Genomic DNA, 72,089 nt, shown 5'->3' on the forward strand with positions numbered 1-72,089 from the left:
ATCATATGTTGGAACAGTCAAGGTCACCCCTGACTCATTAATATTTGCATAAAATCTACAAAGCATTTAGACTCTGCCTAGTTCTCTTGTTGGAAACTAAGCAGCCAGCCTTAGTTATGGATCGAATCCCTACATCATTAGGTTTTTCTAACAATTTTTGTTGAATCCTATAAGTAACTCCAAGGAACAGCCCTTTTGTGGACTGGTAATGTATTTCTAACTCTTTAGTCTAATTCTGTCTGTTTTGTTGATATGTTTATTTCTATTCATGCAATGCACTTTGATTTTAGTCTACGATGACCCTAAAACCGATATTAGATTATAGAATTGGTTGGAACCACTCCATGGGTAGTTCTAGGGGATTTCAATGAAATCCTCAGTATTATGACAAATCGTGGGGGGGATACCAAAACCTCAGAGCCAAATGAACTCCTTTGGGCATGCTATCTTCTCTTGTGGGCTGCAAAAACTCAAATGTGTTGGACCATCTTTCTAATGGTCAAACAAGAGAAAAGGGAGGGATTTAATTAGAGAAAACCTCAACAGAATGCTTATCACCTCACCCTGCATTTTTATACATGAAAATGGCATGCTTTTTAAACCCTTCACCACTGAGGAAATCAGATATGCTCTTTTTCAAATGAAGGGTAGCAAAGTGCCCGGTTTGATGGATTTACCTGTGAAATTTTTTTTCAAAAAAACTGGGATATTGTGGGCCATGATCTTGTCCCTAGCATACAACATTTTTACACTAGGGCTTACGCATTGAAGAGCCTCAACAAAACCATTCTCACCCTTATCCCAAAAAGGAAACACCCCCAAGTTTATGCACAGTTCCCTATAAAATTATTTCCAAGTGCCTTGCAAACCGATTAAAACCCCTTTTGGCTGCCCTAATTAGTGAGACATAGAGTGCATTTGTGCTTGGTTGACCAATTTCAGATAATATCTATTGTGCACAAGAATGTCTTCACTTTATGTACAGTCTACCTCCAAAACAGGGTATATGGCACTCAAGTTGGACCTTTGTAAGGCTAATGACAAGATGGAATGGTACTTTATTAGGGACACTCTTACTTCTTTAGCGTTTGATCCTAAATAGATCCATTAGATTCTTCAGTGTGTGACCACGGTGGAATACCTTATACAAATACATAGGCAACTAACACATAAAATTTCCCCATCCAAAAGTCTTAGGCAAGGTTGTTCCCTTAGCCCTTATCTTTTTATTTTATGCCATGAAGTGCTTTCAAGATGATTAACTATTTCATTGGGATTCCTAGCCTTTCAGGACTTAAGATAGCTAGAACTAGCCCTAAAATTAATCATCTTTTCTTTGTGAATGATTGCATGTTATTCACCCTAGCAACTTTAGAAAATGCAGAGTTACTCCATCAGATTCTTGAGGAATATCGAGCCACTTCAAGGCAACATATAAACACTTTGAAATAATCAATTGTTTTCAGTAAGTGTGTCCCATCCTAGACTAAGACACAACTTTCTCATTTCTTGCACAATCCTGAAGTCCACTTTCATGGAGTCTACCTAGGTGTAATGCCCCGCATCTTTTTCTATTATTATTTTATTATTGTGGGGAACGGTCATGGGCAGGCAAATGTAAATATAACGGGCTTGAACAATATATGTTTATGGGCACGCAACCGGGTTGTTTGTTTTGAGAATGTTTTGTCTAGCATTTTGTTTTATTGATTATAAAGAGGTGTTAACGAAGAGGAGCTGGCACGTGCCCTAGTGGAATGTACATGATGTGGGCCCCACTAAGCCTGTGAGAATTGGGGTCGTGACACTAGGTCTCCCCTCAAGTATTGGGAGGTCAAAATCTCAAGTCTTCTCTTTTTTATGTGAGAGGCTTTAAGCTAAATTGGTGGGTTGAAAATGAAAACTTCTCTCCCAGGATGGGAATGAGATTCTTATCAAATCAATAGCTACTGCGCTATCGACAAATCCTATGTCGAATTTCCTCCTTCCCATAAAGGTTAGTAAATTATCCTGGCTGATTCGGACTTTTTGGAAAAACTGGGACACCTCTGGAATCAATAATGGGAAATATCTAACCCATTCCCATTTTCTTGAAGCTTTCCCTACCAAAAGAGCCTCATGGGGATGGAAAAATCTCTTGGTAGGAAGAGACTTTCTAAAGGAAGGGTTACTTAAAAGTATAGGTAATGGCATCACTACAAAAGTTTATTCAGACCCTTGTATATCTATTCTCCCTTCCCCCTACCCTTCTATGGCCGCTACCTTTGATAGCCCATTGGTTGTAAATGATCTTATCGATTTTCAAACTCATAGCTGGAAAATGAACTTGCTTAATGCTTGGTTTACTTCAGCTAAACAACAAGTGATTCTTTCTATTCCTAACTTATCATCTGATGTTGAAATTATATGGGTTTGGAAATGGTTTATTTTGACTAGACAACAAGCGATTCTTTCTATTCCTATCTTATCATCTAATGTTGAAATTATATTGGTTTGGAAATTTTCAAAAATAGGTGTTTCTAGGTTAAATCAGCATACCACCTTGCTACACATATCTCCTTTCAAACTCAAGGGACCTCCTCATCATCTCCAAACCTCAAATGGACTAGAATTTGGCATACCAAAACTCTACCTAAAATCATAACTTTTCTTCGGAAAGCTGCACATGACGGCATTCCTACTCAACAATCCCTCTTTGATAGGAACAAAAGCCCCTCACTAATTTGCTTACAATGTGCATCACATGTCAAAACTGTTTCCCATGTTTTGTTTCATTGTGATTTTCGCACGAGCTTGTTGGAGAGCTTCCCCTTTACGCATTGACACTTCTCTTTTTTTTTTGTAATACTATTCATGACTGTTTAGACTTCTTAGAAGACAAATTCAGTTCATTAGATATGCTCTCATATTTATTCTCTTTGAGCAATTTACTTTGCTAGATTATTTGACTCTATCGCAATAAATTTATGTTTGAGGGTTAGCAGCCTTCTCTCTCTAACGTTATAACATCGTTATACAAGTTACAACATGAAATACAATGGTGCAATGGAACCTTGTTTTCATCGGATCCAACTGTGTCGACTTCTTCTCATACATCAGATTTTATTGCCTTTGGTACTGCAGGCTTCACTCCTCCTCGAACAAGCTTTAGTGCATTCTCTGATGCTGCTTGGAATCTTGCCTCAAAACACACTAGTAGAAGCTTTGTTATCTAGAGTCCTATAGGACGTTTCGTGCAACCAAATCAATGTTTTGTTTTGTTCTATCAGCTCTTGCAATGGAGCTTGAGGCTATTAGGGATTATCTGTTTGCCATTTTAGAACATTGTATTACTTATGTAGTCTTCTTTTCTGATTCTTTCACTGCCATCAAGGCCTTACATGGCCAGCCATCAATTTCAATTGGTCAAGTTATGGCTTAGTCCAAGAAATCATTTGGTGCTCTCATTCTCTTCAATATGTCTGTTTTCATTATGTCCCTAAAGGTTATAATGGTCATGCTAACGTGGTGCTAAGAAGTTCCAACTTACTCAGGTCAAGTGGTAGTCCTTGCTAGTCGGTTCTGTATCTACTACTTCTCCTGCTTCTCTGTTACACTAGAGAACCTAATATAATTCTACATTTTCCCAAGAATTTGGAGAACAAATTTGGATTAGGAAAAGTAGAAATAAAAATAGAAATACACATAAAAGTGAAAAGAGATTGAGATAAATCAATGATAGATTACCAACTCCCTTTTGCAATGCAATCAAATGAGTTGAGTGTATAAAATTTGGATCTTTTTGACTGGTCCATAAGAAAATCATGTTTTCTTTTGTAACAAAAGAATTCACTATAATACATGACGAGAATTGTGACACCTGGTTTTTTTTTTTTCTCTAACATTCACGATTAGAACCCAATTAGAAACTACCTCCAGTGAATCCTCCAATTTCTCCCATGTTAGTCTTTTTTTTCTCCCTCATCCGCTATAATCACTCATAAAATTTATCCCAAAGTAATATCAATTGTGACCAGCGGATAATAAAATATTAGCTATCACAATCCTAGCAGTGTATTGTATAGTAGGTAGGATTTTGACTGGGAAAAATATATATTGCATGCAAGAAAGTTTTGAATTATTTTTAATATAATAAAAATAAAATTTTCATTTTCTTGGATTTATTAAATGCGTGAAAGGTTTCCATTATATAGGCACTCCCAATTTACTTTTATTTATAATAATAACACACGTTAATGCGTGAGTGCGGTGTACGAGCGAGATTGGATATGAACCATATATTTTAATCAACGATGGATCAAGGGTGATGGAGGTAGATTTGTTGGATTCCAAGAAAATCCTAAGGCTAGATTTGCTACTATAATCTACCCATGGTAAGATTATACTTATATCTTTCCGGTGGTTTGGTATCCCTACAGAGAGGTATCCATACAAACAGAGTCACGAATTTTTCTGTACAGTACCTCAATGTCTATAAATACCGTCATATTTTACAATAGTTTCACATATAGAAAATTCGAAATTATCTTTATTCTTAGGTTTTGTTTATGTTTTGCAAAATTTAGAAAAACAACATCAAATTGGGTTTCTCTATATCCTGGGAGATGGTTGACCCATATCATATAGTACCTTCTGTGAGGGCAAATTACGTCTCAAGGATAACAACATCAGAAACGCACCTAGAAGTTCCAGCTTTCTCTCTTGATTTTGTTACTCTTTTCTTTTACATGACTAAAATTCTATTACTTTCCAATGTTCTCGTAATAAATTAAAAAAAAATTCATACTTATCTTAAAAATGTAAAAGGAAAAAGCGTCTTCAATAGAGAAAATGTGAATGGAACTCCTTAGGATGGGAGTGATGAATGAAATGAAGAATAAATAACCTCAAGGGTTGCTCACTTGGTAAGACCAACGCCTCATAACTATGAGGTCAAAAGTTTGAATCTCCTCGAGGTCCTGTTTTATATTTAAATTATACATACATAAAGAGCTACTCCCTTGAATATAGAGTTTAAGTGTGCATAAATTAGCTTGGGCAAACCCCAATTCCCAAAAAAAAAAAAAATAATAAGAGAATGATTTAGAGTGGATATAAGCACAAAATTAAATTCTCTATCTACTAATTTTGGTGAGAAGGAAGTTTCTTCTACTTCTAATGTGCCAAGAAATTTATTGAAATGAATATCGAATATTTTGGTAGTAATTTTTATGCTAAATTTTTCTAATAGTCAATAGATGGCTTTTACAGCAAAAATTAAAGTTGGTTTGGCTTAGCAGCCCAAGTAGAGCTGGAGGCGATTAGAAACATCCTTCATATTGTGATTACTTTGGGAATCAAGAATATCAAGTTGCAATCAGACTATCAAGCAGCAATTGCGAGTTTTCAGGGGAAATCGAATAATTTACATTGGATTTCCTGTAATATTTCTGGGGCCATTAAAACCTTGTTTGTAATGGTTGATTATGTGGAGTTGGCTTTGGATTTGCCGTAACATTTTGAGGCAATTAAAGCCTTGTTTGTAATGTTTGATTAGGTGGAGTTGGCTTTGGATTTGCCGTAACATTTATGAAGCAATTAAAGCCTTGTTTGTAATGTTATGTGGAGTTGGCTTTGGATTTGCTGTAACATTTTGAGGCAGTTAAAGCCTTGTTTGTAATGTTTGATTAGGTGGAGTTGGCTTTGGATTTGCCGAACATTTCTGAAGCAATTAAAGCCTTGTTTGTAATGTCATGTGGAGTTGGCTTTGGATTTGCCGTAACATTTTGAGGCAATTAAAACCTTGTTTGTAATGTTTGATTATGTGGAGTTGGCTTATATAGCAAGGTCAAACAATGCAAAAACAAATCTACCAGCCCAAGGTTTGGATTTATCAAAGGTTTGGTGGCTGAAAAGAGTGAAATGAGTTCACTGTTTGATAAAAAATAATAATTAATTAATTAATAATAAAAAAAAAAAAGAAGAAGAAGAAAGAAAGAAAAAGAAAAAGAAAAAGAAAAAGATAAAAAAATTGTCTTATGGAAAGAGACATCTCTTGTGGAGACATTAGATAGTGGTGTCTTTATTTTTTTATATAAAAGTGGGAGGAGTTGTTAGTTCTCGTACTTGGACATTATTTAAAAGTAGTATTTTACTTTAAATCGTGCAAATCGAAAATGGATTGGTGAATGTAACTTTTGAATCCCTTATGTGTTAAAACTTATTAGTAAATATGCATGAACACTTTAAAGGTTGTTGTAATCACGACACTTTGTCAGAACTAAAACATACCAGATGTATTTTCTTTAAGGTATTTGGATACCCAAATTTGTGCAATACGGGTACCAAATGTGTCTTCACCCTAAGATCAGTCAACCTAAACCTTTAAGTTGCATCTTATAAAGGTTACTTAAGGTGTAATCAAGTTATATTTACTGCTTAACAAAATTACAACAAGGAGAGAAAGAGGAGGAGAAAATTCATATGAAAAATGAGCTCGAAAAGGGGTTATATAAAAGCCCAAATGTTGTGGGTAAAAGGGTAAAGTCACCTCCCTTCATGGGGATACCTATTCATCTCAACTCTCTATAGGAAGGTACCTATTTAGCTGACCTTTCTAAAGGAAAATGCCTCTCTAATGGCATCTCCACGCTTCCACCCCAGCGAGGTTTTCCGAATTAGGACCCATGACAAAATGGGCCTTTTAGATCAAGTCCTAAGTCCCAAGTCATATAGAACTATTAGTATTAATTAATACATAGCTATTAGCTATATAATCAATGGCTGGGTCATACCAGGGTTCAGGCTTGGTTCGCGTCACATAATGTTCTATCCTTAATCTCAAAGATATATTATATAGATCCTTACTATATATAAACGAGATAATCAGTTCCTTTCTGCCCGATGTGGGACTAAGTTTCCGTTATAAAAATCATAAAATAAAAGACATGATTAAAACATATATTTAAATAATAAAAAAATGATAATGCATAAAGTTTTAAACATATTTCCAAAACTTTGTGCCATCGCATTTCGGAGTGAGTCGTTGAGACGGAAGGGTTGCTTGATCTTGGGGGTGAAATGCGCTACTAACCCGTGTGCACAAATTTGGGGCGTTTAGTACCTTAAAGAAAATGCCAACAACACGTCCAACTCTGTCAATTATTGTTCATATATCACTAGATGAATGTGCGTAACGATTGACCCATTTGATAACTCACCAAGGGTTTCTACTTCGAATAACATCAAAAATTATTCTGAGTGTGTTTGGAAGCAGAAACATTTTTTTAGATGTTTGATAAAACTTGCTTTTGGAAGTAGAAACACTACTCATAGGGGTTCAATAAAATCTGTTTCTTGAAACAAACTTCAAAATTGTAATAAAATTTACGAAAATTTTCATTTTTATATTTAAAGAGCCAAATTCCATAAATATCTCTTCTAAAACTATTTAACTTAAATCCAACGTGTGCCCAATTTTTGCTTCGAGAAACAAACGCAACAATAAATAGTTGTTGTGCTGAAAGTGTTTCTTGAAGCAAAAATCTTCATAAATTTTAATTTATGTTGCAAAAATCATGTGAAACAAAATTGTTTAATCAAATGGTTTTCAGCGAATTTTCGGCTTCTTGAAGCAAGAAACATCATAACTATTTTTTGGTGGCTTATCAAATGGGTCATATGTTGTCGACAACGAGACTGTTCATCCCATTTGAAACAAATTAGTTCTTATTACTTGGTACTTACTATTTTGTTTTATTTGTTTTATACGATTGCCAATGATATTATATTTCCATCACGGCATCTCAACATATATATTGGAGAAGGCAAACAGCCACTATGGTCTGGAAATTGCTTGGCTGCTGTACAATTAATGCGCAACACCTGTAGCGAATAGTCGAGAATGAATCTCAACCGAGATTTCGATCTCGACCGTCCATTTCCGAAAAATCAGTTTTCACACTTTTGAGAGACAGACGGTCTAGATTGAAATTTCGATTCGCAGCACAGTGCTGCACATTAATTCGCTGCACATTAATTGCGCAACATTAAAATCGAACTCCTATGGTCCTAAAAAATGGAAAATGACCCCGGTTGATGCATAACCACCACTTATCTTGTCTTCTTCGGTAGTCTTTTCTTTGGTAACCTGTCTCCCTCATCAGCTAAAATGGAGTAACGAGGTTTTCCATATTTACAATCATACTTGCTTCTATATGCTGGCTACTCTCATTAGACTAAAAATTAACCATTCAAATGTAAGCAAAGTCTTTCATCAGCATTTTTTTTTATTGCTATTTTGAAGATGATTTTGATTGCTAAATGATAAAAATAAGTTGAAAAGTCTTCACGTTACCCCATAGTATGGTCCATGCCACATCTTTGGTCAACAAGTCAGAGAAACGAGAAGGATAGAAAAGGAAATCTTCACTTAAAGATTTATTTCATTTTCGTGATGAAAAATCCCATGATATCTTGTCGTTGCTCTGCCGACCAAGAACTCTTCTTCAACTAAAAACATGAATCTGTAGATTTATGCGTGTGGGTCCTTACTATAAAAACACTAAATATTTGTGTATTCACAAAAATTACAGAAGAATCGAACAGATTTACTTCTACATATTCAATGAACCAAACAGTCAATTTTATAAATTATGACTCTATAGATTTGAAATCTCTAAATATTTGTAATTTCTAACTAAGGTAACCAAACAGGCCCTAAAAAAATTATTTAAAAATACAATAAATAATTTTTTAATTCATACTAATATTGATTTTCGTTAATTGTTTTATGGCATGTGAAAGAACATTCTTATATTCATGGTATAATAATTGATACTCGACTTTCTCATGTTATAAGTATAGGCATTTTCTTGATTTTATACATTAGTCAATGATCAACACCTGATTGTATGGATCTGAAATAGAGTAAGAATCAACATCCTTAGGGGATAAGGGTGTCAATTCATACTATAATTATTTATCGAAATCAATTTATACTGAATAAATATGATATAGTATGATATGACATATTTGTACCATTTAATAAATAATACAAGTATTAGTTAAATGATATCAAATGGACCATACCACATCAATATCATACCAAAAATTAAAATAGTTTTGTACCAAATAAATATAGTAAAATAATGATAATGATATATTTGAACAAATTTTTTTCCAAAAAAAAAAGGCACCTTTGATGGAAAATTCAGGTCAAAGTGAAGATTTATTATGTTTTGACCCATTTGACCTTGGGCCGTGGGCGCCCGGGGGGAGGGTGAAGAGGGGGGCGGCGGGGGGGGGGGTGCGGGGTGGGGGATTTGTTATGTTTTGACCTGAATTTTTGTACTCCATTTGAAAGATGGATTCACACCGACATATTTGGTGTGTGATCCAAATGACCCGTTTGTAGAGATATGTGGAGAGAGTGCGAAGACAGAGCCTCGCGATGGATCGGTGGCCATCCCACGGTGGATTTACAAGTCGCGTATTTACAAAGAATTCTACCCGTCACCTGACAGGAATTATGCTTAAAGGTGGCTCCGTAGTGTTTGTTTTAACAAATTGCTATATTCACTATGATAATGGCATGACGTGGCTTACCCCTGAGAAAAACATGGCATAAATTGAATTTATTCAATACCAAATTGATACGGTTATTTGGGTTGTGTTGTTTACACCCAAACTTCCATAAGTTTCTTTTCTCATATTAAGAAAATTTTATTTTCCTTCCAAATTATATTCCAAAAGTTTCTCATACTTTTATCATTCCTAAAAAATATATATAAATATAGTATTTAATTTACCCGAACTGATAATCCAACAGAAAGAAGGTAAATTTTTGAAAAAAGAACAGATGGTTGATCGATTTGATCTTTTACCTTTTCGATAGGACTGTTCAGTGTGTATAATTTCATACCTAAAAAGGATTATCTACTTCTAACTTGATTCCCTAAAAATGTGGGGAAAGTTTCCTTTTTTATACTTTTTTTTTTTGGTTAATTGTTAAAGTCCTTTGAAGTATGTATTTGAAATGATAATTTGACTGTAGTATCAATCATCAATTTTTTTAAACCTAGAATCAACAATTATTGATACCTTTATATGGATTTTCATTGGCCGTTGGCTTACACTTATGAAGAGCTATAATATAGGTGATACGTTGCCGACATGAAGGATAAATCGGAATCTACACCCCCACGACTGCCAAAACCCCGAAAGGCCATGTGTCGGTGTGTGGGACCCACAAGACGTGGAACCCACAACGGCTTTCAGATCAGAGTATATATAAAATTTGTTCTTTTTCTTTTTTAAATAATTAAATTTTCGTCAACGTTGTCTTCCCAGAAATGAAATTAAAAAAAGAAGAAATGGCTTTTAAGAAAGAAAAAAGTGACGTTATAATTAGTGATTCGCAAGTAAAGTTAACGGGCATCAGGGTATATCTCAACTGTCAGATTGGAATCACTTCTTTATTGGATGTCAGGAAACGAAATCTAACGGTTCTTAAACGAGAACGTGCAAAGCAGAAATCCTTGTAAATAGGATCCGTCATTTTCATCGTTCGGCTCATTCAGCCGAGCCAGCCGGCTTAATTCTTGGAGCCGTCCATGATCGGTACAACCGTCCCCTTCCGCAGCACAACTACCTGACTTGGTTCCAAACCTCTCAAGACTCAGCTTTCACTGTTGCAGAGCTTTTCAGTTCAACAAACGCTCAACGAACGCATCTCTCTCTCTTTCTCTCTCTCTCTGGTGTCGCTTACTGCAAGTCTTCTCCATTTACTGACGCTTTGAAGGATAGTTTCCGTTTCGTAAGTTTCCTATCAAAACAAACGACAGTTTCGCGCCATTTATTTCTGTTAACTCATCTTCCTTAAATTCGTCGCTACAGTTATTTTCCACCTTTCTTCCCAACCTAGGTTTCTTTGCTTTTGTTTATTTTCCAAGCTTTTACTTCTTCCTCTCTTTGTGTGATTTTTTTTTCTTTCTTCTGGATATAGTTTTTGGATTTGGCAGTTGAACGATTCGGCTGTAAAGGCTTTCGGAATTTGGGTTTCTTACTGATTTCAGAGTTTCCGGATAAGTATGGGTGACGTTTGAAGGTTTCATTCTTATCTTCTCTACAGGTTATTGCTGAAAATCAGAAGGAAGACGATTTGCGAAGTGATTGTGTTGTAAGTTCGTTCTTCCACGAACACTCTGTCTGCTGGTTTTGAGGAACTTCTGTTTTCGAATTGCATCATTTAGTTTGCAGAGTTTGAGTAAGTTTTAAAATGAGTATGGAGCCACGAGGCATTCTTCTTGCATGATCAGGTTGTTGCAGCATATTATTAGAAGAAAGACGATTAACAGAATTGTGCTCTGATTCAGAGACACTCTGTCCAGTCTCTTCTGCTTTTTTATTGAATTCATTAAATACGAACGGCGTTATCACGTCAGTAAGAGCCGGTTAATGTTGGATTTCTAAATGTAGAAGTTTTGTTTCTGTTGTCCATCTTGTTCTTGTAGGTCAAAGAAAAGATTGGAGTTCGATAGCAGCTTAGAAAAAAAACGAACTAGGCTCCCTGTGAATAAAAATCATGAACGGGCTTCTGGATATTGAACCCCGCGAGCTTAAATTCACGTGTAAGATTTCAATACCAGATCTTTTCCAGTAACTAATTCAGTGTTTCTTAACTTAGTATGGGTTACTATTCTCCTTCGTTAAAAGCATAGGATATGAAGATGCATATGTACAAGCTCAACCTTTCATAGACAAAGTAGATTAGCGTAGTTGATACTAGAGAGAGGCCGTTAATGCCCCATATTATTTCTCTAATTTGATTGCTGCTGTTTTGATGTTATGCTAAAGAAACTGGATGTTAAACAGTTTATTGTAGAAAGGTTAGCTAGGAAGTACAAAATCATCAATTGGAAAGATATCTTATGAGGGCAGTTTTACTAATCACATGGAGTGTTGTTACTGTCATTATTCTGGAACAAGGTTTTTGGAGGAGTTTAGATGATTAAGCTTCTCATTTAAGTTTCCTTTTGTTTTATGAATAATAGATTTTGTTTCTTCAAGAAATGAAATTACTCTGCAATCCTGAGGGAAATACAGGAAGTAGTTTTCTGCCTGGGAGTTTGGCCTATGCCAGTACTTCCATATGTCTATCAGTCTATGGCTCCTAATTCAACCATGTGGACAGAGGTTTCTTTTCATATAGAGAGGAGGGAGATTGACTGATGGGAGTGCTGGTGTAGGCCACTTGCCTGGATAGAGTTCTTTTCCCAGGATATGTGTGTGTGTAGGAGGGGAGCTTGTTCTTATTGACATCCCTTAAGGTGTTAAATAATTTGCATCATAATTTTTTTTCCCTCCTAGTATAACTTCTTTCTTCTTTCTTCTTTCTTTTGACAAGGTAAATTCTGCCATTAATAAACAATCATTCCGATGGATCGGTCTCCAATCTGTACATTGAATTTCAGTATTGGAGTTGTATGACATGAGGTCAAAGTTACTGTAGTAAATTACAAAAATTTCTCTTTTGTTCATTGAAAAAAAAAAAGAGGGAAATTTTCAGGTCCACCCCCTTAGTTACCCCTTAATATTAATGCTACCCCTGAGTTATTCAATTTATTAGACAAACCCCCTATTACTAACACCGTTAGTCTCAATTAGTTTTTACTTATCTATTTCCAATATTACCCCCCACATATTAAGTTTAAAACAATATTCATGATGTGTGAGGATTTATGGTTGGGAGAAGTAGTTACAAACAGTCAATGGAGACAAAAACGAATTGAGCATGGGTTTTTGTTCAAGGTTATTCTTGTCCTTCTGAAATATTTAACTTGCTTACATCAACACATAACTGTGATTTTCTATCGGCAAGGGGTGTCTCTGATATATTTTTATCTTATAGGGGGTCTAATTGATAAATTGCATCACTCAGGGGGTGGCACTGAAAATTTCCCACCAAAAAAAAAGAAAAAACTGACAATAGTCCTTGTCTCCATTTTGTTGTAGTCTTTTTTGACATTCATCCTCAAAGTCTTGAAGTTGTCATTCTCTTAGCTCTTCTCTAGCACTAATCATTGCCTCAATTTTATGTTTTCTTAGGGAGATTCTATAAGTGAATGATGAATAATGTCGTATTACTAATCAATAGTGAATTTTGTTAACTCTTGATTCATATTATTCCCCCCCCCCTCTTCTTTTTGAGCAGCCGGGGGGAGAGGGCAATGATTGGGGGTGGGGGATTGTTGATTTTTGTGTTTCTGTATCCTAGTTGGTTCAAATCACAATTAACCTCCCAAACTACTTTACAATGAATGTCAGTAAAGCTCCATTGACTTTGTTGATTAAATGTATTTAAAATGTGACAGCATTTTTCTGAAACAAAAATCTGTAGTGAAATGGACTTGCAATGAGCTTCTGCTTCTCTAGATCAACTTTACTTGAGTGGAAACTGGCAGCTAGGCTTTGACTTGAGCATTAGGGAACTGAGTTTGAGTCTGAAGAGGGAATAGAGGGAGGATGATCAATATCTGTGTATGGCGAAGAAGGTTTAATTGTCATGTGGAATGGTGTAAGAAATCACCACCTAGAGTAGGGTTGAGGGCTCAAAATAGTGCATGTAATGCACTTCATGGCTCTCATGGGATGCCCTTTATGACAAATTAGGCCTTGCAGGTTGGGCATGGGGCATTTATTGCCTGGGGAGGTATTAGGGAACCCAATCTGTCCGGTTGAGCCAGTCTTCCTATTACTTGGCTAGACAACGGTAGACATGCTTTTGAAGGAGAAGCATAAAATACATAGAATAATAAACTGAAAGTAGAAACAAAAGGAAGTTAAGATTACACATACCTGGAGGCTTTGCTACTAAACAAGGGTTAGTATAATTGAAAAATAAAGAAATTTTTATGGAAACCCATACAAGTATATGGATACATGATACATGAAAACTAGCATGTGAAAAATGAGCAGGGTATGCATCATAAGAATGCATATCATCAAGTGGATGCTGGTCATAGCAAAATTCATGATAAAATACATGGAGAAAGCATAAAATCATAGGAAAACATGTGAAAATATGTAAAGATATATATAGACCTAAATGCATGATGAATATATGAAATCATGGAGGATAGTGTGTGGATTGTTAAGCATGTCATGAAGGGTATGATTATGGAACCCCCCCCCCAAAAAAAAAAAATAAATAATAATAATAATAAAATAATATGAGAATGATGAGAATGCTATGTGAAAGTTGAGGGGAGCCTTAAGCTAAAGGGATTGGGAATATGTATGGCATGATGCATGAAAGTAATATACGAATGCAAGGCATAATACATAATGAAATCAATGAAAATAAGTGATGGAGTGTGTGATCACCCTCTCTAGTGATGAGATCACACTCTTTAGTGATGAAAACAGTATGAGATGATGGAAAATAAACAACAAAAAATTCAAATAAAAATAAAACGAAGCTCCTACCTGGTTGAAGAGGAAGGAGGTTTCCCTTGTGTGACTCAGGTACAGAGAGTATAGAGAGTTTTTTGCCAATTGTCCTGGTTTCTTCCTTCTTTGCCCTTAAACAACACTTGCAAAGCTCTTAAAAATCCACTGAGTATGGAACTCAATGGCTTGGGCTAGGGTGGAATTCCAAGGATAGGTTGTACAAGCTTAGGGTGATCACACACTCCACTTATTTTCATTGATTTCATGGATTAACTTTGTAGATGTACAGGTGTGTGTGTGTGGGGAGGTATGTCTAGGTTGCTATATGACAAGCATATTCCTTTAAAACTTAAATGGAAGTTCTGTAGGACTGTTTTATGGCTGGCTTTGATGTTTGGGGTAGAATATTGAGCAATTAAGAAGTGTCATATTGAGAAATCATGTGTAGCTCGGATGAGGATGTTAAGATGGATATGGGGAGACTGAGAAGGATGAAGGAATAGCATATTAGAGCAGACTTAGGAGTGAGTTCAATCACTGACAAGCTATGAGAGGCGTGGACATGTTCAAGTGAAGGCATAGGGACACCCTGCTAAGGAGGAGGAGTAATATGATCCCAGTTGAAGAAGATAAATGATTAGGGGCAGGACTAAAATGACTATGAGAGGCATGGTCATGTTCAAATGGAGGCCCAGGGACACCCTGGTAAGGAGGAGTAATATGATCCCAGTTGAAGGAGATAAAAAGATTAGGGGCAGGACTAAAATGACTGTAAGAGAAGTTGTGAGGATGGACATGCATAATCCAGGTCTTGTACCAAGGATGACCTTGCATAGAGCCTATCGGAGGGCAAGGATCCATGTAGCAGACCTCCTTTAGCTGATATCTTCCTCATTTGCTGGGCTGGGCTTTTTCCTCTTAGTGCCCTCCATCTTTCATTTTGCCATTTTCTACTTTTCATTTCTCAACTCCTCATTGCCTTTTTTATTTAGATGTCTGTTTTCCTTTGTTTTATTTGGATCAATGTAGCTACCCCATTTAGTTGGTATGAACTGTGAACATGACAATGTTGTAAATGCAGGAAAGTAATTTATCTTTTGCAATGTTGTGCTTTACGTATTTGACTATCTTATATATCAAAGTGATGGTTCTGACATATTAAACACTTCAATTTTGCTAGTTGTGCCAAAGAGGCGAAGTTCATGCTCAGTCCAACTTGTCAACGACTCTGATCAGTATATTGCTTTTAAGGTGTGAACAAATTCTTGCTTTAGTGCAAAATTTCCTTGTTTTCTATAGCAAGTCTGTGCCCTACAGTGCTGCATTTCCTTTTTTCAAAAATGCATTCTTAAAGTTATGCGACTAACATATCCCCCCCCCCCCCAACCCAGAACTTTTCTGATTTTTTCATTCCTTCCCCCCCCCCCCCCCCCCCCCGCCCCCGCCCCCTTTTCTTTTCCTGGTTGTATGGACTTTATGAGAGTCAACTTTTGGAAAATGCAAATTGTAGGTATTGGACAATGTATACTACTTGAGTTTTAGATTTTTGTTGCTGCCTGAATACAGCTTTTTCAATTTGGTGGAAGCCATAAATCTTTGCTCTAGTTAGGGTCGATAGGAACTAATATATCACAAGCATCATATTTGCAGGTTAAAACTACAGCCCCAAAGAAATACTGTGTGCAACCCAATGTTGGCGTTGTCTTGCCAGGTTCAACTTGTAATTTTACAGGTATATTGTTTCACTTTGCATATGAGCCCAGAATTCTCCTAGGGACCTATTTCATAAAAGTTAATCACCTCTTTTGCCGTGAGCTAATTCTCTGTTCCAGCTTTTGTCTGTTCAATATGTGACGAGGACAACTGTTAATCTCAAAGATTGATGTAGTGTCTGTATGATGATCTGGAAAAAAATTATAGCGCAGCAGATTGGAAACAATCCTCATTTATTTTCCATATATTTTTTCTAGCATCATTTGTTTCATTTCTTTTCTAAACTATGTCACGTGAAACTGCCTTATGTCAGATGCTGCCAATAGTTAGATGTTATTTTTATTTAGTTGTCTATCTTTGCGTATGGTTGTTTATCACTCATCATGCGCAAACTTTGCAGTTGCAATGCAACATTAGGGCCTATTTTGATGATACTAATTTATGATTGTTGGTTTCAAGTTGTATTTTTTGTAACGGGCTGAGTTATAAAGCCTAAATTTTAGGACCAAGATAGACAAATGTACTATTCTAATTTACTTTTCCATTATATATGGTACTACTCTGGCCTTGCTGTTAAATAGTTCCACCCTAGTAGATTACCGAGAATAGTCTCATCTATGCTAATCTAGTTAGTATTTATATTTATGTCATTAGGTTAATACTGGATGTTTAATTCTCTAGAACTATATCAGGATAAGTGATTGGTGTTTACTTGAATGCATTTCAGTTTTTTATCTAGTTTTGTAAACCCTATCAGATAACACCATTAAACTGACTCTATCTGTGAAAGTCTATTGTTGAGTTGTGAGCTCTTCTCCCTACCTGTCTCTTTCACAATCCCAGATCGGCCAGTGTCTATTATCTTCCTTCTCTTCATCTCACTTTCCCAGATCTAGCGTTTATGTCAATTATGGACGGGTTCCGTTTGGTCCTCTTCCTCCTGGAAGAGCTTTCTAACCTCTGTTGTTTTGCTATAACCTAGTCTTACTTGCTCTTACCTTCCTGCTTTTTCTTGTTTATTTCTTTTATGTAAATACCTGCCCTTCTGCCTCCGCTCTCGTTCATATATGTTGATTGTCAGACTGCATCACAAGTGGTCAGCATCTAAGTTGGCCTTTGGAACTAATACAGTGTGGTTATCAATGCCTGCAGTGAGATAGATGCTTATGGATCACAGAATGACTTTCTAAGTTTCCATTTCTACATCATGAATTCCATTTTGTGTAAAGTAGTATTTATCATGTATTTTTATTCTATTTTATATTATGTTGCTGGCTACAAATCTGGTCACTTAAAATGGATTTCTTGCACCTTTGCATGTGGTGTCAAAATAGTTCTCATGCAAGCTCAACGGGAAGCTCCACCTGATATGCAGTGTAAAGACAAATTCCTAATCCAGAGCACAGAAGTTCCATTTGGGACGACCGAGGATGATGTTACACCTAGCATGGTAAGTTTTAATAATTGTGTTTGGCTTTAAATGATTATCTGTGTTTCTAATTTTTTCCTTTGACAGTTTATCAAGAATGGCTGCAACCATATTGAAGAGAATAAGTTGAACGTGGTTCTTGTAAGCCCACCTCTCAAGGATGGTTTCACACATATTGAAGAGAATAAATTGAAAGTGTTTCCTGTTGACCCACCCCATTCACCAGTACTGCTGCCAATGAATGGAGCCTTGAAACTCGATCCTGCAATTGAAGCTACAATTCCAAGAGACCAAATAATCAATGGAGCTAAGAACTATCCTCCATCACATATGGTAAGTGAAACTATTCCATTATTGCTGTTTGAATCTGGTATAATGTTTTATTTTTTATTTTTTATTTCTATGCATCTTTGACTTCCAAGTTCCTTTTGGGGGGGGGGGGGGGGAGAGAGAGAGAGAGAGAGAGAGAGAGAGAGAGAGAGAGAGAGAGGACTTTGAGTTCCAAGTTCCTTTTTCCTTCCTGCTGCAGTTTTGCCTTCTTTTTTTTCTTTTTTTTTTGTGAAAAACAATTAAGGACATTGTTCATTTATGGTTCTTTGAAATTACTCATTGCTATATATTTTATTAATTGCCTAGGTTTCATTTGCGGTTAGAAACTTGGGTTCCAACTCAACCAGGGAACCAAGCATCGTTGTACCCTTGTGCAGCCTCCTGTTTCAACAAAAACTTGAGCATGCAAATTATTCTATGCCACTTTTTTTCCCCTTGTTTGATATTTCCTGTAGAGAACACTGTATCAATTGCCTAGGTTTTGCTTGTGGTTGGGAAATTTGGTTTGTGGAAATCAACATAGGAATCAAGCATTGGGATACCTTTTGTGAGACTTCCTGTTTAGCGTGCAAGTTATACTTAGAACTTCTTCAGCTGGCATTTTAGAAGAAATCAGAAGATTGCCCCTCATCCGATAACCCCCCCCCCTTTTCCAGGTGCATTATGCTTTGGAGGAATTGAAACCTGGTAAGGATGACGAGTTGAGGCAAACTGACAGTGTGGAGGAGTTGAAATTAGCAAAGGAAATAGAGGACTTGAAACTAGCGAAGCAAATTGAGGAGCAAAAGCTGGCTAAGGCGACTAAGGAACTTGAGTCAATGCTCAATGAATGGAAACTGAAGCTATGTGAGGTCAGTATGCCTTCACAATTTCTGCTTCCATGTTTCAAAGAATCTGAATTCAGACTTCCCACTCTGCAACATCCTTGTTGCTGGAGGCAGTATATGTCCGTTTAGTTTTTATCACCTTAAATCATGTCATGAGCTAGTTCTGGACCATTTTTAACTAGAATTCAAGAAGTATAGTGAATTCAAGGTACTATAGAGCATCCACTCGACAGCATATAGAGCTCTGAAACTCTCTCTCTCTCTATGTATCTAAAAGGCCAATGATTTTGATGGAGTTAATTTCCTTCAAAGTGTTGGCCTATCCATCCAAGAAAAGATTACCAATTTTTCCTCATTATCTTTGTAGCTGGATTATGTATTTGTGCACCATTGTCTCTAGTGTTACTCTTTATTTGCAGTAGTAAATCGCTTCACTAGAGCTGTGGCACTCTAATATTGATGAAGGTGCTTTGTATGACTTGTTTGCTCACCACTGCACTCTTAGGTGGTTGCTAAATTTGTTGTTTAGTTGGCTGCTCATTTGTTGAGCCCTGTGGCTCTCTTTTCGGGCTTTGCGCTTTGTGCTATTATACTTTTATCCTCTTTGGTAATGATTTATTTATTCATCCAAAAAGAAAATATTGATGAAGGTGTTGGCGTTGTTTTGCAGGTTGATACTGCCGTTGTAAAGCTAAGAGAAGAGATGAATGGAATTGTTCAAGAAAAGGAAACATTCCAGCAAGAACTTGTGAGTAACTTTTTAATTGTCCCTTTGTACCCTTGTCAGATTCTCTGTTTCTGTGTGCTTGTGACTTAAGGTTTAAACCCTAAAATCCTTCCAAGTATCTCTAAGTTCCCACCAATTATAACCAATTATGTGAAGCATGAATTATAAACTTGATGATTGGGTGCAAGGCCCCTCATATGGCAACTAGATATATCTGTTGTCTATATTAGAATTTTGTGATCCCACCAAGCATTTTTTTTTTTGGGGGGGGGGGGGGGGGGGCAAGTGAGTGTAACAATGATTTGGACACTTCATTGGCAACGTTCCTTCCCTCCCACTTTACCCTGGTCTTTCTACCCCTTTGGAGAGATGGCCTGGAGCTCTCTTTTCAGCCATGCTTCACCGCCTGCCAGTTGCTATCCCATCCACACTGTCTCCCCATCTATAGAGATCTCCAAGGTCGCCTCTTGACCTACACATTATTGGAAGTAGAAGCATCAGAAAGGAAAACTTATTGATTAGGCAGTTCATTGACAGAAAACCTCTGTTTTCTTATTTTCAAGTTGTCTTGATGGAAAGCCATGGTTCTCTAGAAACAAGTGGGTAGAAAACTAATCTTCCTGTGCAAATGAGATGCAATCTGCAACTTCATTGCCCTGATCTTTTGACTACTTCATATGAATCATCCTCCCTACGCTGCCTCTTCATATCTGGTGTGAAGATCAGCTTAGCATTATCAGGTGGTTGATGCATGTATTCAGATGGTCACACGTAGAACATGTACAAGCTCGCCTTGTCAATATCCATTAAATTTCTTCAGAAGAAAAATCTCCATCCACCATCAGCATGGCTGATGATGATGGACACTCTTTTAATCAAGAAATTCACTTTTGAGTGGCTCACTCCTCAATGCGTTGTCTGCAAGGTCCTCAGCTATGATTCAAAGACTTGCACTTTCAATTCTACTACTGCCTCTGTTGAGCAATTGCTGGTGTTGGGCAACTGATGTCCCGGTCGAGTAATTGCTGGCCGTAAATGCTGACATCCCGGTCGTAAGTCTCCATTGCAGCTCCATCTAGCACCTCTCCCTCCTTTCTCTACCTTCCAATGGTCTTTGCTTCACTAACCATGGCCGGAGGAAAAGCCCACCAAAAGACAAACTTACTTTTGGTTCACCATGTGGATGGGTTCACCATGTGGTGATGGTGATGATGTTGTAATGACCATTGTTCCTACCATGGTCCAAATTTTGGTCAAAACCACTGAAACTTCAGCCAAAATTTCAGATTTTTTGCTAGCCCTGGGGGGCGAAATATTCTTCCTAGGTTTCAACCCATCTTGGTCGAAATTTCAGCCAAATCTCGACTGATTCAACCATTTAGGTCCATCTTCTTTCTTTGAATTATCTAGTTTCAAGTTCAATGAGCTGCTTATTTCGCAGATCTCGTGTGAATACCGCACCTCCAATTTCACACGTTTTGTCCGAAGATCCAACTTTCTTGCTTCAAATTTCTCCCTAAAATCCCTACACCCCTTTAGTCCTTTGTCAACAAACATCCACTTTGTTGGATTGTTGAGGATTAAACACACCTTGAAGTTAGCCAGTTAGGTATGTCTATTCATCCCAAAGTTTTGATTTCTTGATAGGAGATTCATCCAAAAATGTTTGTTTCTTTTCAAATCAATGTATATTTAGTTTAAGAGCATGATCTATGAATTTATGGTATTACTTTTTTTTTTGTGGAGTGCTAGTATATTTAATTAATTTCTATAAAATGTATTTTAAAAGAAAAAAAATAGTATTTATACATGACAGATGACATTGATTTAATATATGTGAGGCACCATCACTCTGTCTACTTTAGGATGGTGTCGAATTTATTCTCTATAACTAATTCTGGATTTAAATTATTCAAAAATTATTAAATATTTTTGTAATTTCTTTAAAAAATGACTAAAAATGCCAATTATTTTCTGTTGTATACTTTTTTTTGGTTTGCCAACCCCGGTTTCCAAGGCTTTGCTTTGACTAATCCGGTGTTCGACCCAGGTCGCACACCTGGCTGTGGTGGGTAAGTCTCCCAGCGGGGATTTTTTACATCCAGATGGTTTCGATACCGGAACCTTGTTTAAGCGGACCAAGCTGCTTACCACTTGGACCAACCCCCGTTGGTTCTGTTGTATACTTAAAATAGTAGAATGTTAGTACAAGTATGTATGAATTTATTGTTGTAGTTTATGATGATGTTTATGTTTTCAATTAAACTACCTTTGTTACAATTTACAACTCTTTGTATTCGTTGAAACGAACGAGGAATTTTTGTTGGTTTTTTTATGCAAAATACCTCTTCCAGTATGTTAGTTATGCTTTGAATAGGGTGGCATGCAAAGACCCAGGTCAAAAACCCATCAAAACAGGGCCAAAACTTCCCTTCGAGATGTTATGGAAAAATTAATTCCCAGGTTTCTACCGAGTTGGTGAAAATTTTTGTCCCTGACTGGGCTTTGAGGCTGGTCAAAACTGACCTTGAAACCAAAATTTCAAACCTTGGTTCCAACTACTTCTTGTCTTGTTATCCCTTGATCCGTTTCCTATGTTGATACCACTTTCGTCCCTCCTATCAGAATGTTGCAAGGTCCTCCTGTTGATAATCTCTCCCCTCTTTGGTGGTTGAGTTTTCACCATCATCTGATGACTCCCACTGTCTGGCTACTAGTCACTCTCCATCCCTCTCCCTTCTACAGTTCCTCCATCCTTGCTCTGTCATTCCCTTCTCGTGGTGTGCTTCCTGGGTGTATTCAAGAATCATTGTCTTGTGTCCTGCCCTCCCTCTTCAGTAATCCTTCCCCTTATTTTGAGGGGTCATTCTGAATCCCCCCCCCCCCAACAACAACAACCAAAAAAAAACCAAAAAAAATAGAAGGGGAGGAAAGAAAGAAGAAAGAAGGAAAAATTGTCCTTTTTCTCTTTATCTAGATATTATGTAATCAGGTCCGTCCTCTCCTGGCTAGATTTAGCTGCTTGCACGTATGCCTCTTAGCTCACTTTCCCCGTCCCATTGTTCCACCTCTTCAAGTCCATTCAACTCTTTTTGATGCCCTTTACCATGATAAATGCCCCCTAGCATCTACTGCCTTTGCCCACAGCTCATCCAACACACAATCTCTGGTGCCAGTTTCAGAGACTCTTCTGCCCCACCTGTCCTCACAAGATATGTTTATCCCCTTCTGTCATTCCTTCCCTGTTCTGAGGGCCACTCCCCTTCCCTTTTTTTTATATTTCAACTTCCATATTGTCCCATAGCCCCAGTCCTGTGATTTTCTTGTTGCACCCTCATTATAATTGAATGAATGAAGGATTGCTTTAGAATACCTGAGTTATCAGTACCTTCTCCAAAGAGGCTTAGGTTCCTCTGGATCAAACCATTGCATATTGTTTTCTGTTGTCTTCTATAATCCAGAGTCAAAGAAGCAAATGTATCTCAAAGTGTTTCTGTTATTGGCCCTAGTTGGTCCCTTTGTTCTATTATTCCCACCACCCTAATGGCCACATCTGGCTCTGGCTACTCTAGCGCCGCTCCAAAATATAAATGTCTGTTCTATTCTCCTCTTCTTAGTATCGCCATCTCTAGTTCACTGGTGACTTATCCTTTTTTGCTATCTATGCCTCTAGCTGTGCCTCTGAGAGAGCTACTGTTTGGAGTGACCTTTGTCATATTGCTTTGCAGCTTGGTGATTCCTCCCCCTGGGGCTAGATTTGGGCACAAAAAGCAGGGTGGATACTGTTGATGTTTTCCTCTGTTTGGGGCATTCAACAACTGCCTTGATGATATTAGCATTGCACAGTCTGAGATGGTTTGGTTTAAACTCACTTGGCGCAATAGAATTGGTGTCTCCAGGATTGCCTGCAAGCTTGACAAGATCCTTGTGAAAGAAGCTTGATTTTTAGCCTTTCCATCTCCCCATGTACCTTTTTGGTTCCCTCCCCCCCCTGGGGATCTATGATTTGCAGTCCTATCATCATTCATATCCAGCTATGCGTCTTCTTCTCCATTGTTTTTATTGGTCAAACTTCTCCACTGTTAATGAAGCCTGGAATCTCTCTCATCTCTCAAATGTGTAATGCAGGTCCAATCAAATCTTATCGCTCTGATTGGCCTGTGAGTAACGGGCGCAATGATGGAATAAAGAGATTTCAAATTTGACAAGTAGAGCATTAAGTTTTAAAATGTAACTTAAATTAGCTCAAATAATTGTCAGTTAATTTGAAGAGATTGAAAGGAAAGAAATAAGGGAGGCCAGTACGATGGAAACAAGAGGGGAATTATTGTGACATGCTATCCCACTAAAGGAGGGAAAAGGTTCGCAATTGGAATACCAGAGGAAAACTTTCTCCATCATTGATGACAAACCAAATCAATTTATTCAATTTCAACCATGGGGTTTGGGGGTTCATGACTTCGACATCTCCAAATCAATGCTTCTCCTATGTGCTCTCTGTTAGAATGCTTCAGAAGATATCGAGCATCGTTTTTTCCTATGTCCTTGCTTGTCTGGAAGAGATCCTTACAAAGTGTTGGCCCAGAAGCAGAAGCATTCTCCCTTCAGTAAAGAATGGAAATGGATTGACAGTCTTTCTCAGGGTCTACCATTAGTTATGTGGTTGGATGGACTGCCAGTTTCCGGCCTCTCGAACAGATTTGGTTCCTTTTCCTTTAAGTTTAAAGCTAAATTTCTACTGCCAGCTGATTCTTCTTGTTTTGAGACCTCGACAGACAGGCATATTGTAATCTCTTGGAGCAGTATTCCTATGTTTCTTCATGCCGATGCTCCGCTTATTTGACGTTAGGTTCTTCTTCTACTCTTTCTGCCCTTTCTGGCCTTGTAGGCCTTTTCTCTTTGGTAAGGGATTCTTTCGTTCATCCAAACATTTATTTAATTGTGCGTTCAAGCTAACCTCATCAATGACTCCTTCACTGTGGAAGGAATGTCAGTCTACTTAAATCTCCATACTCTGGTTTCCCAAAAGGATACCTTCCTAGGCCGAAGGTCTAGATCCATACTCTGGTTTCCCAAAAGGATACCTTTCCTAGGCCGAAGGTCTAGATCCAATACTGCCTACCTCAAATGTTAGTCAAAGCTTGGATCATTTCAAGTCCATTCTCATGTTTATTGCTAAAGACGCTTCCTCCCTTTACAACGTTGCAGCCGTCAGGGGTGCAGCTGTTGAGTATTTCACAAAGATCTTTAGGCATGCTTCCACAGCTTCTTCTGATCCTAATCGTAATGGTCCTCTCAACAACATCATCCCTGGCATAGTTTTCAAGGACTGCCTAGGCATCCAAGTGTTGCCTTATCACCCTCATTGGTATTGCTTCCCCCCCCCCCCCCCCCACCTTCCCCCAAAAAAAAGGGTGCACAAGGACACCTTGCTAGGGTAGACAGCATGACAACTGCAATCCCTGGTCACCTCATTGGTTCTTACCAAGTTTTGTCTGCTCAGAGGAGGACATCATGGCCATCATTGGGCTTAGGCCTGAATAACTTGATTATGGGTTTCTTTTCTTCCTACTGGACACATCAAGGAAGACCACTCTATAAGGCCATAGGAGTTTCTTCTTCAATCCTATCCCATATCAGAGGGGTCAACTACTCCTTCCTTTGCCTCATTCTCAAGAGTGCAACCCCTTTTTCAAGTCCACAGCCAGGAGGTTGCAGTTGGTCAGAAGTCTTTTTTGTTGATGACAACAAATTATACTGCGGTAGAAGTATCTCTAACAATGTTATCCTTGCAACAAGTTAGTGAGAGGTTTTGACCGAAAAAATCCATGCACCTTCTACATGAAGATTGATATCCTCAGGTCATTTCCTCTAGTTTTAATTGGTCTATGACTGCATTGCCTCTCTGATCTTCTATGTGCTTGTCAATGGTAGCCCCGCTGGCTACATAGCCTGGATTGTGGGTTTTCAGCAAGGTTTTGCCTCTTCCTATTCATTGTCTCCCTGATCCTTGAAATCCTCTTCATAAGCATTCAGTGCATTATTGACCAGCACGTCACCTCCCCCATTCCTGAATGCAAGGCACTCAAGATCTCTCGCCATGCTTTTGCTGACAACCTAGCAATGTTCTCCAAGGGGAATATTTGTTTGGTTGAGAGTTGAGACTATTCAGTATTCTGTCCAATTTGCATCAATTTCAGGCCTTTGTAGAAGCCTCACCAAAATCCAGCAATTCTTAGTTGGGGTCTTTGATATATTATTCTCCCTTCACCCTTCTGAAATGCTTCCCTAAGTTCGAGACTTTATCGGTGTCAGCAGCCCCTTGTCTCCTTGGCAGAAGATAGTATGACTTAAAATTCATATCCCTTGTCACAGTTTCTCCTTTGGCAGATCCCCAACTAGTTTGGTGATGCTTTTTGTATATGTTACTGTAATTTTTTTTCTTTTCTGCTATTTAGTCCCCCTTGTTTTCCTTCTTTCTTGGGAATGATTTCTTTATTCACCCCAACCCTTCCCTCTCCCCCCCCCCCCCCACACACCCCACCCGGAAAAGGAAAAAAAAATGTGGATAATGAGTTAATAACCTGTTTAGTTTAAGCAATGTGGTAGTGTAACTCTTCTTATATTAATATATTTTAATTTTGCTCATTTTGGTAGAACAGTGATACTTGAGCATGGTGCGCAAAGTGCCATTGCAGTGGTGCCACAATATGATCAATCCAAAAGACTTTAAATAGTTCGAATCCACAAACCTCCCAAAAATTGTGAACTCTAACTCGTGAATCTCCTGGTTCTTGGTGTATTAACTCTACTATTCTCCCCCCCCCCTCTCCCCCTCCCCCCTGGAATTTTACAGCATCTTACTGCTTTCCATATTCAGGTGACCAAGTTTCGGTAGTTGTTTTTCTTCCATTGAGTAATATTTATCATAGATGAAGCTGCTTGTATCTTGTCTCGTCGCTCTGGTATAATTTTGTCTGCAATGAATTCTGTGGCATTTTCTTCCTGATTACATTTCTGATGTCCTCTTTACCTTTTTCCTCCTGTAAGGTTGTTTTGAGAAGGAATAATGGTGTCAGAAGAGCTACTGTTGTGGGATTCCCCTTTCTGTTCGTTTGCATGGTTGGACTTGTTAGCATGGTACTTGGATACATTCTACACTCTTAAAGAGAGGGCGGATGCTGAAAGTAAGTAGAGAAATAGTTGACTTGTGCTAGTTAGAAATTCTGGGAAATTTGGACTTTCTCCACTTGTAAGTTCGATGGTATAGCAGAGTAAGGGGACATTAGTCTGATTATGATGTTGATTTTGCAATGGATTTGTCAATAGCATATGTTCTTGTATATATAACAATAGGGGACCTTATAGTCATGAAAGAAATGTCTTCTGAAGTTGTTTGCGCCTGAGGAATGGAATTAATGGATGGTGACATGGTTGTCTCCAATAACTAGGACACTCTCCTCCCTAAACTCTACGGCACGCTATTAAAATATACCAGCAATGTGTGTGCGTGTGTGTGTGAAAATATAATGGCAAGCTGAGAATAGAACATTCTGTATTGGCAGGCCAAGAACAGAGAATTGTGCATAGGCAAGCTGAGAAAACTCAGAATACTGAATGATGGTCTGTCTAGGTGAAGCTGAAACTAGAGGCTTGTGGTTCTTTTTATATCAACCTGGTCTTCAGGACCTAAAGTATGTTCATATTGTTTTTAACTACTCTAGGACACCTAGTGTAGAGACTTTGAATTTGATAGAAGTTTGCCAACCAAAGGTTGTCACTACGGTCCTGTGCATAGGAATCTAAAGACAGCCGTTGAGCATCAAATGGTCGGTGTGAGTGCCATTACGGGTGGAGTTAGGATTTTTAACATCGTAGGGGATGAAGTACTGAATTTTCACACAAAATGGAATGATTTTTCTACCTATTATTTTTACCATTCAAATTTTTTTCAACGGGGGAGTGCAAGTATTTCGGATTTTTATTTGCGGCAGCTGAGGATCTTGCCACGTGAGCAAACTTCAATCAAACGGTTCAAAATTAAAGAAAAAGGATTATATTGTAAATATATTTTATTATTTTTACATTTAAAGGTTTAATACTTTTTAAATTTACAAATAAAAACCCCTCGTCCTTGTTTTACGTGCTTCTCCTTCCACCTGGTCGCTATCATAGTCCACAACCGTGAGAGTAATAAGAACCAAATCAAGGAGAAACCGGAAATAAGAAGACGAATGTAGTGGGACTGTGTTGCAGAGAGTCTTCAAACAACTCATCACATTTCCACTTTCGATATTTCTGATAAACGATGCGTTTATTAAAAATTGAATGAACCCCAACAACTTCCCCCAAATCTTTCTCTAGCCGTTCAAAGTTTCAATCACTTGCTGTAACCAAAGCGGTAGTTGTAGCAGAAGACCCAGAGAGACCAATTTAGTTGGTCTTGTTTATGGGGTTTTTTAAGTAGTAAATTTGAAAAAACCCAGACGCATTTTGGGATCTAGGTTTTGTCTGCTTCCTATTGGGACTCTGCTCTTGGATTGGTTCTTCGTTAAGGATTCCTCTCTGCTGTCTGTTTTGGGTTTTGTTTCCCTTTCTCTCTTGTTGTTGTGTTCATCCAGTTGTTATTCTTTTTCCAAAAATGAAGATCAAGAGAGATAGGATCACTGAATTACTGGGACAGCCAAACAACATTCAGTTCTCCCAGTACTCTGGATATGTTACAGTTGATAAAAATGCCGGCAAGGCTTTATTCTACTGGTTGGTTGAGGCTCCGGCGAATCGTCGGCCGGAGTCGAGACCACTGCTTCTGTGGCTTAATGGAGGACCTGGGTGTTCATTTGTGTCTTATGGTTTTGCCGAAGAGATTGGACCTTTCCGCATTACTGCCGATGGCAATACCCTTTTCTCCAATCCTTACTCTTGGAACACTGGTATCTTACCCACATCGTCTTCCTCTGTATCGTTTTCTAAAGAATTCTTTTTTTCCTTGACGAGTGGTGATTTTGCTGGACCCTGTATGTTTTGCCAGAGGCGAATTGCTATTCCTAGATTCTCTTGACGGAGTGGATTTTTCTTGTTCCAATCCTACCTTGGATCTGTATAATGCTGGTGACCGGAGAACGGGTATGTATTTTATCTGCATTTGTTAATGCAGTGGGTAACAATCTATTTAAGAAGTTGTAAGATAAATCTAAGGTTTGAATGTAACCAAGCTTGCCAACATCGAGAGGAACTGATCCAGAAATGGCATTAAATACAGGATTAAATGTTGGTAGAGTGAGGGGTTTTTATTTGTAAATTTGAAAAGTATTAAACCTTTAATGGTAAAAATAATAAAATATATTTACAATATAATCCTTTTTTTAAATTTTGAACCGTTTGATTAAAATTTGCTTACATGGCAAGATCCTGGCGGTCAGCTGCTGCTGCCAGCAGCTGCCGCAAATAAAAATCCAAGTATTTCACACATGGAAAAAGGATTGGAAGGAGAGTTTGAATTTTTTATTTTTTTTTAAAAGGGAAAGTGCAGATATTTTACACATGAAAAGAGAGCTAAAGATGAAATTATTAAAAATTAAAAAGAAGAGAATTTTTCAAAAAAATCAAAGAGTACCATGGCCCTTGGCTTTGGATAGCTCTGCCCTGCTCCACCCCTTTTGGGAAAAACATCATCTGTTGTGCACATCTCTTTGTTATGCATAATAGTGCATTTATATGCTAAATAAGTGGCTGAGAAAACAAGAAAATTATAAGATTATTGAGAATTTTTTTCAATTTAAAATCAAGTCTTTAATCATAGCCTTCTATTTGGCATATAAGTGTATTGTTGTGCACAGTAGAAGATTTTATTCCGCTCCTTTCGCAAACCATACAAGACGTCTCCCAAGGTTGACAACGTCATTTGGCTTTGAAGTGTTGATGGGCGATTATTGTTTTACCTTCAAATAAAAAAGTTATTATGCAACTATTATCTATCCATAACTTAAATCAATCGTATTTTCTTCTACCAAAAAAAAAAAAAATCAATCGTATTTTCAAAGAGTTTTTCTCATGGCACGTTTCTAAATTTACAAAAAAAAAAAAAACCCTAACTCTTATTTGATTTCAAACTACGTTCTTGCTACGTAGTCCTTGTTCTACCAAATCTATCTGACGTGACGGCTAACAACAATTATGGTGAGAAAATATTCAGTTCAGCTCGGATCAAACCCATTAGAATCCAAGAGAGGTTAGGGAAGAATTAGATGTTGCAATGAACATGCAGGGTCCAAAATCATAGAGTAAAATCGTGCGTTGCATCCTCGAATTTCTATCTTTGTCTTTTTTCTCTTTTTTTTCCCTTCTTATAATTTCAAAGATGTTGCGTCAAGGTTAGGGTTCTCATGGGTTATACTAGCGAGGAGAGTGGGAGTTACTTGCAGAGTGAGGGCTTTATGGTCGCCGGAGTTAGAAGAGGAGGATGCGGTGTTACTCTGTTTGTAGATGCTTCTTTGTAAAGACAGAGAAAATGCATTTGAGGGCAATTTAATAATTTGACAAGCAAAGAGCTATTTTAGTCTGTTGACCCCTAAAATTTGAAAATTTAACTGTAAAACTTTTGAAACTTAACCGTGCTAACTTGAAATGTCTAAAAAAGTGAAAAGTGAACAGTTTGAAATTTTTCCATATAAGTGGGCAAGCAATAAAAGACTCAAAATAACATAAAAATAAAATGAAAGCCAACTGGGTGAACTGGTGAAGGGACATTATCTGCATTAGTTAAGTTGTATATTTGGCGCCAAAGGTGGTATGTTAAAGCGGTTAAAGACCCAACTTCCCTAAGGGAGGTCTTGGGTTTGCACCCACTCGGCGGCATTAATATAAAGTTCCCCCCTGAGGAAGTAAATCGTGGTGAAAAAAAAAAAGCAATCCCTTCCACCTTATAAGCCTTATAATCTGTCTTGTATATGCCTTTTATATTAATTCTACATGCTTTGAACTTTATTGGCCCTTTCACTTCTGGAACTGTTGAAAACTCCCACATCGTTTATAGATCATCATTTCCACGATCAAAACCCAGAACCATTCCGGTCCAGTTGTTACTCTTTGTAGATCATTGTCTTCGATCAAAACCCTAATCCCTTTAAAGAAAGAAAGCTTGGATGATTGATGGGTTTGAAAACCAACAAACTCACTCACCAGAAAAGGATTATTTGTTACCATTTATCAGACTCAATTAAGTTAAGCATAATCATGAGGATGGCTAAATTGGTAAAAAAATCAAGGGTAATTTTCATCTGGACCCCCTGAGGTTTGGTCTATATCATTTTTAGTCCAAAAAAACTGAAACTTTGCATCTGCCTCCCCTGTACTATAGGAAAAATCAATTTAAGGACAAATTATTAATTTCATGACAAATTTACCCTTCTTTTTTTTAAATTTAAACAAAAAACATAAGAAATAAAAATGAAAAAAAAAAATTTAAGTTAATATTCATTTGTGATTCTCGGAAATCGGCGGGTTTTATGAGTGGGGGGAAAAGCGGGCTCGGTAAGAACATCAAACACTTGAATGTTTCTTCATTGAACTCATTTAACTTTGAATCCCTAACTTAAAGCTCTCTTGCTTCACGGGGCTACTTTGGAACACTCAGATAAGTGGAAACAAAAACAAAATTCAAAGATTTGAAAAAGGTAAATTTTCATTAAGTGACGAGAAATCCGAAGAGAAAGAAAAAGGGAAAAAACCCTAGTTTTGAAAAAAAAAATTATTTAGAATTGCAGAAAGGTTGATGGAGCGTCAAATATGACTATACGATAAGAAGACAAATATGAAACATTCGACGATAAGAAAGATGTGATTCCATGGCTCGAAGATAAGACTGTGTCGGAGAAGACAAATCTGAAACTTCCGACGATAAGAAAGATGTGATTCCATGGCTCGAAGGCTTAAAAAACTTCAAGTGGCAGAGCTTCGACGCGAGGTTTAAGGGCATGATGTTTCGATCTTAAACAACTCTTTTGATTTCGAATGCTAACAATCGTATTTCTCTGGTTCAAAGATTTGAATTTAAATTTTTTTTTCATTTTTTTTTCCATGTTTTGTTTAAATTTAAAAAAAAAAGAATAAGGGCAAATTTGTCATAGAAGTGATAATTTGTCCTTAAATTGACTTTTTCTATAGTACAGGGGAGGCAGATGCAAAGTTTCAGTTTTTTTGAAGTAAAAATGACAAAGACCAAACCTCAGGGGGTCCAGATGAAAATTACCCAAAAATCAATGCAAGCAGCACTATTGAAAGAAAAAAAGGAAAAATTCACAAAAAAAAAACTGTCTCCCTTCAACTCGTGACTAAATAGAAACTAGTTGACCCAAAAAAAAAAAAAACTATACAGAAACTAGTGATAATTTCTTCTTTTATTAACTAGTGATAATTTCCATGATGTAGCATGGATTCTCCTGTTGTCCGTGCATCAAAACATTGCTCATCCCAAGAGATCCGTAAGCATCATCAACTTATTGCAATATAAGGCACAGGTGAGGGATGAGCTTGAATGGAAACTCATAAATCTGGGACACAGAGACACTGTATTCTTCTTGGGGAAGAAAGTTTCTCCAGCAAGATGTCGTTTCCAAGAGATTCCCAAGATGAAGCACAAATATGAGCTAACCAAGCAGCTTGGAAATGAAATAATTTCCTGCGTGAGAGCTTCAAATTTTTTGGTTAAAAGGCAGGATGAGATTGTGATCGGAGTCCTGGACGGTTATCTAAGAAAGGATAATCGGGGAAAGAAGAGGACCAGTCTGGTTAAGCAGAGGCAAGGTCCAAAGCTTCTCTGATCAGGCATATGGGTTTCCGTTGGCTTGACTAAGTGTATCTGGTTTTAGGAAATCTGATCTCTTTGGAACACAAATCAAAAATAAATTAACTGATGAAAAAATTGTCAAACTTGAAGAACTCAGAAGGATTACGTTGAACTCACCAATTAAGATGAAAGAGAAAAAAGATGAGCAATGCTTCTCCCTTCTACTGCGACAAAACCCAAGGCTCAAACTGCTTGAGCTAAGCAAGTCCAAGCCCAATTCATACGCAGAGATCTCCCCCCATGACAATATTCTCATCACAAAACTCATCTCTGTCTGCTCCGATTCTGGAACCATTGACTATGCAGGTCGTCTCTTCAACCATGTCAAAGAACCTGATCTCATCCTCTGTAATTCCATGCTAAGTGATATACAAGAAACGGTTTTTTTGAGCAAGCTCTCCTCTTCTATGTTCGATTTATTCTGAAAGAATTCATTCAGGACCACTTCACCTTCCCTTATGTCCTCAAGGCTTGCGCTGCCATTGGCTTCATCCACCTTGGGCAGCAAATCCATGGGTACCTCATTAAAAACAGTACAGTTTCTCAAGATATATTTGTCTTAAATTGGCTTCTGAATATGCACTTCAAATTTCATCAGAATGAAGCTGCAATGCTAGTTTTCAAACAAATTGCTTAGCCCAATTTGACTGTTCCATGAAATGCGTAAGAGAGACGCTAATTCTTGGAATACAATGATTAGTGCTTATGCTAAATCAGGGCAGTCAGCAATTGCAAAGAAGAAATTTAGTTTCCTAGAATGCTTTGATTGCTGGTTATTCTAAAAATAATCAGAATGATGAAGCTTTGTCAATATTTACACAGATGTTGATGTCCGGAATTAGAGATGCTGTAGAACAGGTCATCCATTTTTGCAAAGTCAGCTAATTCCCTTTCTGTTTCAACAGAACTTTTAAGTCTTTACGCGAAGCTGGGGAGGATGGATGATGCTAAGAAAGTTTTTTATGAGATTCCCGAGAAGGATCTTGTGACATGGAATGCGATGATTGCAGGCTACTTACTTAGTGCATGTAGTTTTGGACTCATGGAGACTTGACATCTGAGGGTTTAGAACTGTTTGATTTGATGCGACACCAATACAACATTCTTCCACAACTTGAGCATTACGGTTGTGCTGTTGATATATTTGGTCGTGGATGCTTATGAGTTTATAAAATGCATGCCTGTCCATCCTGACAGGGTTGTCTGGGGAGCATTGCTAAGTGCATGTCAATCCCCACCAAAATGTTGTATAGGCTGAAGAAGCGGCTAATAGACTTATTGAGTTGAATCCTAACCATGATGGTAATTATGTGCTATTGTCTAATATATATTCCTCGGTGAGGAAATGGAGAGATGTTGCGATGGGGAGAGCTTTAATGAAGACCACTGATGTGCAAAAGACTCCTGGATGTAGTGCTTTTGAACTCGGCGGTGTTTTACATGAATTTAGTGCTGGGGATAGGGTCACACCCAAGATCTGTAGAGATTTATGCTGCTTGGGATGAGCTCATGAAGCGGATTAAGCCAATATGGTATGAACCCGACAGGGGAGGTCTTATGAGGAACTTGAATAAGGAGGATGGAGAGCAAGCCTTATACTGTCAAAGCGAAAAGTTGGCATTATCATTTGCACTAATTACTTCAGAACCTGAATCACCAATCAGAATTGTGACGAACATAAGGATATGTGGGGATTGTCGTGTCCAAACTTGAAAATAGAGAAATAACTCTAAGGGACTGCAACCATTTCCATCATTTTAGAGCTGGGTCTTGTTCTTGCAGGGGCTACTGGTGAACCATGAAATTGCTGTTGTGAGCTTGCAAATGGTGAAACAGCTATGAGGGATGAATTGAAACCACCAAGAGATGGCCAAGTTATATTAAATCTTGATGTGTGGGGTCTGGAATCCAAAATTCCAGTGAGAATGGAGTGTTCAGAAACCATTTAGAGTAATATAGTTTTGTCATTTCCAGGTCGAATTGGAAAATTTTCAAGGGTAATGAACTTATACTCATCAGACATGACCTCAGTAACACAGAGAAACTCAAATATTGTAATCAAATGGTTGTCACAGAACAAAGATGTACCAAGGAGGTCTGAGGACATAACCAGGAGGACTCAAGCTAGTGCATAAATGGGAACATCTAGGTTTTTGTTGGTCAAGATCTGTGATATCTCCTTGGACATGCTTGTTCATTGAAGGGTTCAGGTGGTGTTGGATATGTGGATTGTGTGAATATTTGCATGCTTCATACTTCATTTGGTACATTGGCTACTAAGCACCTGTTGAATTGAGGTGTAAAAACACACCTGGGCTGAATTATGTCAGGAGCTTTCTGGTCATACAAAAACCATGTTACTTTATTACAGGGATGGTGTTACAGGCTTCAGAGTTGTAGCGTCAGTCATTATGACAGGGTGTTGGTCAATGAAGCTCTAGGATTTGCAAGCCCTGCATTATGAATTCCCTGGTAACACTGATATTTGAAATTTGAATTGAAATGTTCTTCTTACTGCATGATGTTTACCTGAAGACTTAGGGAGTTCAAATCAGCACATTACCCCCTCCAAGTTTCACTTTGGAACAGAGTGGTTCTTTGAATTTTTGGGTTGGGGAGGGTGGGGGTGGGGGGTTCTGCAAAGGTTTATTATTCGCAGAACATTAACAGAAAGGGGAAGACTGAGAAAGTTCTGGGAAAAGAGGAAAAAGTGATGACCAAAAAAGCAATACTAAAAAAACCAGAGAGAAGAGGTAACAATGGCTTCATGCAAGGGATGGTTGTCCAATTCTCCCATGTTGCTGCTATATAAAGTAGGCAAAATCAAATCTCAAAACTGCAGATCGGGAATAGGATGGTTCAGTTGAGCAAAATCTTTCCTGAGTGACTACTAGGTCCTTTTCAAATTAGAATAGTACATCAAACTCATTGCTTTAAAGGCTTGGGACTCCAAGATATGATCTATAGAGCAAGATCTCAATCTTGAAGCCTATCACTCCATAATTGATAAATAGATAAACCATAGTTGGAATAACATCTCAGCAAGATCTTGCTAAGTTGGGGCAATTTTCTTCTGTTAAAATCAAAGCCAGATTTGAGTGGGAAGCTTTAAATTACATTACTATTCTGAGAATTGGTTCGTGGTGATCTTGAGTTGCTAGGTAAGAGTATAGGCAACCAACCCAAGTTCTCTGTAGATTTTAAAGTCTCAGTGGGAGTATAGAGAATGGCTCCTAACTTTTTTAAGATGCAGCATGATTCCAAGCCTAGCAGGATCAAATTCAAAGATGGGGCACTGGAGGTGGATCCCTTGACAATGAGCATTAAGTCTAACAGAACTACTAGAAGCAAATGCATTGCCAAGAGGTGAAGCAAGTTTTGCTAAGCATTGAAGAGGGCTGTAGCTGAGAAGCAAAGAGATGGTGTTTTCTTGACATGCAAGAAGGTAGGTGACAGTACCGATGGAAGAGTCGAAGCAAACTAGTCCTTCCATGGTTTTCTTGACATGCAAGAAGGTAGGTGACAGTACCGATGGAAGAGTCGAAGCAAACTAGTCCTTCCATGGCTTTCAGGGTATACTAAGCCAGGTGTGGTCTCTGGTTGTGCCCACTATTCTTGATGCCTTAGCTGGTGATCACCATAATCTCATTACTGAACCTTTGCTTCCATTTTAGTATTACAGACTCTTAATTTGATTCATTTTAATCTGATCCCCTAAGTAGTTGTCATGAAAACAAAGGTTCTCCCTATATGCATACCAAACACAATCTAATGTATTATCACGTTTGAAAAAAAGACTATTTTTGCGAGCATAAATTGATCCCTGGTTCAGCCCTTTTAGCAAAGCAGGCTGCTAGGGTGCTTTCCCATTACGCTTGATATTGAGTACAAACCATATGTCTGACAAAAAGAAGTATATAAAGTCTCCTATTGAAGTGTCCATTAATGGGTAGTTTTTACTTGCACCAAAGTAAAAGAGACCGATGAGTTACCTAAAGAGAGATGGGATGGCAATCCCTCTCCCCAAAAGATTGCAGAAGGAATTTAAGCACATAATCAAGGTCAGCAGCAGTTTTCCCAAGTTTTGAAGCAGGGCATGACGCACGTTAACACTTGAAACACCACACCTGTATTTGAAGGATTGCTGCTGCTCATGGCACACAGGTAAGAAGGTGGCCAGCTTGATCAATTCGTAGGACCATATATGAGTTCAAGATGATCAACATAAAGATCCTCAGGAAGATAGGAGATCAATGCAGGTGCGGAATGGTGGATAAATAACATTATATCTCCATTTAAGCCTATTCAACAGCCACAGTAGTCCTATTGCTCATGTGCCCATGTTGGGCATTTCCAATACAATTGAGATGGCCGAAAACTATACAGCAAGTGGCCTAGCTGGTACTACATATATAAAACCAACAGTCAAATTTAACAATCAGCTTTCATCAAAAAATAAAAATAAAAAAAGTTCAACAATCAGCAACGTACATCGCATAGCCAGATAGCCCCTCTTCATGAATGCATGACAAGAATCGATGAACTCAAACACAGAAAATAGATAGCCCCTCTTCGTGAATGCATGACAAGAATCGATGAACTCAAACACAGAAAATAAAATACATCGAACCCAGTAAATTGGAATGAAGTTTATATTACACTCATCTAACCTAAAATATTACAGGCATGTGTAAATGCATTGGAAGCTCTCTCTATAAACAGGTCAATCCTGCTAGCCAAATGGACTGGGGTTGGGGTGTCTTGAGGTGGGATAGCAGAGAGGAAGAGAAGCAAAGAATATTACAATCAACCGGGGAGGAAAACAAAATTCCCGCTCTTAAAGCATCACTAACATAAACTCTTAAGCACCCACAACTTGCTTACAGACCTTCTGTTTCTCAATTTCTTCTCATTGCCATCGGTGGACACTCTGCTCAACTGGTGATCCAGGAACAACTGGTACGAATCCCCTCCCACCAAACACAGGACGCATAAAAGAGTTATCAAATTTACGCCAGTAATAGTGAACAGTATGAGATGGGGTGCTTAGGAGCATCCGGAGGCTAGTTGGGCGGGGGATATCTTGGCCACCAAAACCTGCTTCACAATCATGTTGTCCGTTCTCAAGAAGTGGGGCAGACAACGATTTTCGAGTTGTTGGCTCAGGGAAGAGGATGCCGCTGCTCAAGGGTTTCGAAAAAGGTAGCAAGAGCCTAATTAGAGGTTTAGTCATCAATCCAAAAACCTGAGAAAACAAAAAGAGATGTGAAGTATTAAACACAATTTTCTAGGCCTTATAAGAGGATTAGATAACCTCAGATACAGAGGCAAAATGACAATCAAGACAAATACTGTACACCCCTTCCTCCCCCCCCCCCCAACCCCGCCCCAAAAAAAAAATTTAGATAACTGAAAAAACCATAGTAGCTTTGCTCACTGCAACCCTCTCTAGGATTAAGTATAGATGTTTTTATAGGTTTGTGATTATCGGCAGAGGTTGAGCCAAAACATTTACTATATGTCACACACAGCAGTCCATGTATAAACCATTTTTTGGGGAAACATTGTAAACCGTTGTTTAATAAGGTAATAATGTCTAAATGTCGGTCTTTAGTCCTTCAGCCTAACTAATCATAACCAGAAAGTGGAAATTTGAAAACCCAACACTAAGGTCCATACTTCAATTCTATAAAGATTATGCAAGTTCAAAACCATGGATTGAGCCAACACTTCAGAAAAAGAACAAACACAGTGACCATAGCAAATCCAGAGCAACTACAAAATGATCTTTTTAGGGCATGCAAATCTTACCACTGTACTGAAAAGGACAACGGAAATGGTGCTAGTGATCATGATAGCATTCCCACGCAATTGAGTATGGCCTGCCCGAGTAAACTGCAAGTGAACCAAAAAGAAAGAGAAAAAGGACTTCCTTAAGTGAATCGTGAGCAAACTTAGTACAAAATACATGATTTACATATCTATCTGTTTATTAAAATATCTATTCATCCTCATGGACCAAGGAAATCCTATAATAGTTGGACTTGGACACGCATCTCAAGAGAGAGAGAGAGAGAGAGAGAGGAGGGAGGGAGGGAGAGGGAAAGAGAACCATTACAGGTCAGCAGAAATCATAGTATCAGTGATCCATTTTTTTGCTATCAAAAAAAATGATGGGACTGGAAACACAGAGCAATATCATTGCTTCTTTGAAACAGGATGATTCCACAGAAATATAGAGGGTCCTAGGACTCTATTATGCGGAGAACTTCATTGCACGATATTAGAATGGGAATATGCTACATATTTTTCCTTTCTTCCCTCACCACTGGAACAGTGAAGCAAGTTGACTGTACCCCTTTTATTCTTATTTAATAATAAGATTAAACTGTCTTAAGTTTCTGGTGGTTTGACAAATCTGTCACTCTTCTAGCCAATTATGTATTTTTTTGAACTTATAAGATGAAACAGAAATATTTTACCTGATTATAAGCAAGTGCCATAGATACTGCTCCTCGCATGAGACCAGCCCACCATACTGTAATCTGCAGGATCAAAATTGCCAATTAATACGTCAATGTTAAAAAGGATGAAAATCCAATAAACGAAATAGGAAAAATAAAAGATGAAAAAGCGAAAAATCAACAGCTTACTTGCTGTTTGAAGGTAATTTTTTCATGAGGAGCCTTCTTAGCAAAGTTGGATAAAAATGATAATGGAAAGACAAAAGCTGCTCTCCCCACCAGAACCAAGCCTAGTAGTATCGAACTCACTCCAACTGATTTCCCAGGACTACAAAGAGAATAAATCAAAGTTAAAGGATTTAATATAAGTAAATAAAACTCTTCTAAATAAATGCAGCTCTATTTGCAACTTAAGAACTGAGTAGTCCTGTAAGTTGAAATTCAATGGCTGACATTCAAAAATAAAAAATAAGTAGAGAGAAAGAGAATTAAGAGGTATTCAACAACAAGAAAAAGTGAAAAACACGAAGTCAAAATGATTACTAGATCTTATTTACATGCAGCTCAATGACATAAGGGTACATAAACCTACCTATTGCTCACAAACCTCCACTTCTCAATGTCCAATGCATCCATACCAACATAAAGAAAGATAAATATCTCAGCAATAAATGACAACGTTGCAAAAGCATGCCTGGGAAAATAGTAAACACAGCCCATATGTAAGAATAACTAATCTAAATCATCAGTAAGGCAAAACAAAATTACAGGTACAGGAAATATTTAAACTATAGAGGAATAAATTGTGAAGAGATTCAACATACTTTGTGGTGACTCTTGAACTCTCCGTCACATTATGCCAGGCATAGTGGGACATGACAATCCCACAGAAGAATACAGTAAGAATACCACTCAAGTAGAACAGCTGCAATAAAAATTTGCCATAGGGCTGTGTTGGTACTGAATTTTTGGAAAATAATCCAGAGCAGGAGCATTCAATAAGGCTCACACAACATTAGAGAGAACATTTTACCTCAGCCAACATATAGGAAAGGTAGGCCATGAGTATCATAAGTGCAACTTCACGATCAGTAGAGTGCCTTCTAGTCACGAGAACAAAAGCTATTAGAGTATTGATAGAAAATAAATTGCAAATGACTTGCATGGCGTACCATTATAATTTTTGTTTCACATGCTAGACAATAAAGACATGACCCTGATGAGCTGCAAGACACTAGTTGTCATTGAGAAAAGTTTGAGTAAGCTGTAGAAAGCCACGCTGGCTGGGAACCAATAGGTTGCATAAAAAGCTACCAATTGGGGTCCTGAAGACCCAAACCCCCCCCCCCCTACCCAACCCTCTCCCCCAACAACCACCACCACCCAAAAAACAAAAACACACACACACACACACATTCCTGTGCAACAGTACCCAGCACTGATATGAAAGTACACTCCTGTATGTGCATCATTACAAGGTTGACAGGCATTCCACCTTAAATCTTTTTCTAAAACTTATTCCCCCACTCCCATTTAAAAGGTAAAGCTAATACAGAATAGCCCATAAGTATTGCAGATGAAAACTGTCAGTAAACACGGAACAGAATATTCAACCAAAGAAAAAGAATAGAAGAATGGCAAGAAATATTAAAGAAATTTTTTTTTTTTTAAAACAGGCCATTTGCATACCTTCCCATATACAACTTCTTAATAATGAATGCACTTAGCAATCCAGCCTGCAAGGCAACAATAATGTAAATGTAGGTTCTAACAGGATGGTCCAACAAATTCAGGGGGCTAAGAGAGAAAGAGACTCACAATCACTCCCAGCAAGGTGCTTGATATAAATAAATAAAAGAAATTGCCAACAAACTTTAAAGCGATGCTGGTGTCAATGTGCGAGAGATCAAAGCTCTGAATTGCATTAAAGAGCACCACTGAGGTGGCATCATTAACAACACCTTCCCCAAATACTAGACTATAGAGTAAAGGTGTCTCATCCTGATTGAGAACCTGCACCATCAGATGGAATTAATATAACAATGAGCTGTTGTGACAAAACAGCGATGACTGATTCTTAAAACTTCCCATACCTGCAGGGTGCAAACAGAATCGGTTGCAGAAAATATTGCACCAATTGCTACAGACAATGAAAAGAATTAGAGATGATATAACAAGCAGGTTTACAGCATTCATCAAACAAAACCAAAAACAAAAAAACAGCAAAGAGAGTTCATTGCAGAAGAAAACAGGAAAAAAAGAAGGGGGGGGGGGGGTTGAGGAAGGTTTGGTAGAAGTACCAAGATAATCCCCTATATCAAGGGAACCTACATCCAACTTTTTAAACAGTTCTCTGGCACCTGGATCCACAATTAGAGAGATTGTATCACAAACAGATAATATACCAATAAAAAGGCCAATCATGAGAATTGCAGGCATCAATACTGTTAGCATTGACTTATTACCAAATTTATACTAATTTTAACTTTGAGTGAATTTTGGATTTTTTTTTCTTCTTTTGTTTTTTTCGTCCAAAATTGTCTGTTGAATGTGTACAAGCTCTGCTAGTTTGAGCATCAACTTAGTAATTAGAAGTTTGCAGCTTAAAAACCACTACGGCAGTTTAACTAACCAAAACCCATAGCCAATTGACATGCTTCAAGAAATGCAACATATAAACTCATATTCTGCTAATATGGGGTCACAACCCACTTCTTTTGAAGGAACAATTTTGGTTTGATTTTATGGCAACCTACCAACGTAAGTTTATCGTGCTAAAAAATGGCACTAATACAGATGAAAAAGGAGGAAAGTATAAACTTCATCCCCAATTAGATTTGCAAAATGACTCCTCGTGGCCCCTTAAAAGAGTTGTATGAGAGTATTTCACCTGTATGAACATGTTAACAACTCTTGTCCAGTAATTTGTGCCAATTTTCTCTTACTATAATTTTTTTTCTTTTTCTTTTTTTAATAACTTTCCATGTTTGATTCATCATTTTCTATTTTCCATTTCCCATCTTTTCTGTATATACCAAAGTTTTGTCCAAGTAGGTTCTTTTGATCCATGTGCTTGACCTCATTGAGTTGGGATAAGGCTAAGGTGTTGTTTTCTTTTTCTTTTCCTTTTTCTTCCCTCTTTTGGAGTGGGGGGCGGGTGAATTTGATGTCAAACACTTCCCCTTTGCTTATTTAGAGTCTTCATCCGAATTTCCTCAGAATGATGCTTAACTGTTCAACAACTTCTTATAGACTTGATTTTACAAGAGACCTATTATTAGGGAAAGAAAAAAATAAAAAAGACAGATTTTATCAGGAACTCACAATTTCAAAAAAACTCCAATTTTAACAAACTTATGTCCAATAGTTTAGCTCTTAAATGCTGTATCAAATGGCGCTATAGAAGAATTGAATAGTCTGAAATAACAGCATATATATAAAATCATATAGCATACCTAGTGAAATGATTATAAAGGAAATCAGTGTACCAACAGCACCAAATAGCATGATTGTCATGAAGTTGCGGAAAAATTGCTTCTTTTTCACCTGAAACCTGGTGAAGATCAATAAGGAAGGTAAAGATTAAAATCATCAAGACTGGGAAAATTTTGGCGTTGCTGAATCAGAAAACATTTCATGTGCATGCATTGAAAGAGAGGACAAAATTTAGATGAGTAAATTCTATACAACCAAAAACTCGAAGTTAAACTAGGTTTAAGCTGCTTTAAACATTTTCAGTTCTTTTTACTTGTGGTGCCTGAGCTTCACAATTAATCTTTATTGAGAAGCCATGTAAACTTCAACTTTTGCACATTTTATGGTTTATACAATGAGTAACAGCTACTGGTTGAACCAGAAAAGCAGACCAAAGAGGTAATTGTGAAGTACACACTTGAAACGAGGACAACTAATTCAAAGTAACTTTTACTCTCATAGCACACAAGAGATCTCTAGAGCTTTACTTTGCCGTTTACAGACTTGTATTTTACATTGTATATTTGTGACTTGGGTTTTGTTACAAGAATGACTTGGACAGATCTGCCTGTTAAAGTGCCTAAACAATTTGTGAACTATCAACTCAATTGAGGTAAAGTCAGTTAATAAATAGCGACTAGCTCCTAGCTCCTAGTCAATAATTTAATCACAAATATAGAACTGTACTTGTACAAAAATATTGGAAATAAAATGTTAGAACTGTTCATCTCGGTAGTTGGATACATAATGATTTTAACCGCAAACACTCGATACATTGAACAAGTTTTTCACTTAGGAATTTGGAAGAATGCGATAGCTGCTACATTGAAAATGTATACCAATTATTTATTTTCTTTTTTTATTCACTTATATATCAAATGTTATCTAACGTGTATTAGCAAAAAAAGTCGAAATCAAATGAGTTTATGGGGATTCTGGTTGCCCAGGTAACACCAAGCCATCATCTGTCAACTTCTAATTTAGGAAGCTAAAATGCCAATGCCAAGGGCACTGCCAAACAAGCTCAACTGCTCTAGGTGTCCGGATGTCTAGAACAAGGTTCATCATTACCCTTTGACCAGTTCAAATTGGTAGGCCAACTGGCTGAATCCTCTCTAATGTTTTTTTGGTTTCAGGGACAAAAATTTTAGTGGAGCATTTACAACCTTGAATAACTAGTGCAGCTCAAGATAAATTGATTCAAGTCAGAACCAAACCATGTCTGTTCCCATGCTGACCAAGTTGGACACTGGTCCTGGACTAGGAATAATTATTCAGACTGACTGAACTAGGGCAGGTCTATGAATCAAAGATCATTGTTCACAGCCAGAATGCTCATCAATATTATCGGGTTGGATCATATACTTGGTGCTGAAAGATTATTGAGCCCTAATAACAAAGATTTAACAGCAATACTAACTAGTTGTTCTGAGCTTGTACATGCTGATAAAGAACTTATTTCAACCAAGTACTTTATTTCAAACAATATGTATATCTAACTGCCCTTTTACAAAATCTTAAATTCATCCTGTGAATGATTTATTAGGGACCTAAATAAAGTGAAACCATCAGGTCCTAGTCCAATTTACTGTCTTTCAACAACCACAACGATAAGAATTCAGCCTTAACCCCCTACTAAATGGGGTGGCTACATCGAACGTTGCATTCCAATTAACTCTATTCTAGGTCACACTGGATACAAGGCATAAGCCATTCATGTCTTTCCTAACCACTTTTCCTAAGGTTATTTTAGGTCTGCCCCCTTGCTCTTTTGGTTCCTTCAATTTGGACTAAATCACTCTGGACTGGGGCATTTAAATGCCTCCACTGAACACAGCTCAAATGACTTTCTTGTACTTATCATGTATTGGGCAACTCCCAATTCTAATGGTGATCATTCCTTACTTTATCCTTCCTAATTTTGCCACTCATCCGCCTCAACATCCTCATTTCTGCTACACTTAGTTTATCTATATGACGACGATTCTTAAATGCATAGCACCAGTGAGCAAAAGAAGCAGCAGAACATAGAGTGAGAATGCAAATGCAAGACAATTTCTGCAGATGAAGAACTTGCAGTTGAAAACGATGAACTACTGAGTGTTAAAAGTATGAGAAAAATCTACATGAACTGGAGAAACCAATAAAACAAACTATTCACAATCATAAGCTAAAACGGAACTACACGAATTGCTTCTTCTTTTTCCCCTTACCCAGCGTTAAATATAATTGGAGGAAGAAGATATATGAAAAAGAGATCTTCACTGAAGACTAAAATATGAGAGCTTCTCCCCCCAGAAAACAGTAGAATGATGACTCCTGTACAAAGTCCCTGCCATTAACCCACAGAAAACCTATTATGATCCAACAAACTGGGTGAAACTGTAGCCAAAAGGTGAAAAAGCGATAGTGCAGCAACTCACAATTACAAGTGCTGTAATCGACTCGTTCATCCATCGGTTCTCCTCCAGTAGATGCCCAATCACGATACAAGCACATAGGAGAGCCACAAATATATTCATCGAAACTATGGAGGTATGATCAGAAGTGGAGACCATCCCCAACTTCATCAAAACAGAACCAAGAGGGAAAGCCATGTCGGCTACCTCAGTCCAGAAAACTAAACCAAGCAAAACCCAGAGGATAACATGTTACAACTCTCTTGCACTACACGTAAAGCAATACTACCCATTCGAGACGCTTCCTCTTCAGACCCGAAATGTAACTCTGCAACAAAACAACGAACATCAGTAATAAGTTCGCTGGTTGGACCAAGATATCAAATTTTCGAACTTGTAGAGATCTCAGAATCCCAAATCAAATACACCTTTAGATTTCAACGAGAATGACTCCAAAACAAGATCGATTTCTCCGAATTCCTACCCTGAACTAGAAGGAGAAAACTCTGAATTGGCTGAACCAATCCAACTCAGTAATTGGAAGAGAAGTAGGATCATATACTTGAAGACAATACTTCTAGTTTCTCCACTAACAGCTGAAGAGAAGAAATGAGGATTGGATCACTGGGAAGACAGAAACGAAGAGACTCTTATAAAGAAGAGGAGCGAAGCGAAGAAATGAAAAAATGGAATGGAGAGAAAGAGAGAAATGAAAGAAAGAGTAAATTTGGTTACGGAGATGGAACGACACAGAAGGGAAAGAGGTGCAAAATCCCAACTGTTCGAAAAAGAAGATAGAAAAAAAAACGGTTTTTTTATTTTTTTTCTGAGTTCGTTTTTGCTTCTCAACGGATATCTAGGGAAACCCCAAAAAAATGAAAACCATTACCAAACAACGAAATTTCTAGTACCGAACGCTGAGCATTTCCCGGTAGTTCTTATTTTTAATTAATTTATTTCATCCTATTTCTATTTTTATTTCTGTTCTATTTTTCCGTTCTTTTCCATTAAATAATGTGCAAATTTTTACTCTGTCCTTCCACCAATGATGTGATCTGAAAGTAACGTGACACCTTCGTCTTCATATTCCGTAACGCATAGCGTGGGGCCCACCATTAGGGCCATCTACACCTTCGATCCCACACGGCCACACGCTGGGATCAATGTATTGCCAAATTTACCCTTTCTTCTCCATTTATTATTATAGCTTGGAAGTTCCAAATTGGCACTTTATTTATAATTTTTGTTTTTTTCTTTTGCTCGTTAAGACGTCGGTGGTGTTTGGATTGTCAGAAAAGAATACGAAAGCAACCACTGAATCAATGGAGATACAAATATAACTGCATAGGAACATATGATTCAGATATTCATATTCGATATCAAAGGGTCAGATTTGATCAACTGCCATAATAAACGCACACATAATCGTTCAAAATAAGGGAAAAAGATCCAAATCTAACAACTTCCTTAGGAATAGTGTTTGTAGACAAAGCAATTTAGGAGAAAAGAATGCCAATGGAGGAGTAGTAGGATAGTTAGGAACCTGCTTCTCAGTGGAGAGGTCATGGGTTCAACTCCTACCGACGGCATATGTAATATCCCTAAAAAGCGCCTTTGTACCAAAAAAAAATTTAGGAGAAAAGAAACAATGACGAACCACCCTCGGTAGAAAGCACCTTTTTTTTTTTTTATACATAAACGGGGTTAAAAAACCCAAATCAATTTAAAGAGAGCTGGTCAAACGATCCACCTGAAGGAACTCCTCTATACCTTGAGGGGGTTCCTGAAAGAAGTGCGTAGGAGACTCCAATGTTGTTCTTTTCGCCATCCAATCGGTAACCATATTTGCTTCTCTATTAGTATGAGTAATGATGATATTTTCATGCAAATCTACCAACTCTCGAATTGCCACAATAATCCTTGTCATCCTTCCTTGATATTGAGCACTCAGTTTCAAACAATTAATTACTTGTGAAGAGTAAGACTCCATGTAAACAGGTAGCATATTTCTTTCTACTGCATAGCATATGTTTACACAAATAGCATGGAGCTCAATTTCAAGAACACTTGTCTTGGGGATTCTATGCACCAAACCTTCAAATAAAATAAGGCTGGTGGGACCCTAACGTATCAATAGCGTGAAGTTGTTCCACCCTATCCCCGAGGTAGAAGATTCAAACTCTTCACAACAGCATTGGCAAATTAGATTTTGTAAACAAGTTGAATATCAAATCTACAAATGGGGAAAATAGTTAAATTGGCCACGTGGCAAAATGGAAACCCCCTAACTTCGGAACCTAGTTGAAACTTCTCATGTAGAACAGTAGAAGACGAAAGGAAGTTTGTTAACCAGAAATATTAAAAAAAACAAAAAAAATGTAAATATGAAATATAAAAGGGGCAAAATGATAGGGCTCGATGCACACAAGCAGGCAAGAGTGCAAGACTAGTGTGTATCTGATTATCAGAGTATCAGGCCATGCTGGTGCGGGTGCCGTCTTTTCCTTTCCATGCAAATTACAATTTTAGCCTTTGTGGTTTCCATATCGGCTTTTCTTTTTCGTTTTGGAGTTACGATTCTGCCCTTCTAAGTGATGTTCCCATAATTAAGGGTGTCAACTGATACGGTTTCGGTAATTCGGTACGATTTTGGTATGGTACCAACTTTGAATACCGAAAACCAGAACCGTACCGTACCGAATTTAAACGGTATGGTACGGTTTCTGTATTTACAAAAATGGTTCGGTACGGAAAAACGGTTTAAATAAGGTATCTAGTGCGATACAATTTTGGTACGAATGAACTTATACTGCTTTTGTGATTAATTCATTAAGATCCTAATGAAATTGTGATCAACCAATCGATATAAATTGAAATTAACATAGATAAAGCAAATAAATTTAATTAATAGAGACAACACAAGTAAATCTAAGAAGAGGAGTGAATGATGAAACAAAAAATTTGAAATAGGGAATTAGGGATAGGGAAAATGTTAAGTGTTTTAAGTGTAAAATTACAATTTATATCTCTTAATTTGATACAGTACCAATTCGGTATAGTTTTGGTACGTACCGACGGTATGAGTACCTAAAACCAGAACCGTACCGAATAAATTCGGTTTTCATACGTACCATACCGAATTTTGAACAGTACAGTACGGTGCGGTTTTAGACGGCGCGGTTCGGTACGTTAAACGGTTTCGATACGCAATTAACACCCTTATCCATAATGGTGCTGCCTGTTGATATTGATGAGGGCAATACAGTCCAATTAGCTTTTCCTACTTTTTGAGTTTTTGTCTATCCCCACGAAAATCATCCTCAACAATCGCGAAAGATCTGAAACTTTCCAAATCAAATCCACGCGCAAACAGAGTGGGCATGGGAAAACCGTGAATCCATTTTCAAAAACCAGATGACAATCGCCAAGCAATCGTGGAAAAAGAAAAAAAAAAACTTTCTGAAATTCTTCGTTGCTTTGCTTATACGTAATAATAGCAGCCACGTAAATGAAAATCAATATTTACATCTTTAACCTCTTCAATTGAATTTCAACCACACGATCATATTTTGATGACATGGCGAGATCAGGGCCATCGCTTGCTGCAACCGCAAATAAAAATCCATAAACTATCATCTTCTCACAATCTCACGTATAAATAATTTAAAAAGTAAATTCAACATCAAAGTCATTGAATGATAAATATTTTGCAGTCATGGTACATGGATGTAGTTTTCAAATCCTGTACATGGAGCTCAGAGCCGCTGGTTCTATTCATTAAGGTCAAACTTGCACTACATTGATTTATGGATTTTTATTTAGCCGATCATGAATTTATAGGTTCGACGTCTCTATAGTATATGTAATAGTCTCTACCCCTAATCAATTCTCTTAAAAACACAGCAATAGTCAACTGATAAAAATCTCGATCAACCCAGTTCAAAGGGTACGATCTTAGTTGTTGAGGGTTAACATCTTAGTGGAAAGAAAAATCTTTTCTTGGATAACAATAAAAGGAAAAATCAAAGCATCTAAAAACTAAATTATATTAAGTATGGTCTATTATGATGGTGTCTTTTCTTAATTGTCTCAAAAAAACAAAACAATACATCATTTCGCTAGGGGGAGTCGTGTCACCCCAGCGACATGACGATCTATCGTCTTGTGTCGGTGATACATCATTGAACGTTGCTTACACCTCAGGTCTTATCTTTTCTCTATGTGTTTTTATTGGTTCAAGATCAAACATCAAACTTCCACTGATGTCGATCTCAATCAAGGACAAAAACTCAACTTTATATTGAAGAAAAAAAAAACCCAATAGTCACAATTCAAGGGGAGCTCCATTGATGATGACAGGCACCTCTTATTCAACGGGGTCACGGGTTTCGATGTCTCTCTAAGTATGTGTAACAAACCCCACCCCTAACATGAAGCTACCAATTCTTCCAAAAAAACACAGCAATAGTCAACTGATAAGAATTTGAATCAACCTGATTCAAAGGGTACATCTTAGTTGTTGAGTGTTAACATCTTTAATGGAAAGAAAAATCTTTTCTTGGGTAAGAATAAAAGGAAAATCAAAGCATCTAAAGTATGGTTTATTATGATGGTATCTTTTCTTAATTGTCTCAAAACAAACAGTAAAGCGAATCCAAGAAGCCAACATAAAAGAGGAAGCACGAGAGAATGTTGATTTAGATCCCACCATAATCATAGTCATTAATAAACACTTAAGGCTCTCCAAAGTTAATTGTGTCAACCTTAATGAGGTTCCCACAGTTCATTGATTGCTCCGGCAATCTAGCTGGGGGAAGCCGGTCCACCATTTTCTTCTCTAATTATCATGATTCAATAAGAAATATGTGCATCACTGCTCTCAACTTGCACTCCATGAAAGCAACACAGTGAGATGCTTGATCCCACCAGTCTTCAACTTTGCCAAAATGGGTTACAAGGTAAACAGACACACAAGGACCAACGTTAATGATATCTCTTCTGTGTGGTTTGAAATGATGATGGTGATGGTGATGGTCTCCTTTGATGCCTCTCTGTGTCACTTGAATTCAAACTAAAGGAAGAAAGCGAGCCTGAGAAAAGCCCAAAGCTCTTTAAAAGGACAAACATAGAGGAGTGGTTTTGTCTTAAAATATTGGAGAAAGATGAGATCTTAGCTTACACAAGCATGAATGGTGGCCAACCTTTCATGGTTGTCTAGGAATATTCTATGCTTCTCAATATTCAAACCATATAATTACTTATCATACTCTCTTGTGCACTTTTGCTTCTAGGGATTGTAATTATCATCAAAATGAAGATGTTTATATTTTTACAGGGTTTATTTTATCCCTTGCATCCAAAACAAATTTATTTGGCAAATCGAGCCGATATACAGTAAAATCTATCAATGAACAAAATTTATGAATGTGGGTTGACCTAGTTTGGTGGGCAGATCAGATCGTCTCCGACGATCAAGTTAGTAAAGAAACACAACAATTCTCTATATATAGATGTAAAATCAGAAATGCATTGCCACCTATTTGCATGCACTTTCAACATTTCAGCCGAATAATTTAAGAAAATATTATTTATTAAATGGATTGGGCGGTTTGAACCTGAAGAGAACATGAGTTTGTCCACTTGGTCATGGAAGCCTTAATCTGTATATGTATATAATATAAGTAGATCTGTGGGTTTTTTTTTTCTTTCATTTTTTTGGGTAAAATGGATCTGTGGTACGAGGTTTAATCTGGATGCTTATAATATATATATTATTATTCTTATACCAAAAAATTATAGATTATTATAAAAGAATCTATATGTATAAAATATAAGTAGATCTGGTCTCAAGTATAGGTGAGGCTACTTATCTAGATTCTGATCAATATTTATCATAAAGAGTTCTTTTATGTGTGGGTCCGTTTAGTGCACTACAAACTAATATTGAGTCTCTTTAATGTAATATATTACGTTTGGGTTCGAACCAAACTAACATCATTAGTTTAATACATTGATCAGATTTCAAATTTCAAACATTGAGAGATCAAAATGCCCCTCAATTTATTTAATACATTGTATACTATATATTTTTTTCCTTTTTTTGGGTATATATATATATATATATATATATATATATATATATATATATATATATATATATATATATATATATTTATATATATATATATATATATATATATATATATATATATATATATATATATATATATATATATATATATTTAATCATATAATTAACGCTTAGGTCAACTTTAAGCCCGTATCTATTTGTACTGGTAATGGATGAATTAACCAAAGACATTCAAGATGAGGTCCCCTGGTGTATGCTTTTTGCGGATGATATTGTGTTGATTGATGAGACCCAAGTGGGGATTAATACCAAATTAGAATCATGGAGATTAGCTTTGGAATCATAAGGCTTTAAACTTAGTAGATCGAAGACAGAATATTTAGTTTGTAACTTTAGTCATGATCGGACAGATGATGAGGTGGTGATACTTGACGATAAAGAGATTCCTCATAGCGATTGTTTTAGGTACCTAGGTTCAATCATAAGTAAAAGAGGTGATTTGGAAGATGAGGTTTCCCAAAGAATTAAAATAGGGTGGATGAAGTGGAGAGGTGCGTTCGGGGTCTTATGTGATCGGCGTATTCCATTAAAGCTTAAAGGAAAATTTTATAGGACTGTTGTTCGACCAGCTATGATGTACGGTGCAGAGTGTTGGGCTGTTAAAAAGAATCATATAGATAAACTTAGTGTAGCAGAAATGAGGATGCTAAGATGGATGAGTGGCAAAACTAGGATGGATAAGATAAGAAACGATCATATTAAAGTTGGTCTGGGAGTTGCTCCCATAAGTGATAAGCTTAGAGAAAGTCGTTTGAGGTGGCACGGCCACGTTCAACGGAGACCTATAAATGCTTCTGTACGGAGAAGTGATATAATCCATATTGAAGGAACTAGAAGAGCTAGGGGTAGACCTAAGATAACCTTAGGAGACTTTACCAAAAAAAAAAAAAAAAAAAAAAAAAAAAAAGAAAAAGAAGAAAGAAAAATGATAACCTTAGGAGAAGTGGTGAGAAAGGATATGTATAGCTTAGGCCTTGTATCTAGCATGGCCTCGAACAGAACTAATTGGAGGGCAAGAATCCATGTAGCCGACCCCATTTAGTTGGGACAAGGCTTATTGTTGTTGTTGTATATAATTAACGCTTAATGACCAGTTATCTCTTTTTAAAACCATATATTAATACAATGTATTAAATAACCTGAGGGACATTTTGGTCCTTCCACTTTTGAAATTTGAATATATTTAATGGTGGCTAAGGGTGTTAGTTTGGTTGAAACCCACACATAATATATTGTATTAAGAAAATCTAACATTAGTTTATGATCTACTAAAGGTACCACACGTAAAAAAAACCTATTATATATATGGCTAATTACTCTACCATATTTTCATACTACTGCATAAAAATAAAACCTCAAATTTTTACAAAAAAGAAAAGTAAAACCTCAAATAAGCTATGGCAAATCCTTCATTAGACCAAAGTACCCTCCCTCCAATGCAACAGACCTTTTTGATTACTTTTTAAAAAAAAAAAAAAAAAAAAAACTGACTCTTTCACGCCTTATGAAAAGATACACCTCTTCAACTAACACCCTAGATCTCAAACCTTATGAGTTATGTTTCTTCACCCACCTCTCTTATTTCTCTCCATATTATTTACAACATATGGTAGGAAGGTATACTATAATTGAGCTAGTCAACAAGCAGTCGGGTAGGGGAACATTGTAGTTGGGTCCACCAAATCAACCTATCATCAAGCTTAATGTTGATGCTTCATGGAAGGAAAAATCAAGAAAATGTGACCTCGGTTTTGTTGGTAGAAATTGGGAAGGGAAGTCACAACTAGCATAGTCTATTCCAAGCAATTTTTCCTCAGTGTTGAAACGTGAAGCCTTTGCACTTTGGAAAGGATTATTCTACTCTTTGGCAGATTGCATTGAACAATATACACGCTGAAACGGACAACCAACAACTGGTAAATTTGGTGGATGGTCATAGCAAGGATTATCTACCTTTGGTGAAGCCTTTGGTTAATGGTATTCTTACCTTGACTAGAAATTATGCATGGCTAATGCTACAGTCGGTCTTCTAGCTAAGAAGGCCCTTTTGGTGTCAAGCTCGATCGAATGGCAATGTTCCAGTGGGTGGTTATTTGAGCGATGCTTGCCACTCCCTCTACTTGAGCCAATAAAATATTTAATTATCAAAAAAAATACAATAAAAAAAAGTTCTCATTGTATTTTATCCCACTCCAAAAATCCCCTAAATATCTATTTTCTAAAAGGACATAACAAAAAAAATGATAATTCCTAAACGAGTACCACATCAATCAACAATATTAATAACTCAAAAACATTTAAAATTTCAAAACTATAAAAGAAAAGGGGAATAATTTAACCTTAACCCTTAGTAATATCTATGTTGTTTGAAATGATGGTGATGGTCTCCTTTGATGCCTTTGCATCACTTGAATTCAAAGATACAGGAAGAAAGTGGGCCTGAGAAAGGCCCAAAGCCTCTTCTTTTAATTATGGAAATGTATAAGTAGGCTTACAAAGAACAAACATAGGAGGAGTGGTTTTGTCTTAAAATATTGGAGAAAGATAAAGATGTTAGCTGACACAAGCATGAATGATCGCCAACCTTTCATGGCTGTCTAGGAATATTATGTACTTTTCTATACTCAAACTTGTTAGAGTGCCATGTCAGCATTGTCATATCAGCCTCCACTAATTTTGATGATAACAAACACAAAGTACTAATGGCTATTTTGAGTTGTATGTGTCTAGCCCAAGAGGGAGCAAATAGACCAAATTCAATTCAAGACCAGATCCCCAAGCCCAAGTGAAGGCAAAAACTCAAATCAAGATGGACATAAAGTCTAAGCCAAGATGAGCCTGAAGAATGGAGTACAAGAAGACTCAAGATCAATAACGAAAATTGTCACACCCCACCTGACTGTATCGGATCTGCCCCGACAATCCATACGTGTGATATAACCTCAAGATCTCAGTTACACTATCAGTAATAAATAAGGCATACAATTCCATAATCAAAAGCAAAACGAACGTTTCAATAATTAATAAAGGAATAAAGACTCTAAAATCCTAAGAAAATGAATATTGAACAAATCAAATATGAGTGTATGAGCAAAAACAAAACAAATATGTCTAGTTATGGTGTACAATTATCTTTCAGTTTTTTAGGGTATTTTCCTTCAAATTTCTCTATAAAATGAGTTATGAGACCCTCTTTCATCTCTTATCCCAGTGACAAACAAGTAGAGCTCTATTCTCATCAATGAGTGTTGTAAGAGCACCCCATGCATCCACTTGGTCATGAAAGCGTGAACTTGTATATGTATATAAAATATAAGTAGATCTAATCTCAGGTATAGGCAACAGTACTTATCTAGATTCTGATCTACATTTATTATTAAAAAAAGGGGGAAAAAAATTGTATATCACCACTTACTCTATAAGAATATATGGAAAAGTTGGATATGCGCCGCCATTATGTATTATTCTCCTTTCACAGTCTTTCTTCTTCTTGATATTTGTTCCTTTGTATGCAAACGACGCTTGGTCTCTTCTTAAACTTCTTGTTGATCTTACTCGTAGTTGCTTGCTTTACATGGCAACATGAGAGATTAAAATAATTTTGTCATTGGTTTTGATTCAGTCGAGGTGAATCGAAGATCTTTGGATCCATCTTGTGTATTGCAATCGAATTAGGTCCTTTGGACTTCAGGAATAGTTTTGAACTTTGTCTAGCTGGGGTAACTGTGACCTTTGATTCTTAGATATGTGCACAATATATATTCTTAGGACATCCACTTTTCATTGTAGATAACAATATATATTCTTAGGACATCCACTTTTCATTGTAGATAACTCTTATTTTACCTCCAGAAATATTAGTATGGAGCGTTTAGTATAACTTTCTATTTGCACAAAAAATGGAAAAGGCTCTATCTCCCATGCCAAGCTCTATGCTGGAGGAGAAAGTATGTCAATATCTTGATAGCTCTGGTGGCTGAGACAGAATTAGATTTGAGGCGCTTTTGCCAGGTGAAATTATTATGAAGATTGAAACGTGCACTCCGCCAATGTTGATGACGAAGAGGGATGTTATCATATGGAATTCTACCCAAGAGGTTGTTCTCACGGTCTGATCAGCTTATGGTTTCCGGTGGCAGATGGTGAAAATAGGGTCAAACAGTTCTTTGATGGAAGGTATTGGGAGGGTCTACATATCCCTCAAAGAATCATTGCATTTGTGTGACTTGTGTCAAAAGGGTGTCTCCTAACGAATGCCAGAAAGCTCAAGATGAACCTCTCAAACCATGAAGCGTGTAACATTTGTGTGGGACGAAGGGAGGATGCTATTCATGTTCTCAGAGACTGCATTTTTACTCGGGGAGTTTGGGATGCTCTTGTTCCAGCTGATAAGCGTACGAGATTTTATATGGGAAGGGTGAAAGAATGGCTCCATGCTAATATTATTGGGTGGATGGCGGAGAAGAATGAGCGATGGTCGACCAAGTTCACATGTACCATTTAGTCGATATGACATTGGCGTAATCGAGATATGCATGAAGAGAGTTTTGTTTGCATTGGTAATGGAGTGCAACTTCTAAACTCCTATGTCAGTACCGTGATTGAAGCATAGTCGTCATGCTCTAGGACGAGCATGAGCGGTGGTGCGATGAAAGGTTGCTCTTAATAGAAGGCTTCTGGGCGAGGTTGGCTCAAGTGTAATGTTGATGCATCAGTTAAAAACCGAAAGGGGTTTGCCCAAGTAAAGGATGTTTTCAGGAATGATGAAGGACAATATACAGAGGGGCATTTGTTAGATGCATTCACCCTCGCTAGGTTTTGAAAGCTGAACTTGCAGCAATCATTGAGGGACTTAGGCTTGCTCATGAAATGCAGGCGGACTCACTTCAGTTGGAGTTGGACTCATTGAAGGCTATACAACTCCTCAATCCTGCTATTTGGATCTTGGGACGTATTCAAATTACATGGATGAAATAAAGGTTGTGGCCGGTAGGAGAGGTCGTGTCTGCTTTGATCATGTAGGGCGAGAGGCAAACCATGTTGCCAATTGGATGGCTAAGGTGCCGCTTGATGCTGGGACTCCTTTGAAATTCTTTCAGAACATCCCTCTCGCTTTGAAGGAGGTTCTAACGGCGGAAGAAGTTCTTCATTCCAGCTAATTTCCTTATTTTCTTCTAGGTCTTTGACCCCCTTTTGGCATTCCCAAAAAGTATTCAGTAAATAAATAATGAACAAGTGAGCTTAATAGTAGATGCTGCCTTTTTATTCATGTAGGCCGATTTTCATTTAGAATTGGTTGTACTTTAAGCCCATGTACTGATGCCCACTAAGCCCAAGTAACAATAGAAAAGTAAAGCCCATGGGCTATCAAGTTTAGATATGAGTACGACTTATATAACAACTTGGAATTTTGAACAAAATAAATAAGTTGGAATGAGCCCTAATTCATGACATATTTGTGTTTTTTTTTTTTTTTTGGAAGGTTTTAAATGAGGCCTAATTCGTGCTATATTTGGATATTTAAGTTTTAAATTTTTAGCTTCCTTTTTAATCAAACTTAATGGTAGTCCATTTGGGTTCTTCAAGGCCTCAAGGGGTATATGATAAATTTGTCTTATTAGTCCTAATTATTTTAATAATGGAGGGTTCATCTGGTCTTCTTAGGGTTGTTTTGTAGTATTGAAGTGGCTCTACAAACTCCAAAATATTTGCATTCTTTAATACACATACATTTATCTATTATAGATAGTTGTGGAGAAATTACAAACTATAATGAGAAGTCTTAATATATATAAAATTTTATATTTATATTTATTTATTTTAATTTTTAAATATAAAAATAAATAAATAAATGAAGTTTGAGGTGTGGTTTGGCCTTCATAATGCCCTAACTTTTGATTGCTTTGCTTAGAAAGTTGGTTAGGAATGTCTATGAGATAATTTTATGGACCAGGTGGTAGTGCTTATGTTCGTTGTCTAACGTGTTGTTTTGTCTTTGGTGGGATTATTTTTATTTATTTTAATAACGAAATCTTCCATTTGGATATACTAGTCTGTTTACGTGTATGAGTAATATAGTTTGACCTCATTTTTGTGTTAGAAACATTAGAAACCTTATCGCACTGATAATAAAATGACTCTAGATAAGCTATATTCTTTTATTTATTTATTTTTTATTGCAAGTTCAAACAACAAAGAGAGAAGAGCAAATACTTGCAAGTTGCAACTTCCCTTTTCTATCTTCACTTATGCTTTGAAAATGAATTTCACCTTTACTTATTTCTTTTGAAAATGAGTTTTCAAATAGGTTTATTATAGAAAAAAAATCCCTCGCCGTGCACAACATATGATTTTTTTTTTTCCATTGCCATTTTATACTTCAAAAGATGATATTACCATCATTTAGAAAAATCATATGGAACACTAATCCGATCATAATGAGATAATTAAATAAGGGTAATTTTCATCTGGCCCAGAAGTTTGATCTATGTCATTTTTAGTCAAAAAAATTAAGACTTTGCATTTGCCTCTCTTGTGTTATAGAGAAAGTCAATTTAAGGACAAATTATCACTTTTATGACCAATTTGCTCTTACTATCATTATTCTTTTTGTGGTAATTTTCATTTGGACTCTCTGATGTTTGGTCTATGTCATTTTTAGTCCAAAAAACTGAAACTTTGCATTTGCCTCTCCTATGCTATAAAAAAATCAATTTAAGGCAAATTATCATTTTTTTGAATATTCTTCACTTGATATATTTGTTGAGAATATTCTTCACTTGAGATATTTGTTTGAGGAGTATATTTTGATGTATGGTGTTAGGGAGACTAATAGGTGCGCGGATTTTTTAGCCGGATTAGCAACGTTGGACCAAGAAATTTTGTTGGATCCTCTCACTCTGCCTGCTCAGCTCTCTCAATATGTTGTAGAAGAGCGACAGGGTTGTAGTGTCTTTAGGACATAATCCTGTATTATTGTTTGTATTCTATTTATTTATATTAATATAAAGTCTCATTTTCTTAAAAAAAAAAAATTGAAAATCCATCTTATAATCTTATTCATTACTCAATAGAAAGATTCCATTCCAATGGTTCTCACGGCAAACCTTGCTGTATCAGATCCAGGCCCGCAACGTTAACCGTTGCAGTTCAATCCTAGTCCGCTCCTGAAAAATTCCAGGTTTTCAGTTCTGGCCAAGCTGCGTTTCAAACCATGCATGTGTGAGGGAGTGCCACTTGCGAGATAGGCCATACCACGTTTCACAAGTTTTCAATTTTCCGTTTCGTCTTGATCTTCTCCTCTTCCCAGGAGAAGAGAAAGGAGGGTTGGGAAAAATTTCTTTGGTTTTTATCTAATTCAGTCGAAGTTTTTCATTTTTCCTGAGTTCCTCTGACTGCCTATCTCAAGAGCTTCATCGATTAATTCAAATTTTGGATCTGACATATCAGCTGGCGTCATAAAAGTAGGTTTTGTATCCTGCTTTGATTTGCATTTTATTAGTTACGGACTGATTCCTGGTTCTTCTTAGTTTCAATATTATTGTTGGTTGTCTTTGGTGCATGCGCTTCCCCACTTGCATGGAGGCGAAAGTTCTTGATTCAGCGGCATTTGCGTGGTTGCTTTTAGAAATATGTATACTACTAACTATGCAATCCTTCCTTTCATAGGTTGCATCCGGGTTTGAGCTCATCTCACATGGGTGCTCTCGCACTGCATTACCTTCTGGGATTTGGGTGCTAGATTCTTTCTTTTGTTTGGGCTAATTTCACCACATATCCCCCTACATTTTGAAGAATTGAAGTACCAGTACGAATCGGAGATTTATCATAACTCAGGAGAAATTTTGCCAAATCGAGCATCTCAACAGATTCTAGGATTTGGTTTCCGGTGATAATTTTTTCGAGGACAACTGTTGGAATAAGATAGGAACGTCCAAAAATATTTTTGGGCAACAATGAAGTATGTAAAATAAAAATTTAAATATAATTATGCGGAGTTAAGAAGAGAATTGCAGTTTGCAACATCAGAAAAGTAGACAGAAATAGGAGAAAGACGGTATATAACCTCAAGCCCTCCTCTCTTCCTTTTTTTTTTCGTTCCTATTGTCTAAACTTGAGACTGCCGTTTTTTGTCATTGTCCATGGGCAAGGTGTGAATGAGTTAGATATTGATAATAAATTGATATCAAGAGGGGGCTTGAGATTTAATCCCGGCAATCGTTAACCTGTTTCTTTAAGTAGAGAAGAGACATAGAATGATAGGATTCAGAAGAGGGATTACCTTAGCTGATAATATTAATTGGCATGGAAGGTGGCTTGAGATGTAGGTCCAATAGGACAAGAGTCAGATACCAAGATCTAATAATGAACCAACAAGCAAAATTTAGGGTTTCTAGACCTTATGGCGAGGGTAATTAGGTTTTAGAAGCTTAGGGCTGATAAAACCTTGATGTTTTGGTTTCAGATTTAATTATCAGAAGTTTAGGGTTTAGGGAAACTAGGGTTTTGGGGATGAGTGCTGCTTCTAGGGTTTGAGTATTAGGCAAGGGGAGGGGGTGGGATTTGGAGATTTTAGAAACTAGGGTTTGGGAAGAAAAGAGAAGAGGAGTCTTAGGGCTGCAATGGGGTTAGTAGATGGGAAAGGGTAGGGAAGGTCACTTGTTATAGAAGATAGGAACTTGTTGAACAGTTGAAGAAGTACACACAACACAAGCTGCTGCAAGGTTTCTCCCAACTTGGAAATCCTAGGCACCTCAGTCGCACCTTTCCCTTGGCTTTAACTCCTTTGCAAATTTCATTCATCAAAACTAGTTTGATTACAAGCAATAGGCTGTATTTATAGCCTTTATTAAACTACTGCTACTGGTACTCAGATTAGAAACCAAAATAAAGAGCTTCTTCTGAAATGATTAGGACCCTTGTTTTATCTAAACTTAGACCAAGTAAAACAACAAAATAAGAGTAGGACTAGACTCAGTAATACAATTTTGAATTCGATTGGACCTAGCTGGGTTTGACTAGGACTACCCAAAATTACCAAATTGTCCTTCATGCCGGCCGAAATTCCCCATGCTGCTGGCAGGGCTGCAGGGTGCTAGGCAGCAACCCTAGACCTTCTTTGGGTGGCCGTCGGGTTCTGCATCGGTTGATCAAGAAGAGATGTTAAGATGTCTGTCTTGGATTTTGAGATGGATGAGGGACATTATGTAATGGGTGGTACAAAATCTTTTTTGGACTGCGGGTTTATGAGATTCTTAAGGGAGTTGAGGTAGAGCAAGTCATAATAATATATCATGTACATGCTGAATCATCTTTCTTTTCTCTTCACCCCTTGTATCAGTTTTTTATACATTTTCGTATTTATGGTTGCATGTGTTGAAAAATCCGGCAGCATCATGTACATAAAATAGATTTGAAATCATCAGTTATAAGCATTCTCCACTGTTATTGTTCAACTTGGTGAGCAAATCCCTCTCACTTGTGGAAGCTAGCTTAGCGAAACATTTGAACACCATCTGAGTGTCCTCCGGTATTATCTATTTCACTTGCTTTTATCTCTTTTACTTTTTGGCATAGTGTTCTGTCTTGTTCTGTTAGCCTATCGTGTCGTATTTGGCCTGTACCATCCCCCCTCTTTTTCCTGTCCTTTTCTTCCCCCATATTTTCATTTTTTGACATTACATCAAGATCTCATATAATTTGTAGCATTCATCAAGTCCTTGATTGAATTTAGTGTCTAGAAGAAATGCAATATGCTTTTGCATTATGTAACTAAAATGTAGGCTTTTATGTGGGTGTTTCTGTATCTTGTCTTTGCAGGTGCAGTTTCCACCTGTTTTATGGCTGGCTTTGTTTATTGTGTTTAATTTCCTTTTAATTATTTAAAAAAAAGGAAAAAAATTGATGCTTGGTTAATTTTTTGTTGTAAATTGACCACTTCACTATCTAACTGCCTTTTGGGAATTGACAGGATTTTTGTGCTATAATATGGTAGCAGCAATTCACTTGCTACAGTGCGAAATCCACTGCAGGAACTAGAGGTGCCTTTTATTGATATATTTTATTGCTGAGTTGCATTTTACTTTTCTCTTTGGCTCTGCATAAACCCAAGCCAATGAGATTCTTCAAGTGTCTGTTCTTGTGTTCTGCATTGGTGCTTTCTGACAATCTTTAATTAACAAGCTTATTTTTCTTCATTAAGTAAGTTATTTTGATAATGGGAATATTTATTTGCTATTATCGGATAAACAAACAGTAATTTTGTGATCTCTAGTGATTTAAGATATTCATTGCATCACTTTTTGTTATTCAGGTAAATATCTTCTATCGTGAAAAAGTAGTGATGCATGCATGGGAATATGGGATGAAGGGTTATTCACCTCATCTAGCATGTGGGCTCTCTTGCTAATTAGAAATATCCTACCATGCATCGAAAAGAGGCCCTCATTGCTTAATGGGTTGTGTCAACTTTGTATCCTTCCACCTATTACTATTCCCTAAGAGCTGCGCTGGTCCAGTGATAAGAATCCTCTAATCGATAATGCAAATATGAAAGACACAAGCAAAATATGAAAGATAACTTTGGTTTTGACGGTGCCAGTCACCCCCTAAAGCATTGCCCAACAGCAGAAGCTGCCCCTCAGCCTATGGCTGCCCTAAACTCTCTACAAAGATAAATCATGCCTCTCATGTATTCCTCCTTTTTGTTGCCCACCAAAAAATGTCAGTTATGGTAAGCACCTCCCCGTCCATGTGTCCTGCTCCCAGGGCCTATCATTATCACCCCTTTTGAAATTCACCTTGTCCTCAAGGTGAGGTTACATCGGAAGCTTGGTCTTCACATGCTTGCTGCACAACCACGCCAATTCAGCAGTGTCTCAAATGCCCAACAGAAAATCATAGACCATTCAACCTTTAGAACATCATAGACCAGTGTTTCTGCATGTCGTTTCTTCCTGCTTCCACATACCATTTAGTTCCACATAAAACTCCAGAGTAACCTGCCCTTGGTGATGGATGGAAACCTCAAACTTTAATTCTTGACCATATTATTGTTTCGTAATCAAGCAAGTATAAGCATGATAAAATATATTGCCAAAATTCAACTGAAATTCGCCATTTTTCGGTCGTTTTGGCTTAGTGAACCGAAAGACCCTTCGAAAATGAGATTACCCAATATTGGCGGAAAATCGCCAAACCTGCGAAACGGCGGCAAAAATTGCCGCGAACCTTTGTGTTTCAAATCTTTAGGGTTTCTTCACAACCAGACAACATAAACCCAGATGAAGAGAAGATGAAAATATAAGGATGGAGATAGAAGAGAAGAGCATCTCACAGTTGCAACTATGGAAACCCTTGCTGGAACCATGATCCGCATCCCGTCGGTGCTACATTGTTTACTGTGAGAACCAGAGTGATTTCACCACTGAGAGACCCACTTGGTGCTGCTGGTGTTGATTCAGAGAGATTAGGAAATCTGCAACGTGAATTTTTGGGTTGAAGGGAATTTTTCATACCAGAGATTGGAGATTGGGATTTCACCGAGAGAAAAGAAAAACTTGCTCCACCATCTTGTGACGGAGAACGTGATCCTTGTTGAGGACTTTGATGGCTACGCTGTCTCCAGTCTCAATGTTTTTGGCATACTTGACCTCCGCAAACAAGTAAAGCTCCCTTGTGGATGGCTATATTTAGGTCGAAATGTCGAGAACTTTCGCTTGGAGAACCGGTGAATTTTGCCGAAACTTCGCACCTTGAGTACAAGTCATTTAGATTCTTTGACTTTGATGATCCTTCAATAATTAGGAGAACCCTATCATCATAAAGAGCTATACATGGTTGGATCTCTGAGATGGTCCTGCTCCTGTCCAGCGGAGAGGGATCCACATCAGGGACTTCAGATCAAACATATGAAGATCATTTAGTCTCCTCTTTTTGGTATGTTCACCTCCAAGGAGGAATAAAACAAAGCCCACTCTAACCACAGAGTGGCTAGTGGCTACAACGAGCAAGCGGGACATCTCCTTTAAACCCCTTGTTGGCAACTATAAGGTGGACAACTTCACGAGCAGAAGCATGCTGCCCAGTCTGCATCCTTTTCTTGACAACTGCTGTTGGTACATGAACAAGAGAAGCTGTTCCTCCAATGGCACCTGAAGTCAAGTGAGCAAAAGCACTAATGTTCTCTGCAAAGATCCTTGACATTTCTGCCTTTTGGGTTCAGAAACTCTAGTAAATACCGTAGAAGCCCTTTCAATACATGGAACAGAGCATTCATCCACCTCTTGTATCCAAACCTGAGCTGGAAGTACCTGAATCCTGGTATCAAGGAAGATTTCAAAAACTTCCCGGTGAGTGGAATGCCTGGGAGTTAACTATCACCATCCAACCCACTGGGATCGTCTTTGTCCATGGGGTGTAGCACTGCTGCCATCGGAATCAAAGCAGCCTCCCTCGCGATGGCTAACAGCTCCTGATGGCCCTCATTTACAGACCCACTAGGGTTTCCCATTGTGGCCAAAAGCCTTGCTCGATTTTGGAAGGTTGAAGACGATGATTCGTTCGACTGGCTTGGTTTCTTGGGTTGTACTGATTCACGAGTGGGCTTTCGGTCCAGCTGCACTAGTTGGGTCCAGATTATGTGGGCTGGGCTTTGATCCATGGTGTTTTTTCAATCCAGCTGCACTAGTTGGGCTAACTTAATTACATTGTAGGTGGAGCTTTGGGTTAATGGAATGGGTTGGGCCCATGGTGTTTTCTTAGGCCACATGATGGACTGGGACAAGTCCATTGACTAGCCGAGTGTAGCAGGCCCATGCCCTCTCAACTCAGCCATAATTTTCCTCTCTCTTTGGTCATCTTCTCTAAATGTCCCTTCATCTCGAGCTCCAGCTATTAACACCCCTTTCAATCTGTTTGTGTCGCTAGCTGCTAGGAATTCGAACTGTTTCCTGTATTCCACCATTGTGCCAATTGTTGCAGCCTCATAAGTTCTTGCGGGCTCCTCATCTTAGGAGAACCAAAGTGATGGAGCAATTCTGATGTGAACCAGATTCTAGTGTTTAGCTTGTTGAAATATTGCCCTAGAATTGGGCTCACTCCAGGATCCTCTCTTAGGGAACTAGCAGTCTTCTAGGGTTGTGTTACTTGTGTATGCTTGTGACTGAAGATTTTTTGGAGGAATTAAGGTTTGGAAGGATAAAGTAATGGCCTAGAAGGGTTCGGCCAGGTTTAGGAATAGGGATTCTGGATTTTGAAGCTTGGAACCTTGCTGTAATTAAGTCTCAGAATTTCAGATCTAGTATAAAAGGTTTGGATTGAGTTTATTAGGTTTTAGGGCTGAATGGAAGGGTTTTAGTGTTTCGGCTATTGCTGCAATGTAACTGCAGGTTAGGTTTATAATTTTGGGCTTAGGGATTAGGTATTAAGGTTTCAGATGGACTAGGAAAGGGACTGTTATTGTTATTTGATATTTTCCAGATAGTCCTAATTGGTTTGGGACCTTTGGGTTTGGGTTGAAGTATCCTACTTGGGTTAGGACTCTTGGGGAAGTCAACTACAGTTAGGAAGAGGTAGACTAGGGGGTGGGGGATGCCAATCCTAAAAGGTTCTGAAGTTTGGTTGAGGAATTTGAGTGATATAGGGTTTCTAGTAAGTTAGGGTTTGGGTTTCTAGAGGATGAAGATGAAGTGCAGGAAATTCAAAACCTAATGGAGGAGGGTTTAATCGAGGATCCAAGGGTAGGGATGTCACACCCCACCCGCCGGTCTCGGTTATCCGCCCGACAACCCGTGGGAGTGAACCGTCACAGGATCCACGGTCTTACTCATGAATAATAATAAACACAAGTGTAGACAATCAAGAGCAAGAATAAGTGCAATAATCAATAAAAAGGTTATAGGAGTCCAAATACTCCAATAAATATCCAAGAAAGAATCAAAGGAAAGAATCAAGAATCAAATGTAATATCGAGTTCAGCGGAAGCAAAATAAAAAAAATAAATAATCCTCTTTTCGGTTTTCTTTTCTAAATCTAAAAATTGGTTTTCTAAATTAGCAAGTAAAGGGGGTCCTCCAATCTTTCTCCATACGATCATCAAAATCCTGACAATCTGCCTCCGTCGGCCATCAATGGGTGCTATAAGCGCACACCAAACATCTTCAAGAGACTTCATGCTCTGTAATTTCATGTACCACTGTTTGTGCCATATCAGCTTCATACGAGAAGGCTCTTTCATACGAATCATCTCCAACTTCTGATGTTGTGCCATCATTTGTACACCTCATATAATATATACAATGAAAGGAATGAGTTTTGACGAACTCAGTAAGGAACAGACAATTCTCATATGTATGTCAATACAATCTACGAATACATATATGAAATGATATGGATGGTATGCAGAAATATGAATGCTACGAAGATCTAACTATGCAAGTCTCTATCAGCTGACATGCTTTAAGATATACACCAGCCCTCCTTTGGGTAGGTCTAGTCACTCTGATTTGGCAAGGATTGGTTACCTCTGTAGGGATCCTGGGCAAAGGGGTAAATCCACACCTGGCTCTCAAACCATGGCTGGGGATAAGTCAACACTCTCTCACCACGACCATTGGCAATGAGTACTGGCGCATGTTGGGGTTTCTAATCCAATACAAGTCATAATGGTAACATACTATATGAAGTCCAGATACTTCCCCTATGGCACCAACCAACCATAGTTGTCAAGGCGTCGCCTAGGCGACGCCTTGGCGTCCTGGCGGCCTTAGAGGGCCTGAGGCGAGTATCGCCTCAGTTGGAGCCCATAAGGCGAGCGCCTCAGGCTCTGAGGCGTCGCCTCGGGCTCGCCTCGGACGCCTTGGACGCCTCAGACCCTGAGGCGACCGCCTTATGGGATTTTAAAAAACCACCATTTTTTTTTTCAAATCAAAGGCCAAAAATAAATTGGAAATTAGATTCCAATTGGGAATAATCTAATGGCTGAATGCTTATACAAATGTTACACGGAATACATGGGATCATTTGTAACATTAATTCATTAACGTTTTGGCAATGCCTCCGGTGATTTTGTTCACCATCTCAGGCGACGGTATGTCGCCAACATGCTTTTTTTCTTTTTCTTTTGTGTTTTAACAATGTTATAAGTTGCTACTCGTTATTTAATTTCTGTTTGGAGATTATTAACTAATTATTTACTTCTTTGTGACTTGCAAATTGCAATTAAAGTTTCTGTTATGGTTCTTGTGACATAGCTACTTCTCTGTGACTTTCACGTGGTTGTTATCCATGTAATGTTCTGATGTCATACTCTGAACTTGCTATATGATTACTGCATCCTATCCTACTCCAAGTAGTATTTGATTACTGTTGTTTAAAGGTCATTCAACATCTTTCATACTCTGAACCTGCTATCTGGTTACTGCATACAATTCCTACTCCAAGTAGTATGATACTTGGAATTTATTTAGGACCTACTATGTGTGGTTTGTAGTATTATGGATGACTTAAGGTAGGCTAAATGGCTAATATTAGTTTTTTTATTATATATAAGATAGGTTTATAATGAATTAGTGTATAAGATGTACATAAAGTAAAAATTTCACTTAAAACGCCTCGACCGCCTCAAAAGCGCCTCGGAGGGCGCCTCGTCGACTCATCGCCCCAACTAGCTAAAACCGCCTCGCATCGCCTCGTCGCCGTGACAACTATGCAACCAACTCGGTTCAGTATCCTTCGCAACCTAGGAGTGAGAACCTTCACGGACCCGGCTACCGCCGTTGGACTCCACTCCTTAACCCTATGGTCATCTACATATTATTAGGGCGGATGCTCTCATGACTCCTCACGACACCCGGTCCACTCCTTGGACGTCTATGAGCCCAACCCTAACATATGCAACCCTACCATTGCATGATCAACAGTGGATCACTGAGTCTCCGCACCGGACTGGTTACCGCTGTAGGATGAAACAGAGTCACATCACCATTGTCACGGGTCACCCGGCTTCAATTCCCCTGCCGAAAGGGTAATAGCATGTGGGGTACCTAGCCATGCAATTCTAGACTCTCCTAGGTATGTCATCCAGTAATCATGATAGTGTTAGAGGCATCAGTGAGCATGTGTCTCATACCACAGCCCTTTGATATCTCCAGCCAAGATATCCCAATGGAATACCCCTTCCATCACAACTACACTACATCACTCTTTATCATACCATGAACAATTGTGCAATATCATAAAAGATGAAGTACATCAAGGAATACCACAAACAATAAGTATACAATAAGATTCAAATGGTTTATACAATTACAGCAAATTACATGATCAAAGAATAGTAAATAGAACAGCTGAATCATCATGTATATGTAATTGCATATAAATAAGAATGTATGTCCTTACCTATAATTTAGTAGAAGTCCTTTAAATTGCAATCCAAACACAATTATAAGACTTTAAGCATAAACAGAGGACACTTATATGCAGGGTTACAAAAATGTATAAGAGTCAAAACAAATCCAAAATCAAACCTACACGATGAATCGGAAACTAGCCGGTTGCTAGTACCGGTTGCTTAGGTTAAGTGACCTCCACAAGCGACCGCCCTGTTTCGAGACAGTTTCCAACTCCGAAAATTAGACTTCTGATCATTCGATTTCAATCCGTTTTGGGATGATCTTAGTCCGAATTTCAATCTTGATAGGTCTATAATAAAGGGATAACAAGAAACCCTAAAATTAACACAGATCTAATACCCAAATCATTCCCCTTGATGAGATCCATCCATTTAACAAATGCGGGGATTCGTTTCTGGATAGGATCCCATCAAGAATATTGGAAAGAGAGCCACAACTAACCAAGTGGGTAACCACTAACAAAAATGGGGATGTGTTCATATCAATTAGAGTTTAAAAAAGAAGAGAATAGCAGATGGAGATTCATTACCTTATCCAGAATCACCAAGAATAGAAGGGAAAATGTTTCAGATCACTAACAACACTTTGCCCACCTTCCAAGACGTTTCCATTCGCCTAATCGCCCAAAATAGCAATACGAACATAATAATGCGTTAATAGGGCAATGGATGCTATTTATAACGAACATGGGGCAAAATAGGGCATTTTCCCACAAGTAGAAAGTGGCGGTCGTTTGGTTTAATCAACCGCCACTAGCAACCGCCCCCAAGTATATTGCTATACAAGGGTGTTTTGTTCAGGGGGTTGAAACCCAAACACAATCTAATCCAAAACAACACATGGGGGAGGTCTTACCTTCATTCCGGACATCTCCAAACACCACTTGCTTTCTACCAGAGATCCAACTTCCCAGTAAGGCAGATTCTTCAACAAGAGAATCTAGATCCATGGGTTCTGGATATGGATCATGGACTTCTATCTGGACACTCCACAAAATTAATCCAACTAGACCTTCGGGTTCTCGGACTTGCAATACGGATTCCAGGTTAGAAATACGGGGGTTGTTACAAGGGATATGGTAAGGGGAGGGGTGTGATACAAGTAGAAGTGGGAGGGGGTGGATAGGGTTTGGGGATCTAAGAGTTTGAAAGGGGGGGAAAGGCTGCTTCTGCAAGGAAGAGGGGAGGGCGGGAGCTTGCATGGGCTAGGGGAGATGGAGAAGGGGGCTGGTATGGGAGGCGGAGGGGCTGTACTTACTTGGGAGTGGAAGTAGGCTGCTGTCGTTGTTGAATTGCTGCTGGAGCTTGAAGGCAATGGCTGAAATAACTCACTCTAAGGCTGCCACAGGCTTCCCCAATGGGAACCCACGACTTCTCTTCCTCTAAACTTTCAATCTCAATTTTATTAATCAATTCAAATTGCCTCTCTAATTCTGACTCTATCTTTACTAATGACTCTCACATAAAAAAATATTCTATCATATCTTACTCTAGAGGGATCCAATTTAGATTCTAAGAGTAGATATGTAGTCCTAATTAGAAGTAGATTGAAACTAGGGGATTCAACACAACCTAGAAATCTCACCTATACAAGGACTCTTCAATAAAACATAAAATACTTACTTAAATCAGAAGATTAAAATAAATCTAGGGTCCTGACACTTAGTGGACTGAATGGGACTCAGACCTAGGAGACGTAGGAGACCATGAAATTTGCAAAACGACCAAAATACCCCTGGACCAACTTAGTGGCTTTATGGTTTGAGAAATTAACCCTAGGCCTTATGAAACCCTTGGAAACAGTTTAGATCAACTTCTTCTAATGTAACTATGTTTGGCAACATTAGTGCCTTTCATATTTTAGGCCCAAATTCAGCCCACAATCATGTGACACCAAGTTGGCCGGATAACCCTTGGGGTAATTTCGTCATTTCCCCACTTTTGGGCTCCAAAGTGCTCCAAGAGAATCCAAAATAATTTTAGGAGCAATGATTTACTCTTTGTTTTTCATTCGGTTAGAGTCCCAAGAAGAGAAGGGACTTCCCTAGTTGTACTTCACTTTCTACAATGAAGCTCTACTTTTTGTTTTTTTGAGTCCTTGGTTAACTACTTATTGAAGAGTCCTTGTATGAGTAAGAGTCCCAAAATTTTCAAGTATGATTCTTTCTGGAAGTTGGTTCTTTAGTTTGCAAGTTGTATTTGTTTAGGAACTCTTAAGATTTCTTTTATAATTTAGAAAGTTAATTCTAGTTGTAGTAGGGAATTCTAATCCTAATTGGATTCCCTAAGATGAGTCCACTTAGGTTTCCTAAGTTGAGTTCAAGTTGGTTTTCCTTTTCTGAGTCCTAGTTATTTTCCTTCAATGTAATATGGCAATAAATAGAGCCACTCCCCATGTAACAAATCAGATTTGATGAATTGAATAAAAGCATTATAGGAAGAGTTGGAGTCGTGGGAGAGAGAGCTACGACCTGTGTTTTGATTGTTCAAACAATTTTCTGCTATTTCAATTCTGTCCATCATCTTCAAAGCTTGTAGCAGCCATGGTTTTCAAAGCGTCCACCTAAGTGGTTTTTCAGCCGCTTTTTTGCCAAATTGCTATTGCTTTGTCACCCTGTGTGCCTTATTGCCGCCTAGACGCTAAAGCGACCTCTTTTTTGACATTTTGTACATTATAATATTTGTTTTGATTTTTAAAAAAATCAAATTTATTCTACAGAGCCGTATATGAACTGAATAGTTAGTTATTTCGGAATTGGGAATCAATGAATCATTAAATGGATAAGGCTCTTATTTGCATCACACCATCATAGAGGTAAGTAAAAATGTAAAATTACTACTTTCATATTCGTACTTATAATTTGATATAGTTCATAGTCATATGTTTATGATGCTTGATGAGATTAACATATGTTTGTCCCCTTTTTTGGATCATCTTTCATAATTATGATTCTTAAATGCTTGTTTTTTGTGGATGAATATGATTCTTGAATGTTTGTTTAGCTTAATAATTGAAATTTATTAGTTTAAAAGTAGTTGTATATAAAAAATGACCCAACCACTTTGGTTGCCTTGCCGCCTTGACAACCATGACAGCAGCCATTGAAGACCAATTTTTCTGCAATTGTCCAACAATCCATTTCTCCTACAAGTAAGCTCATTCCCAACCCATCTCCCAAGCCCATTCCCCTTCCCCTAACCCTGTGGTGGCATCTCCTCACCTCCCCATATCCTTTCTTTATTTTTCAGATTTTTTCTGAAATTTTCGGACTTTTTCTTAGACCTAAAATTCAAGGTAAGATCTACAACAATCTAACTGTTAGGTCTGTCCCAAACTTTAGGAATATCATTCCCCTAGCCCTTGTGACCTTCCCTCCTAATTTCACCCCAATTGGAGCAAGCCTTAACCCTAACCAAGAGTCCTAAGCCAATTTGGATACCTAGTTTTTGAACCCTAGCCTTAAGGAGTTAATTCTGAAATTACAGAACAATAAAAGCATTAATTCTCTCAATTTCCAGCCCTAAGTCAACCTAAGCTAACCCTAGAAACCCTAAAATTCCTTAAACCCTAACTTTAAGAATAATTCTGCACTCAAAATTCTGTCAAAACAGAAGTATCTTCTTCTAGTTCGGCGCTAATACAGCTTAGCTGAGTCTTGATATTCTTCCCCATCATCCCTAAATCAACCTTAGAACCCCTTAACCCTAGCCATAGGAGTTGGAAGCCAAAAGCCCTTGCCACAAGATTTAATTGGTTATATGCAGCTGCTGTCCATTAAGAATTGAGTGAGGATTGACATAGAACAGCAGGGTTTTCAAGCCTAATTGTACTGTTGGTTCTCTTAAGAGGATCTTGAAGTCTGGCCCAGACCTTGGGTTACATCATCTTTCATGGCTGCTCGGATCAGAGAATCGGTTTGATGACTTCCGTGACCTTATTCACCCTAGGGCTGTGCCATGGAAGCAACCTGCAATATCTCCTCCAGCCTAGATCATTTGATGTACCCAATTCTAAGGTTAGCATTTATTGAAATATTTCCCTAGAATTTAGGGTTAGCCCAGAATCCTTGTTGTTGAACAGCAGTTGGATACCCAAACCTAGGGTTTAAAGGTTGCTAATGGACCTAAATGGGGTAGGTAAATTGTTAAATATGGGTTGTAGATATGATAGAGAAGATACATTTTGGGATCTAAAAGGGTAAGCTTTTGGGTAAGATTTGGTTTAACAAAACTGAATTTCTAGTTTTTCATTTTCTTCTAATTCTGCGGCAGCCATTGAAGCTTTTCAACTTCTGCAACTTCTTTAAGGAACACCTTCTACAAATAAGTACAGACATTCCCCAACCCCTACACAATATAGAATTTGCAGAGCAATGCTTCTTTGTACATGGTATCTAGACATGCCACCTGCAGTAAACCAATTCAAAGTTACCCTCCTGAAATGTAGTTTCTTGAAACTGATTTCTCACAAATTACATCCTTTCTGCTAAGAGATGCATTAGTTTTTCATGTAGAACCATTGTGTTGCCAAGTGTCCCATTTATGCTAGGTCCTGGGTTCCCTTGCTGCACGAGATATTTTGTTTGACAGATTATTGGCTTCTAGTTCCACAATTTGGTCAATCTTGTCATCTGTGCTTTGATGCCCTTCAGGAAATTTTTGGTTGTTTAATCACTTCTCCTAGCTTGCTCTTGAGTGTAGATGGGAAGCACTTGGTTTTGGCCAGAAAATTAGAGAGGAAGTCTTCTTAAAAAAATTGGGGTTTGGCAGCCAGTTTGTTGACACCATAACCAATCTTTACATAAATTTTCTTTTTGGTATTTGTTTTTATTCTGTGGACATGTCCAATCTGGATGTGTATTAGATACAGCTGATGTGTGGGGAATC

General features: G+C 37.8%; 2 protein-coding genes, 1 long non-coding RNA gene and 1 pseudogene across 5 annotated transcripts in view; 3 read left to right on the forward strand and 1 right to left on the reverse strand.

The window, feature by feature from the left end:
• The first annotated feature begins 10,644 nt into the window (after positions 1 to 10,644).
• Positions 10,645 to 26,874, forward strand: LOC149010817 (vesicle-associated protein 1-2-like). Its single transcript, XM_089163469.1, has 10 exons — positions 10,645 to 10,795; positions 11,111 to 11,158; positions 11,493 to 11,609; positions 15,611 to 15,681; positions 16,081 to 16,162; positions 17,478 to 17,593; positions 17,660 to 17,905; positions 18,559 to 18,753; positions 19,400 to 19,477; positions 26,507 to 26,874. Exons 3-10 carry the CDS (start codon positions 11,564 to 11,566, stop codon positions 26,621 to 26,623), a joined length of 951 nt encoding a protein of 316 aa, XP_089019595.1. The 5' UTR covers positions 10,645 to 10,795; positions 11,111 to 11,158; positions 11,493 to 11,563; the 3' UTR covers positions 26,624 to 26,874.
• Positions 26,875 to 32,428: 5,554 nt separating this feature from the next.
• On the forward strand, positions 32,429 to 34,098 carry LOC149010818 (pentatricopeptide repeat-containing protein At5g48910-like; annotated as a pseudogene).
• Positions 34,099 to 36,081: 1,983 nt separating this feature from the next.
• On the reverse strand, positions 36,082 to 45,539 carry LOC149010819 (sodium/hydrogen exchanger 1-like). 2 transcript variants are annotated; one of them, XM_089161326.1, is made up of 15 exons: positions 45,069 to 45,539; positions 44,665 to 44,968; positions 44,455 to 44,573; positions 42,223 to 42,320; positions 41,068 to 41,127; positions 40,861 to 40,907; positions 40,586 to 40,780; positions 40,457 to 40,503; positions 39,801 to 39,867; positions 39,592 to 39,692; positions 39,360 to 39,461; positions 38,957 to 39,095; positions 38,786 to 38,848; positions 38,115 to 38,198; positions 36,082 to 37,548 (listed from the first exon to the last, which is right to left on the reverse strand). In XM_089161326.1, the coding sequence occupies exons 2-15, from the start codon at positions 44,836 to 44,838 to the stop codon at positions 37,213 to 37,215; spliced, it is 1,632 nt and encodes a 543-aa protein (XP_089017452.1). In that variant the 5' UTR covers positions 44,839 to 44,968; positions 45,069 to 45,539; the 3' UTR covers positions 36,082 to 37,212. The 2 variants fall into 2 exon arrangements, with proteins under 2 accessions (XP_089017452.1, XP_089017451.1); XM_089161325.1 differs by having other exon boundaries at positions 39,801 to 39,870.
• A 12,589-nt stretch (positions 45,540 to 58,128) lies between these two features.
• The window catches only part of LOC149010820 (uncharacterized), a 20,060-nt gene continuing 6,099 nt past the window's right edge, over positions 58,129 to 72,089 (forward strand). The window contains exons 1-3 of one of the 2 annotated variants that reach the window (XR_016174363.1): positions 58,129 to 58,254; positions 60,762 to 60,831; positions 69,922 to 70,017. This is a non-coding gene — a long non-coding RNA (uncharacterized LOC149010820). The remainder of the gene's footprint in view (positions 58,255 to 60,761; positions 60,832 to 69,921; positions 70,018 to 72,089) is intronic. The other variant, XR_016174362.1, reaches the window with a different exon arrangement.

The sequence above is a fragment of the Hakea prostrata genome, chromosome 7 (genome assembly GCF_041222555.1).
Source record: "Hakea prostrata isolate BN-2017 chromosome 7, UWA_Hpros_2, whole genome shotgun sequence".
NCBI lineage: Eukaryota > Viridiplantae > Streptophyta > Magnoliopsida > Proteales > Proteaceae > Hakea > Hakea prostrata.

What these genes read in the sequence shown, in the direction of transcription:
- LOC149010819 (XM_089161325.1), bottom strand. Translation starts at nt 44,838, where the DNA reads ATGGCTTTCCCTCTTGGTTCTGTTTTGATGAAGTTGGGGATGGTCTCC. An exon ending in AAGAAGTTGTATATGGGAAG is followed by an intron (nt 39,871 to 40,456) that starts GTATGCAAATGG and finishes TCTCGTGACTAG; the next exon opens with AAGGCACTCTACTGATCGTG. An exon ending in TGGAGGTTTGTGAGCAATAG is followed by an intron (nt 39,096 to 39,359) that starts GTAGGTTTATGT and finishes TTCTCTTTGTAG; the next exon opens with TCCTGGGAAATCAGTTGGAG.
- LOC149010817 (XM_089163469.1), top strand. Translation starts at nt 11,564, where the DNA reads ATGAACGGGCTTCTGGATATTGAACCCCGCGAGCTTAAATTCACGT. An exon ending in ACTATCCTCCATCACATATG is followed by an intron (nt 17,906 to 18,558) that starts GTAAGTGAAACT and finishes CCCCTTTTCCAG; the next exon opens with GTGCATTATGCTTTGGAGGA. An exon ending in GGAAACTGAAGCTATGTGAG is followed by an intron (nt 18,754 to 19,399) that starts GTCAGTATGCCT and finishes GTTGTTTTGCAG; the next exon opens with GTTGATACTGCCGTTGTAAA.